Consider the following 72,089-nt stretch of genomic DNA (forward strand, 5'->3'; position numbering starts at 1 on the left):
CTGGCATCCAAATCTTTAATCGTGATTTATACAGCCAAGTAAAAAATTCAACTCATGCAACAGCTGTTTGTTTTGTTGTAAATTCCTAAGTCACAAACCCACACTCAGCAAAAGACAGAGAGGCTGTCAAGGGCAGGGTGAGAGGGAGGGACACTGAAGAGGAAGAAGGGGGGGGGAGAGAAGGGGCTCACAGAGAGTGCACTGTTAGAGGACAGAAGAGCGTTAACAGCCAGCGTAGGTAGATCACCGGACAAACACTGCAGCTACAAGTCAGAGCGGAGAGAAGCAGTGAGAAACAGATAGGTTCACACGTGCAAGGAGAGAAGCGGAGTACAGCAGGAGAGGGCTGTGGCTGTTTGGGCAACAGGAGCTTTTGAAACCAGGAAGAGGGCAGCCAAGCCTGAGGAGATGCTGTGAGGAAGAGTGCCAAGTGATGGAGCTTGAAGCAGCCAGCAGGCGGGCGCAATTAGTCAGGTACAGCAATATGGCATCTTTATTATGATTTATGTCTAATTTTATTCTCTGTAGACTTGGAATAGTTACAAACTTGCTACAGAAATATATATATGAGTACATTTTAGTGTTGCTTTATGAATTATTTGATAAATTAACAGCACAGTTTGTTACACATTTAACAAAAAGACTGTTGCTTAACAGTATTGTGAATCAGGTCCTGCTGTGTTATCTGTGGTGAAATCATTAAAGGCCCATTGGGGGACTTTATCTCAGCTTTGCTAAGCTGATATATTTCAGCTGTATTTCCCTGCCACTGTTGAGCCTCCTATAGCCCGACTGAACTGTGTAAAGTCAAATGAAATATGCTGTGTACAAAAATCCAGGATCCTCATAGGGCAATCTTCTCAGGCCGCTACATTAGTAGTTGTGACAGTGCCTTATGCCACTACTTTACTTATCAAGGTCAAACTGATAGTGATGATGTTAAAAGACATGAGGATGTAGGAGACATGCAAATGTTTGTGTTGATGGAGAGGGAGGATATTTTATTCAACATGCTCTGTGACCAACTTCACATGATGCTCCAGAGTCCTTGGGCACCACAAAGCGCACTCTGTGTGGTACACAGACCCACCATTTGTCCTCCCCTCCATCCCTCTTTAGCATTTTAAGTCTTCTCCCCCAGCAAGTGACCCCCACTGATTGAGGAGGAGATTTTCCAAATATTTCACAACACCCACGTAACCTCCAGCGGCTATGAGGTTGTTAGTCTCTGCTCTCATCTCTTACAAAGACTTGATTGTTTTCTCTCGTTTACTCCGTGTCTCGCTTGTAGAGGATCGTGGTTTACACCGACGAAGACTGCGGCAGCTAAACCATTTCAAACCTCTGGGTCACCCACGAGTGCTTGTGAGATGTTTCTCATGAATTTTTATCTTCAAGTTCATCTGTACTGCTGTCTTATGAGGGTCAACAATAACTCTACAGTTAACATAAGCTGTAAAGCTTTGTTAAGACAGCTACAGCAGGTGTAACTTACAGGAACTGGGAATCAGTTTTAATATCTAAATAAGGAAACTTTTCAGTAAAAAAAGTGACAGTAAATTAAGTGATTACGTTATTACATTATATATATATGCATACATACTTCTAACTGCAAATACAGCAAATGCATACACACAAAGTAGTTTAGCATACAAATGTGTTGGGAACACTTCTCATATACGTCTATGATAACACACAAAGAAATTAAAGAAATATCACATAAATACATGAAGCAATTATTTTTTCATGACATAGAAATGTAAGAAAAATAAAAATGTAATTGCTTGAACAACAAGTATATTTCTATTTCTATATACATTTATAAAAATATAATGAGAAAGTAGTAGAGCAATCAACTTTGTTGTAATTCGTGAAGAAAATGGTATTTTATGTAGTACTAGATTGATGACATAAAAATAAGGAATTTAAGAGCATAGACATATTGCATTATTTGGAAAGCAAAGCAATATATAATTGTATGTATATATATATTTGTCTATTACGTAAACTGAAAGTTGGAAGACATACATGTGAGTTATAATTGAGTAACAGAGCACACAAAACAAAGTTGTATAAAAAAGGAGTACTGGGTATTTTAGTGTTCAGGTGCAAGAAAACATGTTATCATGTGACCTGAGGTACATAAACAAGACGGCATGACTCTACAGAAGCACACAAACTTGTAACATAGTGAACCCCACCCAAGTCTTCAACAGGCCATTTTACTTTCCCCGCTCTACACGCTTTTATTTTGGTTTTCTTTCTTCAGCAGTCCACGCTGCAGTTCTGTAGTTCGGGACACATTCCAAATGTGCCCTCTCATACCAGGCCGTCCCTGCTGCCAGATTGGTTTTCACACAGTCCCGGGGCCCCTCCCTGCCACCACGGCGGTGCAGCTGTCACCTGTCAGTTTCGTGGTGGGGATGCGCATCGGCCTGTTTTGGCTCAGAATAGAATTGTGGGAGAGTTTTCGTTGGAAGTGGGAGAGCACAACACCAAGCCTCCGAGAGGATGAACAGTTGACTGGGGAAAAGAAATCTCAACTATATGGGAATGTGGCATTTGTGTGCTCGGAGGTTACATGGTGCCGTTCATGGAAGTGACTGACTGCTGCTACAGAGAGAGACTCTGGTTCAGATTGTATTGGTAAGGCCTAATGTCTTAGCCTCACTCAGAGCAACCAGTTCATTCATATGTGTAGAGCTTGAGGAATGAGTCTTGTTCAGTACTGGTCACATACCGTGTATGGCATTGGGGAAGCCAAGTGTTTGTTCAGAGGTTGTGGTAAATTATAACTTTACATGTGTAGATATTTGTATTATGTGTTTTATTTACTTTATTGAGCTGTAATTAAGAAATCCAGTCCAATTTAGATATTTTGTGTATTTTGCTGTGTGTGTATGTGCCATATTTGTGTGTTCCACTATGTAAATACTGTATGACCTTGAATGAAGGAATGCTTTCTTATAAACGTATGTATATATATATATATATATATATATATATATATATATACTGTATATGAAATACCCTGGTTAAAGTTCACCTTCGCCTTTAGTTTGGTGTAAACACTGACATTTCGTATGTGACATTTGCATCCAGCTCACGTCTCACAAAGGTTTATGATCCTCTTGTAATTACCTCATCCTTCTTTCTAGAGTCTATCTGGCTGTTTTCAGCTTTAATCTATATTTGAATATTTGTGTTTCCACTGCAGAATGGATGACCAGGACAGAGTAAGCCAAACATCCAGTGTGGCCACCATTTCCTACTTTCCTGTCACAAAGGTTTGTTTTAAGTTTTTTCTATCTTGCACATGTGAATGACTTACTGCGATACAGTTAATGCATACTAATGTGTTATTGCCTCTTCGGGTAACAGGAAAGTGATGGAAAGGTGCAAACATTTGGGAAAAGATGTCTGGCTGCCAAGAGAGACCCCAATTGTCCTGTAGTCATCAGAGGATGGCTCAACAAAAAAGTAATTTTTCAAACCTGGTCTGCTTAACAATTAATAACTTTTACTAACAACAACAAAAATAAATAAAAGCAAAGAGCAGCTCCTAATGGATCTCCCTTCTGCAGGACAGTTCTGGTTTGAAGCTTTGGAAGAGAAGGTGGTTTGTCCTCTCCAACTTCTGTCTGTTTTACTATAAAGGTACACAGCTTTTGTTTTTCTTGAGTGAAACCCTTTCATGTGCTCTGACTGTAGAGCGATGCATCTCTTCTTTTGTTCATTTATTTTCTGTCCCCCGCCAGACAGTAGAGAAGAATCTGTGCTGGGCAGCATCCCACTCCCGAGCTACAAAATCCTGTTCTGCACACCACGAGAATGCAAGAACAGAAAGTTCACCTTCAAGGTATCATCATTTGGTTACTCGTCCAATCCATAAATGCATTGTTAACATTGGATTTTAAGTCTTACATTTTAAACGTGTTGTTGATCACCAAAATAAACTTTTACAGGAATTGTTTTTACTCCACTGAACAAACCAAAGGGGAGACATGTACTGGTCAATTTAGAGTTTTGTGCTATTTTGCTTCTGTAACATCTTCTTTCAGACTAGCAGAAAGAAAACATACAAAATACACATTTAGGTTTTCATTTTAATACACTTTGTCTATTTGCTTCTGTAAGTTTCTCCTAAATTCAGAGATCGCTAAAGATAGCAATAGATAATGCCTCGTTTGGATTCACAAAACTTCAGAAAAATTACACAATAAGTGTCTTAATGTAAGTTATCAACTGGGAATCTATTTGTACAGACACTGACCCTATTCACCTGTGGTGACCTGCTAAAGGTATGAAATGTAACAATACATCTTTAAAGGCCAGACGCCGCCGGGTGGTTTGTTACACATTGAAAAAAGGGTCAGGCCAAAAAACATACTTGAGAGGTTGAAAGGATGAACCTTTGAGAAGTTGAGAATAAAGTTGTCATATTTTGAAGGAAAAATCTGTAATATTACGAGATTAAAGTTTGCAGTTCAACCAAGGACCATTCAAGGATGGTTAATCATAGGAATAATAGCAATGTAACATTGTGAATCATTTATGTAAAACTAGGTGGTGCACCAGGGAATGCGCTCTTATTTCTTCAGCGCTGACACTCAGGAGGACATGTTGGGTTGGGTCCGAGCCCTTAGTCAGTCTGCTGCAATGGAGCCAAACAGCTCCCTGAACAGGTACAGCACATTCACTGTGGACATGAGGTGTTATGCAGTAAATATCAAAAAATGTTCATGATTGAGCTTTCATTTTCTGCATCTCTTATAATTTCAGGCGTTGCTCGAGTTATCAGGATTTCACACAGATAGGTGGCAGCTGTGAGTCAGTGGACTTCCCTAAAACCCCCTCTGATGGAGAGGGTCCCTCCCAGAGACACAGACACGTCAGCAGGACTCTGAGCGAACCGAATCATTACACTGGCGGCAGGATGGAGGCTTCGCGCTCAGATCCGAGGGGGAGGCGGAGTGTGCGTCACAGAAACAGCAGGTTGTCAAAGCATCTCTGAGTGTGAATGGCACATATTTCAATCCCAGTGGTTTGCTTGAAGAGAAAATCATCCCCAGGAAAGTTCCAGCTTTTACATCTCTGTTCTGTTTGCTGTTTTCTCTTCAAACAGAACACCCAGCCCTCTTGATTTTAGCAGAAGAAGAGCTTTTGGTCCACACCAAGAGGAAGGCTCTCTTCCTGGCCGTAGCACACCACCCATGCAGGCAGAAATGATGGGAACAGGTTCCTTGACCTCAAGAGGTCAGCTGGGGTCACGACCTCACACACCAGTCGGAAGGGTAGACATTCGACCTCACGATGACTCGGCCGTGGCGCCACAAACCCTGTACTACGCACCTGCCTCCCCCAATCTGGAGTTCAAATCCACCCCAAATACTCCAGTCACAGAGAGGTGGCAAAACCTATGCAAGGTGTTTGGTTGATCTTGATCATAAGATATGCTCCGATAGCCCTGATATGTTATCAGGGTTTCATTTTTATTATAATGTGCCTCTTGTGGGCTCCAAAACTTTATCGAAGTGCAATACTTAATTGCCGCAGTAGCCCTTTCACAAGATGTTGTATCACCAAACATCTCATGTTACTCAAACCTAATCTTTTTGATTGTTCACAGCCTACACCTACCTATGGGTCTGTCCATCATATATCGAGTGGGAAGCGACATTTAGGAAAGGTGATTATAGTACAAACAATATATTCATGGCAAACATCCAGGCTAGTGTTCAGCAGTGTAAAGTAGCATTGTAGGTTGTGTATAACACCATGTGTTCTCTGTTCTTATCATCTACATACGGTCTTTTCCTTCAGAGCGTCTCCACAGGGGCACATGCAGACTTACTGCCCCCTTTGCCCCCCTCAGCGAGGGCTGCACATGCACCCCAACACCCACACCACCACCATCACCACCATCATCACCATCACCGTAGCAATTTAGCTGTTTGTGTGCTACCGCCAGCCATGGTACAGCCCTCGTTGCTGCGCTCTGTGTTCCTATGGTGTCCTGTGTGGTTCAACTTTAAACCTGCGATGTGTTGTTTGTATGTCTCCTCATAAATCTTGTGGTGTCATGGTGTTGTATCTAACCATGGGGACTCATTTTGTTATCAATGTGAGCAACAGTGTTTTTGTAGACCTTGTATGTGTAAAGAATGTCACTGACTTGTTTCATGTCCATGTCGCTGTGCTTTATTGTCAGTTTTTATTTGTGACTAATAAATCGTATAGTGCTCATTGTTTACCTCTAGTTATATATTTGTGTTTCGTCTAATTTTGATGAGTTCTGCCTTGATTATGCTACATGAAATGTTATATGTTGATATGAAATGGATATTTGGCAGAGGGCTGAAGCTTGTGCTGCTTATTTGAACAGCTCAGTCTAACATTGAAGCATTGCAGCATTAACCCACATTTATCAACTGTAGATTACAGAAAAAAAACAAAAATGATCTCATTAAAATTGTATTTACAATCACACTTTGATGAATGGCGAACAGGAAGAAGCAACGTCTAAAGAGGCAATATTTAACAAAATGATAACCTTGATGCATTTCAGGCACCAAAGCCTGACCCGAGGGAAGCCCCACCAATCAGGCCTCTTGAAAGCGATGCCGACGTGAGTATTTACAATGTTGCCATACGGCTCTTAACTGTCACCAGAATACGGTGCAGTTACTCATCATCTTATAAGACGTTTCTCTCTGAGTTTTTATTTTTTGTTTACCCTCGTCAGGTTGTGTTGACGAGGTTATGTGGGTGTGACAAGCTGCTCCAGACTCTTTCTGTAGAACTGGCCCAGCTACAAATAGATAAGGTGGGTATAATAATAAGACAACTAATTTAAGGCTATTTAGAATAATTAATAGCAAACAATATATTGTGACTGGTTTGAGAACAAAAATAAAAGCTTTTTTTTTCCTGTTGCAGGACAGCGTCCAGTGTGCATTAGAGGTGTCCAGACTTCAGCTGGAGGAGTGGAAGAGCCTGGGGCCCAGGGCCCAGGAAGAAGCCCTGACCCAGAAGGCTTTGCTCCAGGAAGAGCTGGTCACAATCCGGGCTAGAATGTGCGATGTATCGATGGTGTGTAATTAGCACGGGGGACATGGAACCAGAATGAAATAAATAATGGCATTGCATGAGTAGTTTACTACTATATCATTGATCATAAACTGTCAATTATACTGTTGATATACTTATTCATATTCATTTTCACTAATCTTCTGATCTTTCGATTCAGGAAATGGAGAGGGTGTGGAGTCAATATGAGAGAATGGAGAGTGAACTGTCGGTTATCCGTTCACACCTTCAGCACATCTGTAACTTTGGAGTACCACAGGTATTTGATGTGTGTGTTTTAATATATTTTTTTAGCCACTGACCTTAAAGGGACAACAATTCTACAAATCATTGAGGCTCATGCCTGAAGATACTTCATGAGTAATACCTTTGGTTTCTTTCTTTTTGTCAGGACCAGTCTCAGGCCCAGAGGGAGCTGTGGATGATGGAGGACATCCTAGCTGGACTAAAGATCAACAGGGATCACTTCCGCTTCTTGCTGGGACTACAGAGGCACCACAGTAAGCATCACCTTTCTCTCACTGCCATGCTGAACAGTTGAGACTGCATCATTATTATGTGTAATAGAAATAAGGTGGTGGGTTTGATTGTGAAGTCTTGAAAGCTTAAATAATGACTTCTTGCTTAGGCCGCCAATGAGCAAAGTAACCTGGTTCATGTTGATTATGCACAACCTGACGATTGATGAACAGTGTCAACAGCTTGACCTTTTCTGTCTCCCCCTCAGTGTTCCAGCCGGCATCTCCACATCCTGGATCCCCTGGATCTCCCACTGAGAGAATGCAGAGTGGACTCCCAATGGTACAGTACGACTCCTGTCCATTGATTCTTTGTCAGTGACGTTTGCTCTCTGCTTATGAACAAGCGTGGAATTGTTGTCCGCTCAATGCAAAGGTTAAATCCATCTGCTGGCATCTGCTGAGATCTTTCAGTCCTATGGGTGTTTTCTTAAAGTGTTGCCACAGCATTTGATTTTTCTTTCACAAAATTGCTTTAAATTCTACAACATATAGATCAAATTATTGCTAGTTTATTTGTGATGTGAGGGCTTTATGTGATCTGGTCTTCTTTTTGTAGTTTGTCATGATCGTAGCTCAGTGAATATATATCATAGTGGATCAACAGAACAGCAGGATTTGCAAGCCTAGAATTGTCTGGGCAATTTTCTCCCTTTATCCAGATATTATTAGTGACTCTTAAAATATAGTTTGACAGTTGGGATGACTAGGTTTGTTTTCTACCATGTCAAGGATTGATACAACATCTATAAATTATGTTGAGGCATGCATCAATCTTTATCAATCTGGTATGGATGCAGTGAGATCTTCTTTCATATCACTTGTGACAATGACCCCTGCAGGATGTGGAACAAGAGCCACCACTCCGCCCCCCGTTACCGCAGGAGCTACAGGAAAGCTTCCAGTGCAGGGACCAGGGCCATGGCTGGACAGAGTCATCATATGAGGTGTGAAATATTGACATTATCAATGACAAACATGATCAGGTTAGAAATATTTTACAATGTTTTCTCTTCTTATGTTTCAGGGAATCTACACTGTTGATCCTGTACAGAGAAAAGGAAACAGCCAGCCCGACCTGCTTAATGTGAAAGCACCAAAAGACACATTCGGTTGGTGCAGATATACAAATAGAGTACATGGATAGAGTATCATTAATACAATACAACACATTTTCAGACATATTTAGTTTTAAAGAGCTTTAATAGGTGTTTTATGCAAAAGGATATTTTTTTATGTTCACTCTCTCCTCCCACTTATCCTCTCTCACTCCCTCTGTCCTTCTCCTCTTTCCTCTATTTTCATTCCATCTTTAGAATCTGGTTCAAAGTGGATCCCACCAGATACAACGAATCAATCAACCAAGGTTTGATTCTTCATAGTTTCGTACTTACTGGTCAAAACTATATCTGGATGTATGCATGTGATCCAAAATGCTCCAAATATAGAAGCAGTCAAAGCAGAATTTTCCTCATTGCTATCACAGCCAAATTCCAATTCTTTGATTCTCTCATCTTCCTTGCAATTAGGGCATGTTGCAGTGCCTGTTATAGGCGAGAGGGGGAGGCAGAGTCACATGTCTCAGTGCATCAGCTCAACCTTCTCACATTTGCCACCCAACCCCCTTTCTCACATGCACACACACACACACACACACACACACACACACACACACACACACACACACACACACACACACACACACACACACACACATATATAGATACAGATGCATATGAACATACGGTATGCACACATACACCTCTGCACAAACTGCAGTAACAGTGTTTTTGATATTGAAATACATGGAATCTGGTTGATGCTTTACCTTTTCCAAATGCATATTGCTGTGGCGTGGGGTTCATAAATGACTCATTCTATGTGTTTTCTAGAAGATGAAGATGAGCGAAGAAGAGCAGATTGAGCGGATGAAGAGGAATCAGGAGAGGTTAACTAGAAAGAAACCCCCCATACCCACTCCAGGTCAAAGTTCAGAGACAAGAGAGGAGGTCTGCCAAATCATTAATCAGTATAACTGACTGAATCACTACAATATATACCAATATACATTTACTCATCTTATCTTGGTATTTCCTCAGGCCCCGTTTCCTCTAAGAGTGACACGAGTTGTTACAGCTGTACTGCCATCCTCTATTGTGGCCAGACGGGTTTCTGTTGAGGACCCCCCGCCTGAACTCGACAACCTATTGCCCGAGCAGATATCACCTGAGATGCACCAAAGATTTTCAGGGCAAAGGGTGTTGAACAAGCAACCCTGGGGTCTGTTGCTGGAAGGTCATGATCAATACCAGTCCTCAGCAGAGATGCACCAGGATGAGCCTTTTATAAGGACAAACAGGCAGCAGCATCAGGGAATATTGAGGTCTTCCAAGAAGGACAAACGTTCAGAAGCGAACAGAGCCGAGCCAACAGAGACCTCGAGGAATCAAGTACAAGACCAAGCAGGTGTAGGACATGGGAGTGAGAGCTTGGACGTCAGGGTAAGAAAGATTGAAATACATTTAAAAGCAATCAAAGATTTGTATAAGCACAGCATATTTGGAAGGATGATACCATACCATGCATTCTCTAGTCCATTACAGTTGATATCTCATTCTAACACAACCCTTGTTATGCCTTCGCGTTGGTGACAGCCGTATTCAGGTTTGTACGTCCCATCCCATTCTTGTGAATGGGATATCTTAGGGAGGCCTGGAGGAAATGTCTTAAATTCTTTTGCACAAATGTCCACTTGGACTCAAGAATGAACTGATTACATTGTGGTTGATAAAGGTCAATGTAACCTCATAAAACATCTTTTGCACATAACTCAAAAATGTATTTGCTAATTTTGACAATTTTACACAAATGTCTAATAGGGTAAAATGATAATGTGATGACATTTTAGAAAGACATGGATGTCAGCTGTAACTTGACTGGTTGGCGGAGGCATTCAACCGTGAGGCGGCAGTTCTAGTGTTTTGTTGACGTGGTAACGCTTCCCTATGTTGTTATTCACAGACAAGGACATCTACAGTATATTATCCAACTTAGTGAAGTTACTTACAGTATGTTTGCATCAATCAGAGCACAGGCAGGTTTTAACTGCTTGTACAGTCTAATGAACAAACTACAAAACTCAAAGACTTAACTCATGATTTCGTGTTTAACCATGTTTTACACCTGTGGTCTCTGACATCTGAAATCAGTCAGTTCAAAATCATGTTCATAAGTAATTCTACAATACATTTAGGAAAAGTATCAAGCTCATAGAACAATGTTAATTTAGTTTTTTTGAGGTGTTTGAAAGGGCCTCAGGTGCATTTTAACGTGACTCTGCTTGAACAGGCAGATGAACGGCAATCTGCCCTCCTGACCCCTGACATGGACCCTAACCTCTGTCTGACCCCTGAGCAGCGAGAGGCCAAACTCCGTCGTGTGGAACGAATACGGGAGAGAGTCATAAGAAGGTAAGAATTTGTTTTGTAATTGCTATATTTAAATATATGCACATGCACTTTACATATACAGTATACAAGTCTCCATAAATTGGTTCTTCTATCTATCTGTCTATCTATCAGTGCAGTCAGACAAAGAGCTACTACACTCGATCAGCTGCCAATCAGGGGGGAGGAGCCGGAAGTTCATCAGGTGCCCCCTGACACAGCCAGAAAACAAAGGATGAAATCAGGTACATATTTACCAACACAAGATCAAGAAGTAAATGATTGCAAGTACATTTTATTTGGTAAACACAACTATTACAAAGCTGCTTCATCAGTAGAAGTATCATCGAAAAGCACACTATATGCTCTAACTTACTGGCAAATTGTGGTGCGTTCCTGTTTTCAGACCATAAAGTCTATGGAAGCTGTGATCACATCAGAGGCTCTGCAGAACTTCAGCTTTGTAGTGGAACATCTCAGGATGAAGATGAAAGAGACCGCCATCTGAAAAAATCTAAAAGTCAAGTCAAATTTGTGGACAAAACACAACACAAAGATCACAGTGTAAGAACAGGGGTTGCCAAAAATAAGATCAAACGTCCAGCTTCACCCTATCACATCTCCTCTATGACAGTCTATCAGAAAGATGGAGGCAAGGGATATACAAGTCGCAAGGATGTAGGGGAGCCAAAGCTCGAAGAACCTGCCACTGATGACAATGAAAGTGATTTTACTTCCTCCGATCTGAGAGCCAAGTGGTTCCTCTCCACCGACCAGTGGCAAGGGTTCGTACCTTTGCAGATCCCTGGCATAGACTCGTGCAATGAGGAGGTATCAGACATCGAGAACCAACCAGCAGGCGCCGACGATGTGACTGATTCCAATGAAATGTCATCCGCAGTCAGTGAAAGCTTAGAGAAAATGAAAGAGAACCATTCACTCTTCTATAAGATTACATGTGACATTACTATTTCAGACACAGATATTACAACGAATGATGGAAATTCAAATGCCCAAACGTCATGCAGGCCAGATGAAGAAGACCTGCATATCACTGAATCTGTGACGGACGAAGCAACCCATAATGTTGGGAGATCTGCTAACCAAGAGAGCAAGGATTCTAGCCTGCATTTGCCATCAGACTTTAATGAAAATATTCACTCAATTAACAATGTACTCAAGGATTCAACCAAGGCCAAAGCAGTGTTAAATACCTCAGCCAGTCCAACAAAGGAGGCTTGTGTTCATAAATATGTCCCTCAAAATGAATGTGAAGACACCTCAAGGCAAGGCAGACAGTTGGAATTTGGAGAAACTGTCCATGGAGCGTCTGTTCAGGACAATGCCTCTGATCAGGCCCTGGATGATGAATATGTAAAGTCAAGAGAAGAACAAAGTTTGGGGAAGGAGTCAGAGGACGGGAAGGTGGACCAAGAGAGCGCTGAAGAGCCGAGGAAATGTCGTAGTTTCAGTGAGGGGAACAAAGAGACAGCTCAAGAAGGAGGCAACAACCACTCCATCGCTCCATCCAGCTCTCTTTATGAGGACGTAAGTGTGACTCGGAGTTCCTCTTTTGGGAAGGCACGAGTTACAGTATTGAGGACAAGTTTGTAGAGGCAAGAACAGCGAAGGCTTAACAAGCTTAAATGATTGAACTTGGGAAGGACAAGAACACAGTGAAGTGATTTTTTTGGTAACAGAAAAGGACTGAAGCAGAGGACTTTAAGTGATTGACGGAATCTGCACCTAATTTGGGATTATAAATGGTAAAATGGGAACATACAATGTCAGAAATAGTCCAATGATTTGGTAAACTTGAACATTTCCATTATTCATCATACTAGGTTTGAAACGGATGTAGTTATAATAGAAAGTCTTACAAATATTTCATGAAAACAAAAGCTATGTATTAAAATATTGGTCTTGCAGGTTGTTGTTTTTTGGTGATAAACACCAAATACCTTGTGTTTAGTTGAAAACATGCATTATTTCATTCCTCTCAAAACATACATCTAACACGACACAGAAATTATAGATGATCGCTGCTTGTGGATGGCAACGTAACCCTGTTATTGTCACTGTAACAAAATGTGTTTTGTATCTCAAATATCCTGATTAATAAACATGCAGTGTGCTACATCGAGACACCGACTCTCTTGCTTTGTCTGTGCAAGAAACTCTCATTTCATATATTCTTTTTTTTTCGGTCAATGAAAGCCCCACCACCACCACCCCATCCCTAAATGCTTAGGTGCTGCTCTCTGACGAGCCCTGATGCAGAATTAAACAGCGACAGTAAAAATGCCTTTGTCACTTTAAATCCTTGCCGTGTCTCAGTCGATGACATCATTGTCTGAGAACACATTACATCACCCCTTCCCAGGCTCTCGCTCTCTTAAAGACAGCACCACCTTATGTTTACTGGGCTACACATATGCACACATACACACACAGAGAGCGAGAGAGAGACCCGCTTATCTGTTTACAAATGCATTATCAATATCAACATGCATATTAATTGAGAACAGCATCCATAGATGTGGCCAATTCCACAAATGTATTCAAGAGCTACAAGTTGGCGTTTAGATGTAATAAAATTCCCTTTAAACATAATCCTGCTATGATTGAATACTGCTTAGACAGTGAAGGCATTCCTGATAACATTTTAAATAAGAGCTTGTGTATTTTTTTTTATATGCAGTATTCATATCTCAAGCTGCATGAAGCAGAATTGGGAAAACATGTTCCCCAAAATAGGTTATTTATGAAAACGGCTTCCATAAAATCATTGCTGATAAAGTTTAAGTGATTAATGACATGCTAATAATATGCAATGTTTGATAAGATAATGCATTTTTTTATCAAAATATTGGACATTATTACTAATACCCACATGAGGTTCTTCTCATGGACAGAAGTTGGGCCTGCAAAGCATCGCCCCACACACATGTATAGCTTTCTATTGCAGGAACACATCGCAGATTGCCTATAGCACCGCTTTATGATTTACTAAATGGTTTGAATGCATGTTGTTTATCACAAACTGTATTTATTAAATGAGTGATTTTGTGCTCAAGGTACAGATAGAAAATTGTATATTATAAAAAAAAATATTTGTGCAAGTAAAATGTCTGTCAGTTAGTTGGTCTTTGATACACATACACGCTATATAATTAATCAGGTGTTTGATTGGCCTGCAAGTGCGCGTGAGTGCGTGGCGCGCGCGTAAATCACAGAGATGCGGAGAATGCTGAGAGAATGTTTCTTTAAGACCCATTACCTTCCAATCCGACAGAGGGGGAGTCTGTGGTAAGGTGGCGTATCGTCTCTCTCCGCGTCCCCCCCCCCCCTCCTCGCCGTTTACATGTGGAAAAAGAGAGACAGAAAGAAGAAAAAAAAACATATTTTCTCCGGTTTCGGATGAGGGGCACGGACACCATCACGATCCGTGGTGATGGACCTAAGGAATATTTAACGTCAAACATGGACACTACAGGCTCCCCGCGATGACTGTGGTAAGGATGCAACTTCACACCGCCCCATCGCAACCCAGTTTCCATTGAGAGGGAAATAATAACCATCGGAGGACGCGGAAGAAATACTAATGTAATAATAAATGCAAGTGTGTGCGTGCATGTGTGTGATAACGAGAACCTGACGTTGTGTTGTGAAGGATTGAGGGTGGTGGTGGTTTATGTGTGCATGTGTGTGTGTGCGCGTGTATGTGTGTGTGTAAGGAGAGCGAGGGGGGGTGCGAATAGAGGCAAATTGGCTTATATTAGATAGACGATGCAACGCTCGGTGCCTATGGCAGTGTCAGGCATTGACAGGTGTGTTGGCAGTACACACGATTTATTTAGGGCGCGCTTGCTCACTCCCGTTTGCATACAGTTTGGTGAGGTGATAGCTGTGCAGGGAGGGAGAGACCGATGATAAGATGCCTCTGTATATTAGCCTTCTATGTGTTGCTTGTAATTAATCACGGCTGTAACTAAGCCCTTAGCCGTTAGGAGCTTTGTAGTCAAACCTCCCAGCTTGGCAATACTGTCACTGGGCCTATATGGAGTTGCTTATAATTCTATAATGTCTGGACAAGGCAGGCCCAGTAGTGAAAATGTGCGATGTGCATTTTGGGCCATCTTCCTGACGTGATGCTTTCCACAGTCACAGTCGATCTCTAAGGAAGAGATCATCTCCCTGGTGTTTGCTTCAATGCATTGTAACAGAAACCCCAATACACAACCACGAAGCTTTTTTTTTTTCTTTTACTGGAAGAATGTATATCTGCTCGTGCGCGCTCTTGCTCCTATCATCGAATGGTCTTTCCTCCATACATCCAGAAATGGAGGTAGCCACAGACCTGTCATCTGGAGGCTCATTTCCCTATTAGCCCAGTATGCCGTGTGGATGCCAGCGCAAATAAAAGCGCGTCAGTCCGGATCCTGGTGCTTCCATTCCCCTCTACCCAGCTGCCGACAATCACTTATCGATTCCAATGATGCGTTTCTTGGCCAGGGGGTACTGTTTCATGGTATTAGGAGCGAGAGAGAGAGAGAGAGAGAAAGAGAGAGAGAGAGGGGGGGGGGGGGGGGTGCGTTCATTATTATACGCTATATGCTTTGCTGTTATTGAAATGCAAAGTGCGTTATGCATCCGGCATGTGTGCATTCTTTCGCTGTAAAGGCGATTGACCATGTTGTCAAACCGGATGTAAAAACCGATCTCAGAAACCCTTTTTCTTTAGTTCCATTTGTCGGCGGTTGTGGGAGCCTGCAAACCCCTCTCCCCGCCCCAGTGTCTGGTGGAGGAGAGCGGTGTTACTGCTCTCTACACCTCTCTCTCTCTCACACACACACACACTCACACACACACAAGGCGATGGCATTTTCCATTTACTTTACTTTTTTTTAGGAGGCAAGGATTTTTTTTTACATACACAGCCTAATTGGTGTCTTGTCCTAATTGGTCATGTAGCAACCACATACTATAAAGCCAGTCTGTCCACTCCAGGTTGGCTACAAGCAGGATTCAATGTGGCTGTGTATGACGATTATGGTGATGATGATGATGATGATGATGGTGGTGATGATGATGATGATGTGGGCAATCATAATACGAAAACACCCATATGTGCACACACACAGACACTAACACACTCAATCGATTTCAGTGTGTTGACACTGTGACATGAGCTCCCCCATTACACCAATGAATCTAATGCAGCTGCTTGATAATGTAGCTGCACTGTAGCTCTACATTATAGAAACATGTTATCACTGCCTCATTGTTTTCAAGCTGCCTCTCTGCCGGTCCCCATGCTCACTCCACTGATTTCTATGGCAGCAAGAAGGGCAACCATTCCAAGAAAAGGTCTCAATAATGCTCATAGTGCTGTAATGTTATGGCATAACAAGTCTACAGTGTCATTGTGATGCACCAGACATGTTGCACGCTCTCTTGTTTTCTCTCCCCCTTCCACACACACACACACTCATAAATACACAGGTCCTGAAGCCCAGTGACCCCTCAGCTGACGCTTCAGTCAAAACTGCAGACTGCACAGTTATGTTTACTGAATCAGGACTCCAGCAATGAATGCTTTTGTTTTTTTCAGCACAGACTCGTCATGTGACACAGTAGGAACACAGTGAACTATTACTCTACAATACAGTATATACAGTAGTCTGCAGCAATCACATTACACTGTTCTCTGTTGCCCCTGCAGAGCTAATAGAGCGGCTGGTGATGACGAGTATCCCGAGATAAGTGGTTGAATGTTTTATCTCACAGGACTAAGAGTATTTCAGGTGTTTCAAGGTCTTGAAACAAATGAACTTCAGGATGATATTTGGAGTTTTTTGGATCACAATGAAGTAATCAGAAGCGGTCTTTGCTTGAAAGATTTCTTAAATCTGATCTCTTTCTGAACTCTTAAACTGTTAACAAAACACAGTCAATGCCAGTCTTGCATCAGTTATTATCCATCAGTGGAGGTGGAAAGGAAGGAAGTTGTCTTTTTTTCGTGGGACATACAGTGAGGTTGCCAAGTGCGCTAGCCAGCTCACCAGCATGAGGAGCTAATTTAGTGCTGTATCAGGCCTCCAATTACCAGCAAGCAGTCCCCATCTTTAGTTCTGGACGTCCATATAATAATAAGACAACTGGCAATACTTGTTTTCAGTGTTGTTGAGGCCTGTTTGCTAAATATGCTTTATTCACAAAATGGATGATTTTTGGTTGACAAAGAAATTCTTTATGGCTCTGCCCAGTCTCACTGATGTACAGAAGCCTGCATGGGGCACTAAATCAGTCCAAACCACTTAAAAGTATAAAGGCCAGTGCAAGCCCCTGAGTATTGTAGACTAGACAGTGAAGAATATGGTAGGAAAGGAGAGAGGGCCATGAGGCGCTATAATAATGCTGATTGCCTGAATCCATACCATTTTGGCCAGAGTTTGCAGTTTGAGACAGAGACCGTATCCAGTTAAAAAGGCAATTTAAAAAAAAGCAGACAATTTATAACAAAACTGATGAAAGGAGGATTGATGTAGTGAAATCACAACGTTGAATCTCAATGACATATTTATTTTGTAAGAAAAACTGAGAATGAGAAGAAATGTAATCATGTAATAATGTTCGCTTGCTTAAATCATTAAGATGATCTTTTTAACACCTTCAGCAGTGCGGAAGTCAACACTGATCTCACCAAGATCATAGTGACTGATACCTGAAAGCAACAGTTTGACATTTTGGGAAATACGCTTTTCCCTTTCCTGCAATGAGATAGATGGGAAGGTTGTACCACTCTCATATCCGTCTGTTGAATATACTCATGGGCTACAGCCCACAGTCGATTAGCTTAGCTTAGCTTAGCTGGAAACAGCTATCCTGGTTTTGTCCAACAGTTAAAAAAGCCACCGACCAGCACCTGTAATTATCACTAATTTACACTTTATATGCAATTTGTTTAAAGAAAACATTAACTGAGAGTAAAAGCAACAGTATTTAGTTTTCCGGGGGTACTGTGCTGAAGTCTTATTGTCACTTTGAGGTATTCATAAAGTCAATGCTCCCGGCAAAGAAATAGTCCGGCACCACAACTTGTAGTTATACACTTCACATTTAAAGATGTATGGATTAAACAAACATATACAACATTAATTAGCGAGCATTAGAGGGGATGGTAGGCACATTTCTATTGACAGAACTGGGCTAGCTGTTTCTCGTGCCTGTTTCTAGTCTTTGTGCTAAGCTAACCGGTTGCTGGCTGTAGCCTTATATTTAACAGACAGGCATGAGATGAGAGTGGTATCAACCTTCCTCTGACTGTCAACAAAAAAGAAAACACATGTATGTCCTTATAAGAAATGGTGTTTCTTTAACACAAATAATTCCATGCACATTTCTCAAACTACCAGCTCACTCTTGCATTGTCTTTTCTCATTTGTTACATGCACACTGACGTTTATTGAGGGGGATCTAATGCAATGCCTGCTCTCTTTTTCAGCTCTCACCCCCGGTGCTGTGAGGAGCTCTGCCTCGTGGACACAATTTAGGAGCATCGGCCCTCTTTTATCCCTTCCTTCTCCATATCCCCTTCCCTCCCTCACCCTTACCAATCCCAGCCACCCACAGCAGGGCTTCCCAGTAGATACTCCTTCCTCTTGCATAACACAGGAACACATAAGCATTCTGATCATATACCATACAGGTTGTGATTTTATAAAGGACGACAAGGGAGCAAAGACGTACTGGAGAAATAACATAAAGGCAATAAACTGAGGACAATATGCAAACCAAAGGAATGATATTTTTGGAAAACTGATGATGTAAAGATTTATATTTTGTACATCAAACTTTTAATACGAGCTCTTACAAACCCAAGGCACGAGGACAGACCTTTTGCACGCACAATCCAGTTTAGTTTTCTTTATTAACTCGACACACACGTCACGGTCTCATGATGATGTGCGAGGTGATGCCCACCATTTCTGAGGATGGGCGAAGTGGGACTGGTGGGGGCCCTTCCTCACCTGCCGGGACAGGAGTCGGGGGCTCCGGGGGTGCAATGGCAGGAGGAGGCGGCAGCGGGAGGGAGGCAAGAAGCGGAGGAGACGAAGGAGGCAGCACGGGGAACCTGGAGTCGCTAATGGTCAACATGCTGACCGAGAGGGAGAGGCTCCTGGAGAACCTGAGGGAGACCCAGGACTGCCTGGGCACGGCTCAGCTCCGCCTCCGCGAGCTCGGCCACGAAAAAGAGTCACTTCAGAGGCAGCTAACTATTGCTCTGCCGCAGGTACAACTGTGTGTATGTGTGTATTTACATCCCGTGCATATGTGGAATCAGCCTTGTTTGGAAGTGAAAGTATGACTTTTGGCTGATAGAAGTGTGTTAGGTTGAACACTCTTCCTTTTGAGAGAACATTGTTTATCCTCTGTGCTATCAGTGTCTGGTTATGTACGAGTGCTTTATTCTGAGTGTGTGTCATCGGGAAGCGAGCTCATGAGACAGTAAGCCTTTGCAGTGACGGTTCATGCAGAGAGATGCTAGAAAGTGGATGCTAAATACCTCCCCCACTGCATCTTCAGAGGTTCCCTCACTAATGTTGTTCCTACTAATGCAGAGGGTTTATGTTCCTATCATCTTCTGGCTGTTTAGTCTAAGTTGCATCCGCAATTTATTCTCATTGTGTGGTCAGGTTTTATTATGTTAGTCGACCATGTTGTTAGTGCTCATATGTTAATGGCTTCAGCTTAATTTAAATGAGTACTTGATTTTCTACGAATTCTCTTTAGTTTTCTGGGTACAAATTGCTTATTAATAATAACCGCAATTTGAAGATTTTATCCTACATTTTTAACACAGCTTTCTCTTTTGTTTCTATTTATGTTTTCTCCAGCTTCTAAAATCTGTCAAATTTGTGTCAAATTTATCAAATTCAGTCAGATTCCTTCTGCACATGTTGTGCTTTTTGATAAATGTTGTCTGTGACTCGACTGATCCCGTATGAATCTAATACCAGGAGATATTGCCATTGTCATTAAGTCAGAAGGGTATTTTTAGATCTAATTTTGATGTTAAAACATGAAAGGAGACAGAAAAGGGACTTGACATGTGGCACATTGAGTCACCAGAGCTACTCTCATTATCATAACACTTCCACATGTTTGCTCATTATAAGAAGTAGATTCACTGTTCACTAAGTATAATACAATTTAGTATATTGCTCTCCATTTTCTCTTAAAATATTAAGGATGACAACAAAACAAGACCCAAACTAACATTAATTATCACCTCTAGAGGTGAAACAAATGGTAATTAATCAATACAATGATTGACAGAAAAAAGGCAGCAACTACTAGCAATTTTTCACATTTGATAGACTAACTGTTAATCGTTTACTCAATTGATAATGAAAATAAACATTAGTTGCAGCCCTAAACATCTCTGTGATGCTACTTCAACAAAGAGTTAAATGTTATAAACTCCATAATGTTAGTATTTGTTAAAGGGATACATTACTTAATTGCATTTGAATGTGCAAGTGTTTATGATGATTGTGTACAAAACCTTTCAATCATTGTGCTGCTAACAGCAGTGAAACGCATTTAAAAATTGTATTTCCATGTAACTCAAGTTTCCTTGTACACCATAGAGCAGAGCTGCAAATTAATTCAAATGAATGGAGGCTAATACAGATAGAGTGAGATTAAATAAAAAAGAAACAATAATGGGGACAAGAGAAGCCTACTGAGAAGCTGACCCCTATCCAAACAAGAAACAATCCCATAAGGCTGAGAGCCAATGGACCTACTGTGTAACCATCTGTATAGATCTCTTTCTGGCTCTGTCTCTCTTCCATTCTCCATGTAAACACATTTCAATTTCATATGTCTACTTTCAGCTGTTTATGAGTCAAAAGGCAGGTAATCCTGAATGTAAACATCTGCACATCATTGTCATTCTCATAAACAGCAATTGTCTCACACTTGAGGGCTTCAAAAGTGTTTTATGGAGACATAAAGAAATCACTGACCATGGATCAGTGTTTCATCAGTCAGTGTCTACACGCTATCTTTAAAACGTTATGCAGGAGTTGCAAATGTATTCCCAGCGGTGTTGTGAATGATATATCGATGGCGTGTTTTTGGGGGTCTCTCTTGTGCACCAGTGCAGAGCCATTGTGTAACAGTGTGATGTAATCCATCCACGAATGCGAGTTCACAGAGAAATATGAGCGAGAGAGAGCGAGAGAGAGAGAGAGAGAGAGAGAGAGAGAGAGTGGTGGTGGAAACGGTGTCAGTGATTTACACGATTGTTATGTAGGTTTACATCATCTACATTTCCCTACATCCTGGTCTCAGGTGTTCAACACAGTGTGTTTCGGGAAGGCGTTGGTTACGCATATAAGTGCAGCCAACTCCATTTAATTTTCACAGTCACTAGATTTATATGGCCTGAATTATTATTTGTGCCTTTAAACTCTCATGGCTGCTCAAGCAACTGAGCAGGGACCACTTACATTTAACTATTAAAACCATATATTTAAACAGTTTGTTTTCTTTGCCCCTGAACGCAGCTTGTGTGTTCCACAGGAGTTTGCTGTGTTGACTAAAGACCTGAACGTTTGCCGGGAGCAGCTTCTGGAGAGGGAGGAGGAGATTGCTGAGCTCAAGGCGGAGAGAAACAACACACGTGTAAGATGTTTAGCGGCCATTTTGCTTATTATAGCTGAAACAGCCTCTGTGTTATCTTCCTCACCCGTTGTGGTTGTGTGGGTGTGACACTTTCATTTGCTTCTGGTCTTTTTTTTTCCTCTTTCTTTTACTCTTTCTACTCCACATTTTCTCTTTGTGACTCCTTTTTGTGTCCGTATCTGCTTTCCTTATCTCTCCCACTCACTCCTTGTCCCTTTTTGCAACCAGGTGCTCTCCTCACAATTTTATCTCATTGTCCCTCTTACAAACCCTTCACTCCTCGGCATCTTCTCTGAACCTTCCTTGTCCCTCTCGCTTCTCTTACCTTGTTCTCTGTCTCTTACTGTCTTGCTCTCCTCATCTTCAAACTCCCTTTCTCTCTTTCTGTTCACCTCTTTGCATTCTCCTGCCACCTTCCTGTCTCCTTCCCCTTCAACCCACTCACTCCTGTAGTTGTTGCTGGAACACCTTGAGTGTCTGGTATCCCGCCACGAGCGCAGTCTGAGGATGACGGTGGTGAAAAGACAAGCCCAGTCCCCGGCGGGGGTCTCCAGTGAGGTGGAAGTCCTCAAGGCCCTCAAGTCTCTGTTTGAGCACCACAAGGCTCTGGATGAGAAGGTGGGTCAAACTGGTGTCCTCTGTATTGTATATCAGGGCCTTATCAAACTGCTATGTGATATTTTGGAGAAAAAAGGTAACTTCTTTCAGTGAAGCAGCTGAAAAAAACAGACAGACCAAGTTATCAGCTAGCTGGTAAACAGAGTAAAGTATTTACAGTTTTTCTCAATTATTTATGCACTAATGCTGGTACTTAAAACCCAATGAACACACCTTGTAACTCATGTACCTAAACCAATTCTGCTAAAGTACAAGCATATTTCCGGCTTTGCTAAACCACACTTTTTTCAAAAAACTACCCACAATTCTCTTCATTGGCCCAATCTTCATGAACAATATCTCTTGTGTTCACATGGAACACCCTGCCATTCAAAATGGCAAACTTACATTTTACGACCATCGGGTCTGACTCCTCATATGTTGCACGATTGTTCAATTAGCAATCAGAGCTTTAGCAATAAAAGGGCCACAGGTGAGCTTTTCTGTTTTGGAGCAATGGATGCCAACATAGAAGAGAGGCATAGCAAGAGTGAGAGATGTGGATGGGGAGGAGGAAGACGAGCGTGGCCAAGGAAAGCCATAATATCTGTTGAGATTAGGGCCACTTTGGTTGACCAGTCTAATGATAAGGGAGGCTGGGCAGAGAGTACAACCACACTTCAGCAAGTTCACAGTAGGCCAGAAATCATTACAGTATTGTAGTATTGCATATCAATACAGCACACAATGATTACTGCAGTACAGTATTGCAAGAAATATGTATATTACATATATACGAAATATATATTACAAAAAATGTCTGTTCATATGTGTCATTTGAACACCAAATACCATTTGGAGAAGACAGCATTGTTTTGAATGCAGAGCTTCAGTCTGTGTGTTTTTGGATTTGTGTGTGGAGTGCTGAAAATATGAGTTATGCTTTCAGAAAACGTGTGTAAAACAATGGAGAAAAACTGTAATAGTTAAAGAACCAGATATTGCCTTCAGGACTCAGTAGAGACCAAAAAACAGAGCCAAAAGGAGAGAGACTGGACATTCATCGGGTGACCACAAACACAATGCAAAATTCATGCTAATGTTGCTCTGTATCTGCTGGATGTATACATATTATCGATGTATAAAGAGATCTATGTATCATACATCAATAGGCTGTTTGTTAACATGTTAGCCATATTAATTTAAAATTTGGTACAACATGTCAGTATTGTGTTGTTTCTTGTTTCTGCTGTACTCAAATGGTCAAAAAATGTGTTATTCCAGATTTAAGAATGAAAGCTATTGAAGGGAAGGGAGGCACGAGAGAACCAGAACCAGGACTGTACAGGGCAGACTGTCAGACCCTGCAGCAGTAAAATAAATAGGACTCTGGTTGCCGAAAACACTACCGCTTTTGTCCACAGTGATCACCAATACCAACACAAAATTAAAGTTCCTTGTAGTAGCTTTAAGTATAATTTTGACATACTTTACTTACTTCCTTAATGCTACTTTATACTTCTACTCGATTACATTTGAGGTAATGTTGGAAATATTGCACTTTTTACTCTTTTATTCATTTATTTGACACTTGCAGTTTATCTTTTCATAAAGAACATTACATGCTTTTATGACATAATGCCATACCATACTTATAATCTATCCAGTAGAATACAAAGTATTGACAATCAACTCCACATTCGCAAACTGCAAAATTAAAATGATCGTAAACACAAGCAGAGGTGAATACATTCTATCAGCCTCATTGACTGTCTCATCAGGATGATCACAACCAAAAGGTGGGATGAACTAAATTACAATGCAGTGCACAGAAATACCTTATGTACCTTTTGTCAAGAAATTCTGTACTGATGTGAGTGTTTTGGCCTCTTATGAACTGTTTGATGACTCCATCGCCTTGTAATGTTTTCTTGCTCTTTCTATCAGGGAAGGATGGTCAAGAAACTGTAGTTACTTTAGGGAGTTGGAGGAGATCCGTTTAGTCAACACACATGCAGCTTCAATCGTAATTTCTAAACTAAGTGATGGGCACGGTCATTGCTCTACTCCATAGGTTCGTGAGAGGCTCCGCGTGGCCCTCGAGCGGGTGTCCTTGTTAGAGGACCAACTTACGGCATCATCTCAAGAGGTAAAGTTCAATGCTAAAGATGTTCTGGGTCTCGAGGATGCTCGGTGTGAAGCAACAACACTCATTCGTATCATCTGTTTGTCCATTTCGTCTCTCCTTTTCTAGGTAATCACTTTAAGAGACCAAATTAAAAGACGTCAACAAGGGGTGGACGGCGGGAAAGATGTAAGGGAGGGTTTTTTGCATGTTGGTTCCAGTTGTTTTTGTGTATGTGTTAGCGTCCAGAATGTCAGTATAAGTAAATGTATGTTAACTTAAAGAATTACCTATTCATGTCTTTTATTTCTGCTACAACATCAACTTGTTATCTTTCTTCATCACTCTCATTTCTTTTTTTTATATTATCATCATTCCAGCGACTACCCAATGGTCCGTCCACTGGCCTGGAGGATAGCGAGTTGGAGAGACAGCGAGAAGGAGAGATTGAGAGGCAGAGAGCTGAACTCTCCCAGCTGAGGGAGAGGCTGGCACTCATGTGCCGGCAGGTGAGTGTATATTTCTGTGTATCTGTTTAGTGTTGACCAGTATGACATTTGTGCAAATTATCATTTTGGGAACCACAACCTATATTACACTTTGGCTTTTGCGCAGAACCAGCTTTGCTATTTCCCGCTGTTTCCAGTCTTAATGCTAAGCTAAGCTAAACGGCTGCTGGCTGTAGCTTTATATTTACTACAGCCAGCAGCCGTTTAGCTTAGCTTAGCATTAAGACTGGAAACAGCATGATAATAGCTAGCTAACGATAACTATTCCTGTAACAATCAGCACACTTGACCAAAGTGATATTGATTTTCTCATAAAAGTCTCAGCAAAGAAATAAATAAGCGCATTTACCAAAATGTCCAACTGTTCCTTTAAGAATAGGGTTTTGTTAGCACTGAAGACTAGATATAGTCAGTAAAGGTCTTCTCAAGCATAGAAATACAAGTCTATGTGCTGGGTTAAGAGTGCATATATTGTAACACTTGCTATTATTAAAAAAATATATTTTGTGTACTCCTTTTAGTAGAGTTACACAAGTATTTCCAACAGTATATCCCAAGAAGGAGGGGAGCTATGTACAGTTTGTCTCCTTGTCTCCTTCTTCCCTCTTGTGGCCAGTTAATCTATTGCATCTGCTTCAAATAGCCATTGTTTTACTGAATTGTTCACAATAAGACACCACTTGAATTTAGTTAATCAGTTTAATCATGTCCGACATGTGTAATGGGTCACAAGTATTTAGGTCAAGATAGCCAAACTGATAAATTGTTCGACCGTCTGGTCAGCTGATAAAAGGATTTAATAGAAAACTGAAAAGAAGCACATTCTGCCTCCAGTTTACTGAGTGCTAGACGCATCAGACTCCCAACATGTTACACTTATGTCAGTGATGCTTTTTAAGAGTCTTACATTAACCAGACAGACATTTGCAATGAATCACTTGTCGTGTCTATTTACACTTGGTGCTGTGGCAGTTAACACTGACTCATGTAGGTTCAATCTGTGTCATCTTGTGTCCCTTTGTGGTGTCACGTCAGGTTGGGGAAATAGAGGAACAGCTTGCGGCCGCCAGGAGGGAGGTGACGAAGTCAGAGGAGGCCAATCAGAAGCTCCAAAGGGAAGTGAAAGAGGTCTGTAGGGCCAATCTGTCTCTTCCTGGCCAAGACCCTTAGCTCCCTTAATTCCTTGGGCTCCAAGTATATTTGAACACAAAGGTCATGTGTTATGAGGTTGATTTATTTTGTTCATGGCGTAACTGCAGATACAGAAGTCTAAAATAAATGCAGACAACATTTTAAGTGGACCCCTACAGTATTTAAATGTTTCACCTACTGTATGCAGGCCATCGACACATTCTAATGTTCTCCTCTTTCTCTTACCTGGCCACTCATATAAATGAGTAATAAGAACTGTTATCTCGTCTATATAATGAAAGCCTAAATTGCAAATCATCTTGTTTCACGATACATTTTTGCTTCCTCCTCTAGGCCCTTTGCCAAAGGGAGGACATGGAGGAAAGGATTACAACACTCGAACGCAGGTAACATTTGCTGTGTTTAAGGAATCTATTCTTAGTTTTACTGAGGACTCACACCTTCTTTTTCATTTGGAACCAGAATTTCAGACATCAGCTGTAATAAATATAGCAAAAGGACCATATGTTTCACCTGTTGCCTGGAAATGTGTTGCAAATGTGTCCTTTATATAGTAAGGTTGTTTTACACAATACCATTTGCATTACATTCTCACTAAGACAGCAGCTGTGAGCGATAAGCAAAAAAGCTGACTTTGTGGCAGACAGTTTGTTGGAAAGCAAGGATTTGACGTCAGAAATTAGTAGTTTGAATCACATTTTTTTTTCTTCTATTAACTGCTGCAAAATATAACGATAATAAATTGTTTTCCTGGAAATGCAGAGGAGCCAGCCCTGACTAGTGTGTGCAGGCACGAACATTAGAGCTGCTTCTATGTTGCCTGAAGGACAAAAAAAAGTCGGCAATTCACATTAAGCTTAAATGCTGTGAGCGCAGTTATAATTGAAGGAAACCCAGATGAGCATTTTTACATTTTGATTAACTCAGAGCTTCTCCCATCTGGATGTTGGCGATTGGACAATAAGAAGACAGACGTTTGGTGGTATTTTAGTGAACAAATCAATTCCCGCCCTTGCGTATAATCACATATATATTTTTGTGTTGGCTAAGAACTGCAGCTCTAATAATTCAACGTTGTCTTGGTGTTGAATGCAGGTACCTCAGCGCCCAGAGGGAGGCGACTTCTCTCCATGATATCAAAGACAAGCTGGAAAATGAGCTGGCAAGCAAGGAATCACTACACAGACAGGTAAGGAGTGGCTCAAATAATACATAAATAACGTAAAATCAGCTCTTACTGATGGAGTTATATTGTAGTATTTAAAAATCCCAAAATGTATCTGGTATGCGAGTGCCATCGTCTTAAACAGTTATATTAGTTGTAAGACAAATTGTCTATTTGACCTCCAATCACACATACTGTACATTTGTGTTTTGGTATGCGTGTCCAGAGTGAAGAGAAGAACAGACAGCTACAGGAACGGCTGGATGAAGCCAAGCAGAAGCTCCAGCAGACCCTACAGAGGGCAGAGACGCTGCCTGAGATCGAGGCCCAGCTTGCCCAAAGGGTTGCTGCTCTCAACAAGGTATTTTGAGTCTGTGCACTCCCATCCTGTACCCTCCTGACCAGATAACCTGACATTATTATTCAGTGCTGATAGTAACATTTAAAGATTGGGTTCATTTTACAGTCGCCTCAACACTGCATATATGCTGTCATAGCCTTTATTGATCAAATAATCAGATCACCATGCCTTATTGAACAAAAAGTCCATTGATACATCAGAAAAAGACTTGTAGGATCATCTAGAAATTATGTTTCTTTTAATTTAGGCAGAGGAGCGCCATGGAAACTTTGAGGAGCGACTACGGCAAATGGAAGCTCAACTCGAAGAGAAGAACCAAGAGCTACAGAGGGTAACATCGTTTATTTTTCTCTACGTGGCTACATTTCCCATGTTAAGCAATATTAGAGTGTGTTGTCTGCCTTTTTCCTAACTTAAGCTCCTCTCTCATGGCTGTTTCATTTTAGGCGAGGCAGAGGGAAAAGATGAATGACGAACACAACAAACGCCTCTCAGATACAGTGGACAAGCTTCTGTCAGAGTCCAATGAGAGACTGCAGCTCCACCTCAAAGAGAGAATGGCAGCACTAGAGGAGAAGGTAACGAGGAGACTAATTAGTGCTGCAGAATATTTGTGATATAATGACAAATAAGAAAAAGTGGGTGAAAAATTGCATATTCATTCTTTTGCTCCGCTAGAATGCTCTTTCAGAGGAACTGTCCAATATGAAGAAAATCCAAGATGATCTTATAGCTAATAAGGTATGCACGTTTTCAGCTGTTATCATTTAAATCTCATGTACTGCGAGTACCTTTAATTCAGCGTCACAATTTTCCACTTATCCCTACTAACAAGAGACGTGGTGTTTTACAAATGATGTGTTCCTCGGAAAAAAAAGCAAGTTATGTCTTTTTCCCTCTGTGCTTTAGGAACAGCTCCTTGCCGAGCTGGAGCGAATCCAACTGGAGCTGGATCAGCTAAGAGGCAGGCCTGGCTCTTATTCCAGGTTAGCCACACTGAACATTTAAGGGAATTTATTTATACATTATGTCCTACATTTTGTAAATGCCCAAATGAAAACAAAGTCTCCCAAGGGATACTTTATGTACACAGCCCTTTCTGAGCACAAATATTTGTTTACCCCCCCTGTTAAGTTGTCATGTACTTTCACTAAAATCTATTTAAAAAAAAGTAATTATTTATACTATACCTAGAGGGTATTTTTCTGCAATTAACATGTATATGCTTTATTTATATTGATACAATTTCTTAACGCATTTTTTTTTATTTCCAGGAAAAACCTGTCTGTGTGATAATGTCGCGATTGTTCCCTCAGGAAATGGGGACTTTGTCATCTTCAAGTACTAACATAACAAATTCATTCTGGATCTCACCATAGGGCGGGCAGCGTGAGCTCACTTCCCTCCACCCTTTTTCGAAGATCTCTCCCAGGGAGCGCCTCGGAGCTGCGGTACCCTCAGGGTGGAGGCTCGCTCCCGTCCGGCTACAGCAACTCCTCCACCGGGGTGGTGGTCAGGCGAACACACCGAGGCCGGTGGGGGGCGTCTAGAGACGATAGTAACAAGGTGTCGATCTCACGCTGCAATAATAATGATGTTGACGATATGATTTGTTATTAGGATGATGATTTCCTACTTTTTCCCCCTCTTTCCAGTATGGAGAATGGGACAGCGGCAGTATGCTTGGTCCCGGTTTTGAGGGTGGGGATGGAGGCTGCTCTGACGATGAGGACGACAGAGAGACTATGTTCGGATCGGAGCTGCTCTCTCCCAGCGGACAGACAGATGTACAGACGTTGGCCATCATGCTACAGGAGCAACTGGAGGCCATCAACAAGGAGATTAAGTGAGTTTTAGGTCTATTACAGTTTCGATCCTAAAGCCATTTGGGCAACCAATATTTTAACCCACACTTAAAATGGTGTTGAGTGAGGCTTTCTGATAGAATAAAGATAGTAAAGCTTGATATTTAAAAAAATATTTTTTCCTTTTCTCTCAGGCTGATTCAAGAGGAAAAGGAAAGCACCGAACTGAGGGCAGAAGAGATTGAGAGCCGGGTCAGCAGCGTGGCCCTCGATGCCCCACCTCTTCCCCCCTCCTCTCTGGGAGGACGTGACAGCGTCGGCAGGGGATACATGACTCCCTCCATCACCTCCTCTACGTTGGCGTCTCCATCACCGCCCAGCTCTGGACATTCCACCCCCCGCCTGCCACATTCCCCTGCCAGGGAGACTGACAGACAGGTACTGTGTTGAAGTTGTGATACAAGCCTCATATGTGCTTCTTCAACTGAGGATCGTTTTAAGAAGACCCTGTGTGTTAATTCACACAACTCCTTCCGCCCTGCAGAATAGCAAAGATGGTGAAGAATGCAGAGCACTTGCCCTGATTGACTCCAACGCTCCTTCTGTTCCTCGAGCCCTACGATTGGATCGTATGACACACACTCACCCGGGGGCAGGACTCGATGACCTCCGTGAATTTCGCAGGTACTCTCAAGAAGGTTTACTCTATACTTTATTAACAAACTATAGCCCTCAGACACGCTTGGTGTCTGTGTTGATTTCACCTCCTGTTTTCCCTTGATCTGTTCTTTTAGTCTCTCTGCTGACGGTTCTACCACTGCTAGCCAGGATTCCCTCCACAAAGCCAGCAAAAAGAAAAGCATTAAGTCGTCTATTGGTCGTCTTTTTGGCAAAAAGGAAAAGGGGAGGATCGGTGCACATGGGCGCGAGTCTTCCTCACTGGGTTCGTGAACAGATTGAAAACTACTCATTCACAAATATATCTGTTTACAGCAAAGTAATCATCAACAGTGAGGTGGATTCATGAAATAATTATGATATTTAACCTTCGACCCTTCCAGCCTCCACACCTTCTGACGACCTCGGTTCAGCTGACCCGTTAGGCCTGGCTAAACTTGGGACTGGAACAGTGGAGAAAGACCGCCGCAGCAAAAAGAAGTGAGAACAGTCATTTTTCCACACGCCTCTCATGATATTCACAGATCTTTGAACCCCCCTGTAGTCAGGTGCCGCTTGTAGAGCACAGCACTAACCAGGCCTGGCCTGGAGCTATGATATCCCTGGTGCCAATCATTTCAAAAATATAAGCCCTTCTGGTGCTGCAAGGCACAAATATTATGGTATTTTAAATTTTAAGTACAATGTGATTTTCTATTTATAAAGGAGACAATGTTAAAGTGATATATGAAGACATTTACCTTTGCAAAACTTCTGTTTTCCACTCTCCTTGCAAGACATGACCTGTTAGAGGAAGCGTGTCGTCAGGGTCTGCCTTTCGCCTCATGGGATGGCCCGACTGTCGTCACGTGGCTTGAGGTACGTCACGGCACCCTGTCACCGTTCATTTTAGTAATGGTGTCAGGTTAGGGTTAGGGCTACATAATCTGTATGCAACAAATACAAAAGTTACTCTTAAACATTGTTTTTTGGCCTCCTGCATATTTATTTTGAGTCTTGCCGTTCACATCTTCTCTTCTGTTCATCCAGTTGTGGGTAGGGATGCCTGCATGGTATGTAGCAGCATGTCGTGCCAACGTGAAGAGCGGCGCCATCATGGCTAACCTGTCGGATACAGAGATCCAGCGGGAGATCGGCATCAGCAACCCTCTACACCGGCTCAAACTCCGTCTGGCCATCCAGGAAATGGTCTCCCTCACTAGTCCATCTGCACCTGCAAGCACTCGCTCTGTAAGACTAAATAAAAAAAAAAAAAGAAGCATGATGTGATTCTAGATCAGCTCATAAATCATGTGCTCACACAGACGAGACATTCGCAGATTCACTTACCCATTTGTTTACTATTCATTACAGTCGACCAGTAACATTTGGATGACACATGCCGAGATGGAGTCTCTCACTGCTGCCACCAAGCCAGTAAGAATATTACATTTAATATCAAAAGAGAATTCAATATTTTAGGATATTGATGTTTATCGGTGCACCTTAATAACTGTTCTGATACAAACACATTATTTTCTGTTTTTGCCATGAAAGAATATTCAGCGTTTATGTTTTGGCATAATTCTCAGCAATTTGACCAAAGGTCTCATATTGATAAGCTTTTCTTTCTTTTTCTTTGTCTCTGATTAGGCATGTTTGGCTACACCTTTCCCTTACTATTCCCTCAAAATCTGTTTTGATGTAGTGTTTTTCCAACTAATTCTCACACACTAACAAAACTTTTCTTCCCTCTGCCTTCCCCTTTTTTCTTCTCCGTTCTGTCTTGACTCTGATTCACCGTAACACACACCCACACACACACACACACACACACACACAAACAAAAACACACTACCCCTTGGTGAACTTTCCTCCCCTTTGCAACTCTCTATCCCTTTTCTCTTCCATTTCTTCTCTTCCTGAAACACAAGGAGCAGAAGGAGTTCAGCTGGGACCAGGTGAGTTTTTGGCAGTGAGTTTTTCTTTTACAAATATTGAACTAGTCTTGTATTAGGTCAAGAGGAACCTATTTCAATACTCAGGATAACACTTTGGGACCTGAATAAATATGAAAACTATCCACAAACATTAATTATTGAGTAACAAACACTATTAATGCCAAAAACAACCCCAAATGTGATCTGTCAGATAGCATGCCTAAGTAATCTATGATTCCCTTACACTGATGGAAACTGGTTTCCTGATATGAGACAGAATTTTCTAAGTGGACCCAGGCAACCAATCTGGCAAATTGCGTGAACTCCATTGTTCCTCATCCTCTCAGCCGGTTTCCAGTCGGTTGAAGGTAAATCTGTCCCTCATCAAATGTCTAAAATGAAAACCAGAAGGGTCTGGGACCAGCACAGAGAACAACCAACATTTGAATTATTAAGGCTTTTCCTCAGCAGTGACTTTGTGCCTGAATCTGAGTATTAAATTGGAAACACTCACCTAAACGTTGCTCATGCTTTATAGCAACGTTAGGGTTGTCAGTCTGTAGAAAATGTTTCCTATTTTTAGATCCTGCTTTAATGCACATGGAAGTCCCTCAAATTGACTGTACGTAAGTGGTCGATGTTACTAAGTTCTTAATGAATGTATTTCTGGTCCAGATACCCTGTAGCCCTTTTTCAGTAGGTAAGTGGTTGAAGAGTCCATTACAGGCTGGGTGTTCAAACCCTTTAAAACACTATAAACCCTTTGAAAAGAGTGCCTTGCTAGAAAGTGGTACCAATCTGTCATAACACATCCTTCCTGTCTAACTCTAACATACAGTATAGAAATTATGAATATCCCTAAAAAGGTACCAGCAGAGATCTTTATATTTGCCCTTTTAGCTTATAGTTTAATTATTGCTTTCTAGCGAGCTAGATACATTACAACTTTAATGTATCATTACAACTGTAATGTATCTAGAATGCACAGGAGAGACAGCTGAGGACAAAGGGACTTTATGTTTTATTGAATATACTCACCCACACCTCACCTCTGTCCTCCAGATCCTGGCCTATGGGGACATGAACCACGAGTGGGTGGGAAACGAATGGCTGCCCAGCCTGGGTCTGCCCCAGTACCGCTCCTACTTCATGGAGTCACTGGTGGACGCCCGTATGCTTGATCACCTCACCAAGAAAGAACTGAGGGGCCAGCTGAAGATGGTGGACAGTTTCCACAGGTCTGAAAGTCAGACGTTTACACAAATTATCTCTCTACTTCTTCTTTGTACCCTCTTCTTCGGTGTATATGTATCTACCAGCTTGGATGGAAATTAGAGCAATGTGTCCATCTCACTTACAGGGTGAGTCTTCATTATGGTATCATGTGCTTGAAGCGCTTGAACTATGACAGGAAGGAGCTGGAGAGGAGGAGGGATGAGAGTCAACACCATAACCAAGGTGAGGCCTCTCGTCTTTAATACTCAAATCTTCTCCTCATGACATGATATCAAAGCAAACACTTACTCATGCTTTTTGGTCTTTAGTGCCCTGGTGATGAGTGCATTTTGTGTCCTTCATCGCAGATGTGATGGTGTGGTCCAATGAGCGAGTGATGTGTTGGGTGCAGTCTATCGGTCTGAAAGAGTTTGCTGACAACCTATTAGAAAGCGGGGTGCATGGGGCTCTCCTGGCGCTAGATGACACCTTTGACTACACTGACTTGGCCCTCCTCCTCCAGATACCCAACCCGAACACACAGGTACTCCACCGCACACCACCATTATTCTCAACTTGTAGACACAGAGCAGTGATCCCACAACTGTTGTCAGAAATTGTCATCGCCGCACCTTCTGTTTGCCTAATGCCAAGATAATCCTAATCTTTAACGTTAATTATGATCTTAAAACTCTGTTTGTCTATCCTTTGCAGGCGAGGCAGCTCCTAGAGAAGGAGTACAATGCTCTCATCTCCATGGGAACAGATAGGAGGCCAGATGAGGTATGACAAAGCAGACTGTCAGTCGAAAATCACTCCAGATAATCACTCCTGCCAGGAGGCGGGAATGTGTGATGATTGTAACCACCGTGGCTAAAACTTTGTTACTTGACAATGGAGCCTTTGATCCAAACTTTTCTATTCTGGCCCTTTGTTAAATATGTGTCATGACAGGTTAATTTCCTTTCGATGGTAAAAAAGCAGACTTAAACATCTGTTTTTCTTATAAAGAGAGCCATGGCAACACTGCATGTACCACTGCTGTCGAATTGTTGGCATGCCAAAGTGGTTCAGCTGTGTTTACACCACGGCTAATTGCTTAGTAACAGCTTGTAGGATTAAAAACTTTTACAACTGTGGTATATTGTTACAACAACACCTGCTTTGTCAAATACTAGTTTGTGTTAACACCGCTAATGCATAATGAATATGACCATGAAATAGATATCCTCCATTGAGCATGGTGTTTTTTTTGTTTCTACAGGATGGCATGAAAACCTTTACACGGTCACCATCATGGAGGAAGATGTTCAGAGAGAAGGACCTCCGCGGCGTGACTTCTGACTCCTCAGAAACATTACCTGCCAACTTCCGTGCCTCCGCCATCTCAACCCCCTCCGTCACTCTGAGAAAAGTCCAGAGTGAAGGTGAGGAGACTCACAGCAGCTCACAGCCTCTAAATGAACAAGACAGACTCCCAGGATCAGGCATTACACAGTGGTTCCTTCCTGTTTAAAGAAAATGCATTGTAAAATGTTAAACTAGTCACACTATATACTAACAAACAAAAGTCAAAATATTTAAATGAAAAATGTATGATGCAGACACTCAGCAGAAGATGGTACTGAATGTTAAAATTTAGCATGGAGGATAAATAAGGCCAAAAGAACAAAACGCGAATTGGAAACAATTTCTGCAAACAACACAAATAACTTTGCAGTATTTATTGTCGTTGGAGTCCATTGTGCGAATCAGTGGTGATTTCATCCCAGTCCAAAGATAGAATAGTTTTTTTGTTTTCCTACAAACCTGTCATTTTACTCGTACAAAGTTATTAAAAAGAATTTCTTCAGCAAGCATACCATGAGCTTTCAGTAGCAAATCTCAACACTAGAGCTAAAGAAGCCATCTGAACTACAGGCAAGATATATGCAATCAAAACCACAGTTTTACAGTGTTTTTTGTGTGATCAAGTTTTAACTACTGCACTGATTTAGGTCTGCTTGTCTCATAGTTCCACAGTGAGTTGTATTTACTAATTACCTCTTTTCTCTGTCAGTAGGTCCGAGAGGAGAGTCGGGGTCCGTGAGAACATATTCTTGTTAAAAGATAAGCACACCAGGTGAGAAAAAACACCCTCACTGATGATTGTATCTGTAGCTAAATATAGCTCGTGTGAACACCAAATCAAACATCTCATCTCTGCAGGAGCTTTCATGGTTCTTGTGTGTTTTATTCCATTTTGTAGAGCCCCACCTCCATCCTAATCCATGGGGGAAAAAACACATTTTTGGAGAAAAAGCCCGAAGGATCAAAATAAAAAATGGACACTAGAAGATGATCAACACCATTTGAGTGAGATTTCTCAAAGAATCAAAGACACTGAGTAAATGATTTCTTAAAAAATGATACAATAATGAGTGAATGTTTGTTAATCCATATCTCTCTCTCTCTCTTTCTCTCTCTCTCTCTCGCTCTCTCTCTCACCCCATCTTGATCCATAGTTGTGGCATGATGCTGTTTGACTCTGTAGAAAGTGGCCTGTAGAAAGTGACCATCACCTATTGTGAATACATATTCTGTTTTTGAGTGTGAGATGGCAATATTGACACAATGAATTTATAGTTTTTAAAATGTAAAACTGCATTCCTGTTGAGATCGAGTGCAAGATACCCCGTCACACATCATTTCAGGTGACCTTACTATGATTTAGACTGATAATAGAACATACTCTGGCTAGTAAAAATACACAATACATTTGAGTTTGGGGAACGTGTGGTTCAAAGGGAGAATATGACTGTACACAGGGGGAAATTAAATGTATGTTCTTAAGCCATAACAGACATGAGATGCACAAATGTGAATAAGACGGACAATGAGACAATTAGCAAAGTGCTTTATGACAAAATCCTGTTTAAAGTGGGAAAAAAAAGAATTAAGCATTTGTGTTAATATGCATGCCGAAATCAACCATTTTAGAGTGAACATCATGATATCAATCATCTAATGATGTGAACGCTTGGGTCAGGACTTTGTAAAATGTGTCTATTTTATTTTTATCATTTTTTATTGATAACTGCTGGTGTATGTATGTATGTACAGTATGTATGTGTGTGTGTATTAAACTGTATGTTCATTTCATACTTAGTTTTAAGACTGACTGTAATTTCATTTTAGGTTGAAAAAGGAAATATGTTTTAAATTATGGACATTAAAGATATGCTACTTGTATGTGTACATTTTGAAAAGAGTGTTATGATTTAAATTCCTATTATTGGAGAGTAGTGATGATAATTGAATATAATATGGTAATAATGATTGTAAAAGCTGTAATTAAAAAACATACCTGTAAAACGCTAACTGAAGGAGTTATTTGCAGTTTCCCCTCACAATGACGAAGATAAGTGGCTGTAATGGGCAGGGATGGAGGTATCAGTCATCTTTCAGATGAACCATTGAAATGCTTAGAACTGTCATCTTCAGTTTGAATACGTTAGTGTTAAACTGCAGCAAGGGAGTAATTTACAGGGTTGTACTAATTAAATGGCATGTTGCTGTTTATGACAAAAGCCGCACACCATGTCAATTTCATGTAAATCTGATGATATTTGTCACATAGGCTGACTTCCTTCGGTCAATAGATGGCACTATGACCATGACGCAATATGGGCCGACTGACCGCCTTGCAATGGCAACGCTGTTGCACCAAAAAGTAAAAGCTTCGCACTGTGAAGGACTCGAGACTCTGTTGAACAAATTAGAGATGTATCTGTTGGGTGTAAAAAAGTTCCAGCCGGAAGATGACACTTTGTTCCAGAGAATTCCACATTTGGAACTACTGATAACAAGCTGCACTGGAAGCAGAGCAACTGAGGAAGACAGTAGCTGTGCAATGAGAAAATAAGATAATGGGAAAAATGTTTTTATAAATTATAATACATGTAGTGTATTTAAGAAAAATTATGAAATTATAAAATAGCTATAACTTCGTGATTGTGTTTAGGCCAGCAGAGAAGGCCTTGCAGGCCCTGACGGCCCACCACTGCTATTTACTATTCCTTAAATAGCAGTTATTATAGCAGGAAATATACTATTTCCTTACCTTGAGTTCGTGCAGAATCCTCTGCTTGTCTTAGATCTTGTCATAGAGGCAGCTGAGCTACTTCTGATGATCTCACCATGGTTCTCCAGCTGTTCCTTCAGCGTTTTCTGGAGGACGGAGACACAAATAACACATCACAGACACACAACCTTTCAAATATATCAATCATTACATTGGATCCCTTCAGTTTCCAGCTGTGTACAGACGGTGGTGTTCTCAGGTCGACCTTTCCTCTTCTTGATGTCCACGTCTCGAACCGTTCTGCTGCTGAAGATGATCTTTCGGTTGGTCTGTATAACGTCCCTCTTCTTCCCAGATGGTGACATTAAGATAGCACGTCTACGTGTGTGACAAATAAAAGCACCTGTCTTAACATGTAACATAACTGACGGTTAAAGTAAAAAAATAAAAAATACAATAATAAAGTTTTGTAGAATTTACAGTTAAATAGCCAATTTTGAGTTGCATTCATTTCAAGTTGAACCATGTTGCACACATTCAAACCAACCTTGGTGTATGAAATGGATGTGCACCAAAAGAAATTTTCATTTCATTTCCATTTATTTTGTCATTAATTCATTCATAATTTCAATACAGTTACCTAGTATGAGGATATTTTCTAGGAGTTAGTCAAACTTCGGCAAGTGAAGCCAATGCGGAAGGAGGTGACATCTCTGGTTGCAAAAAGAAGTGAGATTGTATGGAAGTCAATGAGAAAATGACTTCTTACTTGATTTATTAACTCAGTAGACATTGGGAACATGTGTTTATCGTCTCAGTTGCTAGTTTCAAGTCTTCTTCAATACAGCATCATGTCCATTTAGTAAATTATGGTCCCATTTAGAATAGAATAGATCAGAAAGCAGGATACGTTTATATATATCTATATATATATATAGATATATATATATAGTTTTACAGTGAAGGGCAAGCATGAGGCCCACATGACACTCAGTAACAAATATATAATGAGCGCAACATAAACACGAAGGGACGTTTTTCAGTGTTTATGACTTCCATTCTGTTTATATTTCATTTCAACATCCGGAGACGTGTCCGGCCAAGCTTCTTTATCTTTACACAAATAAAGTTTTTATTTTAATTATGATGTCACGGATGAGCCATTCATAATAATGGCGCCACAATACTTTCTCTGATGTGACACTGTTAACAGTTTGGAAGCTCAGTGAAGATATTGTAAATGAAAGGAGACTTTGGTGGTGTAATAAAATGTTAACGCTATCTGATGTAGCTTTCATACTCTGTTCTGGATGTAAAAACTACAACGATTTGGATGAACTGAGTAACATCACCAGTGAAATGAAACATGGTTCCTGAGTGACGCAATGGGTTTCTTAACTCGTGAGTTTACGAGCTGACGTGCGGCCTCTCTGGTGACCGCACAGCTGCAGTCACATAAACACTTGTGAATCCGTTTCACCCACCGTTTCCCCCATTCTCTCCTTCAAACACACGCACCAAAATAAGATAAACACTGCGATCCCCAGTCTCTTCTACTCTACTACTAATTTGTTTAGCAGATGACGCAGAGAGATGTGTTTGTGTTACATCTTCTTGTAGTTGTGAAATTTGTATATTTTTTAAGTGGAGGCCAGAATGGAAAAGCACCCTGAGTAACTTTCACGTTTTTTTTGTCCACACATGACAAAGCATAATTTGTGAACAAATCCCGAGTCAAAACGAGGTGTCTGTACTAAAAGTTTTGAAATAAAAATAAAAAGCAATTGAGGTATGGAGAGGTATCTTATTTTTTCTTTACAAAAATCTCAGTAATACATACCTTGATTACTTAAATCAAATTAAAAAAAATTAAAAAAATGGAAACATTAGGAAACATAAAATGAATTCATACTTGTTTTATGTGTTAGTTGGCCTGGAGGAATTTTATCCCATCTGATTCCCAAACGCCCAACTTTACGGCCAACTCTTACTGTAAGCGACAGGAAGAAGCCCATACATAGTGTTTAAACACAGGTCATCCTCTCTGCATTAAATCACAGATTCATTATGCAGAAACATCTGACTCATACGCTCAGGAAGTTGGACCTCCTTCTACAAACTCCTTTATAAAGGGCACAAAACTTGCTCCTGATAGAAAAGACCTCACTCCTACAGAGCAATATATTTCCTATTTATTTGATAAGCTATTGCTACTTTTTTTTTAATTCCTTTTTTATGTTCCTGAATCTTTTTTTCCAAATGTTTTTGTTTCCATGCAGCTCTTTCTCTTACCTGTCTTCTTTTCTCTTCATCATCCCAATTCCTTTCTCTCTATCATTTTATCTCACTGACTCCAACCCACTTTTATCCTTCGATACTCAAGTCAGAGAGGTTCACCTCTACACAGGTATTTTTAAAAGCCTACTTGTCATTTTAATCATTTAATAATATAATGAATGCAAATATGTAGATAATAATCAGATAGTGCTGCTCTTTAAAGACCTTACATTCTTAATAACGCAGATTTCTGTCTTTCTTCTCGTTGCAGATAATCACAGAAGGGGGATGTATCTACAGATGACTCCGGATGGGAGCGTGTCGGGCAGCGATGCTCAGACCACTGACAGTGAGTATTTGTGAGATAAATCAGGAACAGAAAGCATATGTGTGGGCTCAGTTTAGGATATGTTCCTTTCAAAAACATTCACACAACACACTGGATAATTTGAGGTCTATTTATGTTTCTGTGCTTTCAGGTGTGCTGGAGCTGAAATCAGTTAAATCAGGCCATGTAGTCATCAAGGGACTGTCATCATCTCTGTTTCTCTGCATGGACAGTGGGGGTCGTTTGAGTGGGCAGGTACAGTAAGCAAAGAGAACTTTATTTTCCTAAAGTCTCCATCCTTCCTGACGTCACTGACGGGTTTACTATCTGTTCATCCTTTTAGGGGCAGTACTCAGAGGCCGACTGCACCTTCAAAGAACTGCTGCTGGCAGATGGATACACCCGTTTCCTTTCCTCGCACAACGGATTTCCTCTGTCTCTGGCATCAAGACATTCCCCAGATCGACACACAGTCCCCTTCACTCGGTTCCTACCACTTAGGATTACTTTGGCGGCGGAGAGTGTGTCTGAACAGCCACCAAACAACCAGAGACATTTCAACGTGGACTCTGATGATGTCCTTGGAATGGGTCTGAATACTGTGGTCAGTCCTCAGTTCTCAGTGGACAAGTAAAGAAAATGAAAATTGTAGCGATCTGTAACTTAATATGTGAAGTATTTTTTTTTATTGATCAGGGACCTGATTTTGTTGTGAAATTAGCAGCTTTTAGTTCTCAACTTGTTTCTCATGAACATACAGTATTATTGTAACTTATTTATTTATTGTGTTTGTGGTGTATTTCTAATGGCTATTTAAAAACGAACTCATGAATTCTGGGATTTCACAGTCAGTGCTTTGAGAGCATGTTTGTGTCTGCGTGAGAAACGGACAGTGTTTGTACTACTTATGTTTATCAGACTAGAGAGAAGTTCTGAATGAAAATAAACATGGTATAAATTTCACTTTTGTTTGTCTGAATCTGTCATGCAATGATACAGACAGTCAGTGAAACAATTAAACAAACCAAGAAGGATCCATTAATGAGGAAGGCCAATGATCAGAGCTCTCATGGTGGAGGAGTGAGCAAGCGGGATGAATATTGTGACAGCGGGAGCGCTCTCTGGTGGACAAATAAGTAATGATGGAAAATAGTCCAGCTTCTCTGAACCGCTCGTCTTGGTGTATGGTCATTAGAGTCGTATGTTTGAGCAGTGCGTCTAATATACAAAATCTGTATTTTCTGTAAAGGTGATATTGAAACAACAGAGCATGTCTTTGTTTCATGATGTCATACATAGTTGGGTTGGGTTCTGTAAACAACTCCTGGAATGGTTAAACAACAATGTTTATTATTGATCCTAATCGTAATATTTCGGTCTCTTATTAGAAGATAAAAAATGTACCGAATGGTCAAAGTTTTACGAATGTTAGCTCAAAGTGGGTGGCTCCGGCCGTCGCCATCTTGGCAGTGACAACACAGACTAACTCCCTGTTGATCCAAAACTGGGCCTAGAGGTGGACCAGGTGACGCAGCAGAGCAGACAGCTAAGCCTTAATATCATTTAAAGAGTGAGTTGTATCAAAATGTATCTGTGTACCGTACTGTTATTTGTACCAGGCTGTAAACATGTGCCGTATATAGTTGGGCATTTTAAACATGTAGGTCTAGATGATTGACTCACTTTTAGAGCCACCCTCAATTGGCCATTTGATGAACTTGCCTGGATTCCCTGGAAAAAAAAGTTTTCCTCAAAAATTCAAAATAACACACGGTGAGTTTTTGATATACAAATTGTTATTTTAAGGTTGAAAAATTCCTTTTTTTAAATCCTATTTATTTTATTTGATCTTAAGATATACATTCTCAGTGCTGCTTGATTGGTAATCTGCACAGGTGGTACGTTTATAGGTTTGTTATTCTGCAAATAGTTTATCTTAATTCATTTACCCTTCACGGAGAGTTCAATTAACACAAACTAAAACAACATAAAAAAACACATAATTGAATCCATTTACACAAGCAATGTTACTTTAGTACACATACTTTCCATGGGTCATCACTGTGATGTTGTGGAAAGTCTAATGTGTTCCAGTGAAACTGAGGACAACATTATTGGAAGCTACTTATAACAGCTTAGGAGCTGTGGAAAAGGTCGGCCGTAAAAGTCAAACACAGATTGGATCCGGCAGACCTCTGTGTCTAAATGTTGTGATTAGAGACGCAGTCGGCTAAGCAGTGAAGGATTAGTTGTTGCATTTCTAAAATAACACTGCTATAACTAATAGGCAAATATGATTTTTTTTTCAGCACTTTTTAACAACTAAATACCACAGGCAACCATGAATGGCACTGCTATTTTAAAGAAAATTATTAAAATATAATCTTTATTAAAAACACAGAGTCCATAATTAAGCAGGTAAATGCAGAAGGTTTGTTATCGCAATCAATACATTCCTCTTTAACACAAACGAGTAGCGCCGTGTCATTAAGTAATGCAGCAGTGTTGTATTACAGCATGATAAATGATGTCAGTCACTTCAGGTCACTTGAGCCAAAACTACACAAATATGAACTTTGTACATTACTTACAGAAGAATGATGAGAATGTGGATTCGGTTTATGAGAATCTCAATCTGTCTGCAGCGACAGCTCTGCTGGTGTTTGGTTAAGTTTTGGGGAAACTTGACATCTGTGTTGCCAATAATCTATCTGCTTCCACTTCAAACATGAAGCCCAAAAGTGACAGTACTAAGACATTATAGTTTCAACGCACAGAGCGGACATTCAGAAAGTCATTTTTTTCAACACACAAGCTCTTATCGCATTAATAAATAACAATTCATATTATATTTATATCAAGACCCTGAGAATGTAAAACTGAATGTCTTTTTCTTGCCTTTCTTTAAAACTATATTATACAAAAAGTTGTCTTTCAGCGACATTTGGCTGACTAGTGCTGTAATAAACACCTATAAATGAACAAGGACAGGCAATAAAAAGTACTGAGTAGGCATATTAGCGTTATATTTATGGTTTTACTTTCCAATATCTTTTTTTCTAATTTCATTCATTGTGTTTCATTCTGCTTTTTCATTCACCTCGTCATTTTTTTTTAATGTCTTTGTCAAATGGTAACAATGCTTACCCACCCTACACTTGAGTAACCAGTGATCTGCTCAGATAGACGTCACCTTCTCTAAACTCTGTGCTCTGCCCTGTACACACTCCATCCAACAGAGTCCCATTCAAAGGGTTGCAGCTGCCTTCAATGGCATAATAATCTGCCTCTGCACCTCCATCCCCTTCCTCTATTTCCTGCCCTTCTGGCCCCTCGTCCTCCAACGGACCCGTCTGGATGTGAGTGTACTCGGTATGATCCACACATTCAGTCTCTCGATGGTAGAAGTAGCTAAAGTTGGACACTATGACGGGCACCGGCAGCGAGATGGTGAGCACACCGGCAATGGCGCACATTGAGCCCACCAACTTACCCCACACTGTCTCAGGGTACATGTCACCATAGCCCACTGTGGTCATGGTGACAACTGCCCACCAGAAGGCATGTGGTATACTGATAAAGTCTGTGTTGGTGTGGTCAGCCTCAGCAAAGTAGATGGCGCTGGAGAAGAGGATGACGCCAATAAACAGGAAGAAGATAAGCAGGCCCAGCTCGCGCAGGCTGGCCTTCAGTGTTTGACCAAGGATCTGGAGGCCCTTAGAGTGACGAGACAGCTTGAAGATCCTGAACACCCTCACTAACCTGATGACTCTGATGATGGCCAAAGACGTGGCTGGAGAGGCGTCATTGTCCTTGGCCATCTCTGTTCCCAGAGTGACGAAATAGGGCAGGATGGCACTGAAATCGATGATGTTCATGACATCCTTGAAGAATTGCATCTTGCTGGGAGAGCAAGTGAAGCGCATGAAGAGCTCGAAGGAGAACCAGCATATACAGATGGTCTCCACCAGGAAGAAGGGGTCGTGGAAAACAGTTTGTGGAAGAGGCATGTTCTCAGATACGTTCTTTGGTTGGGAGTGGTACTTGTAAAAGTATTCCTGAAGTAAAGGAGACAGGAGAGACAGGAAAGATATAAAACATCGTTGTAAAAGTATCACTATGACAAGAACGAAAATACACAATTATAACATAATGTTATTTCAATAATTGTTCTTCAAACTATAAATAATTCAACCCCTTTTAAGGGGTACAATAAATATGAAGATAAAACCAGCAGCAGGTTACCTTAGCTTAGCACATAGAGTGGAAGAAGGGGGAAACAGCCAGCCTGGCTCTGTCTAAAGAAACAAAATCCACCTACCAGTATGTCTTAAGGTCACCAAATAACACATTATATTTATTGTTTAATCTGTGTAAAAACCATAAACTGAGTAACTTTTCTTGACTAGAGTAGTTTAGCACATAACCCTCCAAAAAAACAGCGAATTGGCGTTTTTACACTTTAGTTTTCGTACGGATTAAAAAAACAGTCTTTATGCTTAACTAAGCCAACCAACTAGCTACATATTTACCGCAGAGATATGAGAGTAGTATATATTATCAAATCTACGCCTACACGCCAGTCAAATCCTTTAACTGTATATCATGTTATGCTGAAATACTGTTTTTATGGTATTCTCATGAACTGCATATAACTTCAGTATGTTGTCCACCATCTTCTGACACCATCATAAAAAAGCACTTGACATCTGCGGCTTTAAATTTCAATCGTATAGCTTCGCCTATCTCTCTTTCAGTCCACCTGTCTTTCCGTCCTCCGTGTCTGTTACCAGCATTACGTTCAAGCACCGGATAGTTCAAAACATCTTACGCTTAACCTCAAGTTAAAAGTGTGAAAGCGGATGATGCAGATATAAAGGGATCGGTTTAGTATGCTGTAATTTGCTGTGTGTAATATATAAAGTTTCAGGGTAGTTTAAATACACCAGGAGTATTCTGAATGACTTTCAGTAGCAGGTCAGTGACAGTGTTTATTACTAAAGGTGCATGTCTATGTGTTGATGTGCTCCAAGGGCTCTCCTAAGACTAAATATAACCCTGTGAGATCTCCGAAGAGAAACATGAGATCGTCTCCTCGTCCATCTCAACCTTGGCTGCTATCCCGTCTCACTGGCCTCTGCAAACATGTAACATTACAAGTGCAGTTCAGTGGGTCTGGAGTAAGTTACAGTAGGTTGCTGGCAGCTCCCTGGTGCAAAGGCAGCCTGGCCTCGCACAGCCGCCCTGGAGGAATGTGTTAACATGACCCAACATACGCTTATCATTCTGTGAGATCTTTTAGTCTCAGGTTCTAAGCCGCCGGAAGGTTTTGACTCACCTTCTATCTATGTGTTAGGTCACTTGTGTGACCTTTTATCCTTTTTTTCAAGACAACTAACCATCTCCTCAACCTGTCTTTCCCTTATCTCCTTTCTCTCTCTCCACACACACACACACACACACGTTTCCCCCTCTACCCTTTAGCGCTTCCTGAATACGAGTGTATCAAATTTAACAGCCGACTAAAATAATCACACCATGAGTCACAGTCTCTCTCTCTCTCTCTCTCTCTCTCTCTCTGGTCTGCTCCCAGACATATTGGCAAATAGTTGTCCCCATGTCAGTATTTTTCTTCTTACCACATGTAGTACTCACCCAGTGTGTGTTTACCTAAACACCTGCTTCCCGTGATGTCATGTTTCAGTTTGAGCCAGGCTGTCACAGACTTCCCATTCAAGACATAATGCCTAGGTGGTTTGATTTAGGCTGTTGGTATCTCTGTTTTAGCAAGTGGCCTTGAATTATTTGAAGGACATCCATCAATGAATCGTCATGTCCAAACCTTTACCTACCTACACGCCAAATGTGACATTTGATTTAATTCCCAGTTTCTTCTGTCAATGCGCATTCCCAGTTCTTTTTATACTCCCGATCACCAAATAATAAAAGGCGGATACTCACCACCTTTCATATTGCCATCCACTTAATCTTCAGGAAATTTGGAAACTCAAAAAACTTCTCAACGCTGTTCCGCCTCTCAAACATGCACTTTAATCACATTACCTACCTCCCGTGCCTCCTTGTCATTCCTGAAGTCGGGCAGTGTCTCCAGGCAGAAGATGAGGATGGACACCACAATGACCATGACGCTGATGATGGCTATGATACGTGCGCTCGATGAGGACTCGGGGTGCTCAAACAGCATCCACAGTCTTTTCTGGATCTCGTTCGACGGAAGCGGCCTCTCCTCCTCTTTTGGAAAACCTTCGTCCTCCTTAAAGCGGTTCACAATGTCCTCTCCCAGCTCGTAGAACATCAGCTCATCCATGAAGATGTCCAGGGGTATGTTTGTGGGCCTCCGAAGCCTCCCGCCTGATTGGTAAAAATACAGAATGGCATCAAAGCAGCCACGGTTTCGGTCCAGGAAGAGCTCGTTTCGAAGTGGGTCGAAGTAGCGTAGCCTGCGCCGGGGGTCACCAAGCAACGAGTCAGGGAATTGGGCTAAGGTGCGAAGCTGAGTTTCATATCGCATCCCTGAGACATTGATGGCCAGTCTCTCACTCAGCGCCGATCCACTCCTCCATAGAGACCCAGAACGCCGGCCGTCCTTCTTCTTCTCCGTCTCGTTCCCTTTGGTCTCCTTCTCTCCTTTTTCCTCACAGTTGAGATGGTTACCGCTCTCTCCATCGCTCTCTTTCCCTCTGCCTCCTCTTTCGTCTTCCTGTGGGTCAATGCTGTCCATTCCTGTGTGTATCGCAGGCCAGGGAGCGCTGCAAACCACTCTCCTGAGAATTCGTAGGACAACTGGACTTAAAAGCAAATCCTGTCTGAAACCAGAGTGATAGTTCCATCAGTGGATTTCAATTTCAATTGATTGGCTTTAATATATGGTATTAGAACCATACGGCTATAAGGTAGATACTGTAGCAGTGTCTGTTTGTACAAACATTCTCCATGACATATTTAATCACAGTTAAACATACACATGCACCCAAAAAGTTGCACAACTTTCCTTTAAATGTTAATAATTAAATTGAAATCAAAAGGTGAACTGTGGATAAAAAAAAAATGGCAAAGAACAAGCAATGTTAGTTTCCAGTTAGCGAGATGAAAGCATTTACTCACTAAGTGTAAAACAGCTGCTGACAGAGATTACAGGCAGGATGAAAAATCACATTGTTCGTCTCCTGTGGCTCATCAGGTTGTCTGTGTTTCTCTCTGTCATCGCGCTCGTCTGTCATGCAAGCATAGTCCTTGTTTGGCTGTGACTTTCGGTCCACTGGCAGCTAAACTCTCTGACCAGGTTGTACGCCAAATACGCTTCCAGTTGTGAGCTCAGGGATCATCCACGATCTTATCCCGTCCCTTGCTGCCATACGTTGTCTGTCTTGAAATTTTTTGGGAATGCTGTCCTGTTGAAATTCAATCTCTGCCAGATCCCTCTTACCCCTCCCGGTCCTTTCCCTCCATTTTAGCTATGAGGCAAGACAACCTTCAACCTTACTATCAAATGTCACCTCTGCCTGGCACTGCATGGTGTTACTCTCTCTAACAAGCATGGTACTCTGACTGACAGAGGTCCCTCGCTCTTCCTCATTAACTTAAATGTAGTTTGACTTGAACGTGTATCGCAAAATAAAAACACTTGAAGACAAAATAAAAACGGTGGAACTGACAGCTGTAGAAAAAAAAACATTTAATGTCTGATTAATACGTTTAATCACTAAAGTGCTTAAATTACTTATATATGGATCAGTTGAAATTGTTTTTCATTATTTACACTGGCATGGTTTGGGGTATGTTAGTTGTTAGTATGTTAATTTTGCAAAAGCTTGCACTTTTTAGATTAATCAAAGTGTTGAAGACAATTTAAGAATGTGCTTATAGAACAAGATATAAAAATCTTGGAAATCAAGTTGATAATAAAATTAAAGCTGCAAACTTATGATCACCTCATAAACCGCAAACATGCAAAATGGGCATTAGATCCTTTTGCTGTTTTGCAATTAATTTACCATTCACGTATCAAACATCCAGCCTTTCCTCATTTTCTTTTACCACAAACATGTCTTTACTATAGAAGAAAGAAGATACATAACACATCAACAAGAACATAATATGCAACATTTAAAAGCCAGGTAGTTGTGAAGAAGATACTGATTCATTGATCATTTTTATCTACATGTTTTGTTGTATCCGCATGTTTCATCTGAAACAAGTCAAATGTACCAATCAGAATGAAGAGGTTATTTACTGACGCCCACTGTGACTTGATTGACAACCTTTTCACCCAATTACTAAAGCACTGACACTAACCTGCTGTATTTACACGTGAAGGATAACCCAACTTGCTTGTTTGTTTTTTTTACCAGAAAGCATTACAAGCTAGCTGTTAGAAGTTTGTAAAGTAAATTATAAAATAGTAAATTGTAAGTCTAGGCCAATGGGGAGCAACAAGCTGAGGTAAGAAACAGAAACCAAACTGAGGTTTTTTTGGCCTCATTATTACATGAATGTAGTATCATTGTATTATTTGGTAAAAGGGCTCACGTTTTGTCTTTGACACTACAAGTTTAAATCAAACTGGACAATTGTCAGCCACCTCTATAGCATCACCTCCAAGTCATGATCAGCCACTGCCAGTCTCCCAATCTGTTGCCCATCCCCACAGGACTGCTGTGGGTCACACAACATGCTTCAGCAGGAAAAACAGCCACCAGCTGAACCACGGAGGACTGAATTTCAGGTGCTTTGGATCATGTAGATAGATAGATAGATAGATAGATATCATGTAAGCTAAGCTTGTGTTACCATGGACAGGGACAAAGTGATATGGACAATGTAAAACGAATATCCTTCATTTTGTGGTTTTAAGTTCTGACAAACAGGTTTAATACAGCCTAGAGAGATGATCCAATGGAAATATTCTACTAAAATGCTGTGAATATAATGTGATTCAAGCTATTCCGTTTAAAAGATAAACCTATTGACCAGGACTTTGTGATTTACGGGGAGAAAAAACAACAAAATTGGCCCCTTGAAAAAATATTCGATGGAATCACAGGGTTGTGTCACATTGCATAGCACTTTCTTAATGCTAGTAATACTTATCATTTATTTCAGTTCATTTTAACTTTGTGTTTAAAACAAAAACAGCCAAATAAATAAAGACTAGATCAACCAATCAAGCATCCTCATCCATCTGAATCTACCAAAGCAGACACTACTGTGTATTACCACCAGAGGGAGATGAAGTTTTGGCACAAAGGAGAAAAGGCTGAAGGAGGCCTCTGCCGACATTTCCTCAAAGCTGCCTTCAGTCACAGAATAAATACACTTCTCACTGGGCTGCTACATTACATCCCTATTTGATGGCACATCATGTCATCAAATGATGTAACTCGGAGTGCATACTATGAATCTGACAACACTTTGTGTAAATGTGCTTAAAAAGCAATGAGCTCGAAGATATCTACAGAGTGGGAATAAAAGCAAAATGAATATCAAGTATTGATTGACTGCAGTAAGGGATTCTTCTTGTTTTAGAGGTGTTAATGATGTGTATATCAACCACAAAATGACACCCCATAGACATGCACTGTTTATTTTAGGATTATGCATCTAAATCCTGGATAAATCAATACTGTGACAGAGAAATATGTGGCTTCTGGTTCTGTGAAATGGCTTTAAAGTCTTTAGCTCACGCAGCTATGCAGAGCAAACTTGAGGCCTTGTGACTCCTATGAGATGGCTGCACATACCACCACAGATTCATCACCACCTAGAACATTTTAGAAAATAGATGACTCATCAAGCCACATTGCTATTCCTTACACCAGCCTATGGCACATACGCATTCTCCAAACAGCAGGGCTAAGATTATTTAGCAATCCTGCTCCCCTATGCAGGTGTTCCATTGAGATCTCCTAATTGTCCTCTTTTATACTTTGATTAACCTAAATTGATGATTTCAAACCCCTCGCTATGATTTACAATGTGTCTGTGATGTATGTCATACAAGGTTGTCAGACAACACTAACCTAACACTGCTAACTGGCATTCTTGTTGATAACTCCCCTATAAAACTGGTTCTTTTCAGTTATTTCAAGATTTTCTGAAAAATGTTCTAATCTCAGTTTTATTCCGTATCAGTTTAGAAATATTGCAGATCCTAACAGATCCGCTTTCACAGATATTAGAGGATAAAGTTACAGTTATTGGATATTGATTATTCTCAAATATCATGCCACAGTTACAATTGACCTCATAATTATAGATTACAATTATATGACGTGTTTTGACTTTAGATGGTAAGGATGGCTCGATGCAACAGAAACGTATTGGAAAGGCTGGCATCAAATTACACCACATCCTTAAACTTCCGGTTGCAAATGTGATGTGTCATCCTTCGGTTTCTTGGAAGACTTCGTATTTTCATTGTGTCCACACTTCAAGCCGGATTACATCAATCACTGTTTTGTGGTATCCCGTTTCTGACAGGCCGATATAGCGTTAACTGTGACAGTCAGTACAGAAGTCAGTGTGCACAGGAGCACAACATCTCATCAGCTGGAAATCTCAAACAAACTGACACGACATGAATGTCACTTTTTCATTTATTTTAAGTTCATTTCAATGATATTAAGCAATTTTAATGTCTCTGAAAAAGCATCTCACGACTGTTAATCAGTTATTCGTCCAAGCTGCTATGGAGATTGGTTCACATTAGATCGCAATGACATTCATACATTTTAAGTCTCAATAGTAGAAATACGTATGTTCAATTATGACACTTTATTGATATGTTTCTATTTTTTCTTCAAAATATAAAAAGATAGATCATGAACATTCCATTGAAATATACTTTATACAGTTCTTGATGAGTTGTTCTTTGTGTCCCAACATTTCAAAAATAAAATCCGGCATAAGTCACAACCAGATACTCCAGTGACCACCTCTTCTCCCCATTCACTCTCCTACTAAGACCGAAGTACAATGGACTGGTACCGAAGTCTGTTTTATACAATTTGATGGCATGTAAAATGAACATACATCTTTTTTTCTTTGGAATGCTTACGTAAATGCATGATGTTAGCCTGTAATATTAGATGCATGTGTATCGTTATGACTTTTGTGGTGTTTGTCACATCATTTCTAATTAAAATAAGACGCTAAATATACTAGAAAAATCTTTTCAGTATGATAACATTTCCTCTAAAACAACTCTGGTCTTATCACTTTGTAAAATAAAACACTTTTAGATTAGCGTGATTGCTGAGTCACTTTATGGAAAGCCATAAAGCCACTACACACGTGGTTGCAATCATCTGAACTGATGACAGAACATCTGTGTCTCAGGGAGCATACAGTAAGTGTCGATCAGTGGCATTCGTGGTGCAGATTGCATACAGTGTCCTCAATTTACAAAAACAAAAAACATACTCAACAGAAACAGGCACATAAAGAAAATCAAGAGGATATCGTAGAGGATGTGTCAACCGAGGACCACATAAGACCTTCCAAACACCTGGAGAGGACATGTCATAATATTGTCACGATATATGATATATAACACAAAGTAGCCATTAGGTTAACAGTGGCAACTACTTACCACGTAAAGCATTTGTGTTCTTTTGGTTATGTGAGTAACATAAAGGAAAAAGGAAACCTTTAACGTGACAAAATAAAACAGACTTGGCACTCTCAACATTGTAACTCATTCTGATCAATATGACTAAATCAAATGGCAGTATTATGCAATAGAAAAGGAAAGACATCTTTTTCAGCCTGGCATTGGCAGAGCAGTCACAATGTAGAGAATGACGACATGGCAAACGTGACAGTGAGAAATAAGGGAAGAAAAAGACAGCACTCGGCCATGAAAACACAAACAGCTGGGTGAAGTTTTTACAAGTGTGCACGCCATTAATAGGAGTTTACCTCTGAAATATTCATGAACATCTTCGTGACCATCGAAGCCATACTGTAGTTTCTTAATGCCTTCCAAAATGGGAACTCAAATCGGGAGCTTTAAAAAGATACGGGACCAAAACAAAAAACCCAAGGACCATTTTTGCAAATAGACAGAAGCTCTATAACCTGTATAACCTTGAATAGTCTACGTAGTCTACGTCACACAATATTCTGGTGAGCCTCCAACCGTAATGTACTGGGAATGGACAGAGGACCATTCAGCTGCCTGAGCTGAGCCCTGGACCAGCAGGGCCTGAAACTCACTTGGAATACCAGACGAAGGATAAGGTGCTTGGAGAGCACTCCACAATGACATGCCTTTTTTTTGTAGCTTTTTTTTTTTTAACATCGTTCTCCCCTTGGTGGACACTGGTATCTCTCATCCTCTCTTTCTCGCAACACTTAACTTAAAAGTACTTCACTGACATCATTTTGGAAGCTCTGGGTCTCTTTGATTGGTGCTCACATGACTGTGTTTGTGTTCTGTAATGAGCTGCCAACAAGCCAGCTGGATGACGGTAACTCTGTGGGTATTGACGAATATGCAAAGACCTGACCATCTAGAAAAAACAAAGACGAGCTACCTCTACACACTCATGCTGACACTGTGAGTGCGAGTAGTTTTCAGTTGCCTCTCGAAGGAAGACGTTTCTGCTCTACGACACGGCACAGTGTTCATAGTTATCGGGACTGGACTCATGACGAACAATGACAGGAGGCTAAGGGGATATGTTACGACTCTGTTCCCCCATCGAGAGATTATCAAGTCATAATGCATGCGTTTTTTACACATCACGGTGAGGTGTTCACATTATCGTTTATCTATATACTAGAATTTATTATGTTAGAAAGAAAACACCTACATCCACACACACCATCAACACACCTGAGTCCTTTACACCACACACAGACTTTAGAATGGCAGTTGGTTCCATGCAAACCTGAAATCTCTCTTGATTGTTCGCCAGTATCGTATCTTTCATAGTCTGTCGTTGGTCTTTATTGGATAACCTGCACTTTCACTCCCATTTCTCTACTTAGGACGAGTGGAACATAACTGACAGAATCCTGCCATGGGATATCCAAGGCCTTTACAAATCTCTTTATCACTGAGGCGTTGAAGATACTCGAGGTTCTCCATTTGCCCTGCTACAATCATGTGACAACTCTTGTATTATTGCCAAAGAAAAAAAAGCAAACTATGAGTACTATTTAAGCAGTCAAAGTTGTGGTATGGAGAGCTGTTGTTTTAGAACTGCTGCTGCTGCGGCTGTCGCTGCTACGATAGTTGTGCAAATGATTCAAGGAGGAAAACATGGACTTTGTGGTTAACAACAAACGTCCTTTGCGCAAATGCTATAGTTTGGCAAATGATCGCTGTTGATTGAATGGTTAGAAAATATACTGCTCGATGCATAACAAAGTAAAACTATGGCAGCGGTCGAAAAACACTGGAATGGGGAATGTAGGGCAGTAGTAGCAGAGAGATTTCATCAAACAAAACATAGTTCAGGGTGTACTTTGCAAACATACATGTTTCAATATTCACATTTTTTTTTTACTTTTCAAAACAAAATATAGCTCTTCTCTTTCATTATAATCTTTTTTAAAACATTAATTGCATATAACATTTTTTAATTCATTTTATATATACTTTTTTTTTGTATCTCTAGCACCCTTGTCTTCAACTAAGGGCTTGCAGAAAAGACAGTCATGCAAACTAGTCATGCTGGTAAACAAAGTTACAAAAATGCATTATCTTTTTTTTTCATTTGTTTATCTCAGCGTCCATCCCTTGTCATCCCTGTGTCTTTATCGGCAAGAGTCGGTCATTGCTCGTTGTCTTTCAAGAAACATTTTCCCCAGTGCTTGTGGTGAAAATGAATTCACCCACACCCCATACACCCCCAAAATACTCACTTCCCATCTTTTTCCAGGACTTTGACTCCATTTCATGATGCCACATTTTCTATTAACATTTGCATCTCTTTTTTTTTTTCTGGTTTCGTCCGCTCTGGACCTATTCTGCTCAGAAACTTCCTCCGCAGCCATGGATAGTTGATTTGTTTATCAAAATATAGATTTGTTCTCTTTGTACACTTCCACTCTTGGTCCATTTCTTCTCGCTTTCCCTTTGCCTCAGGGCTCCCCTGATGGGCCATCCTTATCTTGACATCGACTTGCCTCAGAAGCAGTTGTTGGCAGCAAGAAGGACAAGAGAGAGATGGGGCAGTATTCAACTTGAGATTCTTGTGCCTAATTGGCAGTGTCGGCCTTATGTTAGGAGGATTATTTATCTGATTGGTCCCTTTCTAAATGATAAAACACAATTTCCAGCTAATGGACAGTTTTATGTGATGTAAAAAGTGTCCTTGTGGCAAGGATGTCCTTTTTGTTGTACTTTCGGCGGGCCAATATCCTTTGATATTAAAGACTAAACAATTGTCTCTAAGACTTTTGTTTTGTCTCCTTGAGTCTTTTTGCTCCTCGTGGGAAAAATACTTGTAATATTTAAATGTGCATATGAGATGATAGTGGCAGTTAAAGTACTTTTAGAGGAATGTGTTTGTACCAGACAGAGGCATTGGGCAGTGTGAGGGTGAGTACAAGACTCATCCTCAATGGAATATTCCTCTTAATCGATACTATACATTACAGAAGGTCATTCAGCAAGTGCTTGCTACAGGACCTTTGGTATTCCACATAGACTTTCGGCCAAGCCCATGTCAGTACATGAGAGATAAAGAGAAGTCTTTTCCCACCATTTTCTTTTGGTGAATGTTTCAGGTGAGTCTAAATGGACAGTAAATGCCATACACCACCTGTTTGAGCTGATGCTACATGTGCTTCATTTGATCAACTTCATAGTTAGTGCTGTTTTTGATTATCTCGGTACTCGTGAAGAGGGCAGTGATTCAGTCTGATAGAAGAGAATGGAAGACATAGGTTCAGTGGCAAACATGCTATACAAGTGCTAAACTTGAACTAGGGACTATAGTATGGGTGTTGGTAAATACTGTGCATTTGTGATTGATTTCATATGCACCGAAAGACCAATCCTTTGTCTCTCATGTACTCTATTTCTTTTTTTCTTCACTGGAAAGGAACCTAAGAGGAAAATGACATCTAAAAGATCCCTTGAATGCATAAATTCCTCTCTCTTCCAACTGTTGATGGATAAAGTCAAGTTATTTCCCAGCCAACAAATGCTACAATATGTTAGCAGAGATGCTACATTGTTCATTCAGTCCTTTGTGAAGAAGAGTGTCTTTTTTTCGGAAACGTGTGAAGTTGCTCAGTTGTTCAGCACTGTAGATGGTACCGAGTTGTTCATCCTACAAGATGGCGAGTATAATGTTGTCAGAGAGATGTCATCTGGAATGTGTAATCAGGAGTCCTTTTCTCTCCCAAAAGTGTGTCAGTGCAATGCTCAGTCAGTTTTCGGAAAAAAAGGGAAAAAAAGGTCAGTCAGACAGTTGACAAAAATGTGGTCGGAGTTCCAAGAGGCTGCTTTGGTAACAACGTGAGGAGCAGACCATGTGATTATTTAATTCATGATTAACCTCTGGTCTCTCTCTTGTCACCCCAAAGATCTCCTTTAAACTGTCCATCCGTGTCACACTTGACGCTTACGTGGCTCCCGCCGCAAATTTGTGTTTACCGGTTACTGACTCCTCATTAGAGAGAAGGCGAATGCTAGAAACTTAACACTGTGAAGACAAGAACAGAAAGCCATTAATTTTGAGTTCACAGAGAATTATCAGAATTTGTAAGAAATCATGTTCAAGTCAAATTGAAACTTAACTAAAACGTGTAACATTACAAGCACTAGATTGGTTTATAATAGAGATCCACTAATACAAACCAATCTCATAGTTTGGAATTTGCCAATTACATTGTTTTTAATAACACAGTTTTATGGTGTAACTAAAATGATGTACAATAGGGAAAGTAATCAGGGATTACCATTACCTGTAAACTGCTGGTTAACTGTGCATGTCAGAATGAAGTGCACACATTTAAACTGTAATGACAACTCTAACACAGCTAAAGAAAACAGTCTATCTCCAACATACAGGACACAAAGTTGGCACAGAAGTTATTCTTGAAAATCAAAATCAAGAAATGGTGACAATAAAACCGGTGGCAGACGACATTAGAAAAAACAAGCGGTAGACTGAATGAAACAAGCTGCCAGCCAACTGACCCGCACCACGCTCCCACCTCTGCCAAACCTCCGCAAATAATCATATTTACAGTCGTGAATTATGTACAGACCATTTCGAACAAGATCGGGTGATGACCAGTTATTCACTAATGTGTGTGTGTGTGTGTGTGTGTGCGCGCGTGCAATCTTTTTAATTTAAATGATATGTACAAAAAAAACACTTTTGACAGATGGACACATACAGACATACTGTACTCAATGCTGTTCATGGAAGTCTTCAAATTTAAAAGAAGTAAAAGAATTACACACCATTTCAGGAGGCTTAACCCCCAACCGCAGCTACGCGTCATGCAAACACAGGTGCAAATTCAAGAACATGTTTGTCACCAAGAGTAGGTTGAGCATTGTCAAATCTTTGCCTGCACTTATGGCAAACAATTCTTGTATCACATGTGCTGGCATCAGGCATTATTCACTGGGAGATTAAACACTTCTGTTGTGGTCTCATCAGCAAACATCAACCCGATACAAACATCGTCCTTTATTGCAGCCGCATTAGCTCTTCGTCTGCTCTTCGTTTCACCCTCTTCCTCTGACAACTTCCACTGTATAGTTGCAGTTTTCTCCAGAGCTGTGAGCGAGACAGTTGTGTGGTAATTGTTAAGGATTTAGTCAACCGAGAAAAAAAAGGCCTTCATCTACAGTATCTGCCTGTCCTCATCGAACCCACCATGCTCACCCATTTAAGCACAGACGTTGTAATTGTATAAAAATAGTGTTTGGATGTAAATTGAAATGCAGAGGCAATGCCATGCCTCGTCATACAAATCGTTTTAAGAGTAACAGGACATTCTCCTTTTGTCAAATGCATGAATCTTTGTCATTTCTCAAATATGTCCATTAATAGAATCTAAGTGCCAGATTTATAAGTACCTGTACAATAAATGCCTTCTTCTGTGTTGCACTTTTCACAAAAACCGTGCACATTTATTTACACAAGTCTAAAGACACACCACTGTCTGTTTGGGCACAACCAGACTTTTCTGTCTCCTGGCACCAACAACATCCTGAAACAGTGCCAAAGCCGCCTTTGTGTTGTTACACACTGCCATTAAGCACTGGTGCTGTGAATCATAACAGCTTATTGATTGATGATACTAGTCGGTCAAAGTCAAAGGAATAGTCCAGCTTCTTTGATTAATGTATTTAATATATATGTATATATATATATTGATAGCTTGCTTTACCTCACGTGTGTCCCACATTACATTAGTTTGTCTAGTTCTATATCATTATATGGCACTCATTTAGTGGATATTACATGCCATATTATGCAAGATAGGAACACACAGAAGTTTAATTGGTGTCAATCTCACTGAGAACTCAAAGTTGATCAAACAGCATTTTCTCCACTTCTTATCACAAATTAAAGGACTGTACTTACAGTACAGCAGCTTTTAGTATTCCTTTGCTTGCTAAATCCAAATACAATAGTGAAACAGTAACACCATACCAACCATTTAAATATTTACATGTGCTGTACATTCATATTCAACATAACACAGTGCACTTAGTTCATGGAGAACCAGCTCTTATCAAAGCAAACAACAACGAGCCAAGAACGCACTCAAAGTGTTCCTCTGTCATTACAGCTGAATTAATAATGGTATGCTGTGTAGAAATAGTACTGTAAAAACAATAAACAAACATGCTTTTTTTGTTTTTGAAACACATACTCCTATATGAGCAGAAAGAAGCCAGGTTAAGTGGTGTAGTTGGGCTAGTTTGGCACTTCATTGAGCATTACAAGACAAAAACCTTTCTGATGATAGATTCAATCATTTGTCCAGCGCCCCGCACTCACAAAGTATGCATCGATACATTCATTCTGTATGACTTTAATGTATTCACATGTGTAGATACAGATATGTACACATTCAATAATAACTACTGACCTATTAAGCATTGCTTGGAAGGTTTAGCTAGTTAAATCTAGCTAGTTTGCATGAACTCATAAATTGACATCAGAGCCTACGAGGGCCTCATAGAGGCACTTACAACATCTGCCTGTTTCATTTACTTCAACAATGTGTACGTCAGAGTGTCCTACAGCGAGTGATGTGCATTGGCCACAATGTGAGAGGACTCTTTAAGATCAACGGAACCACAATTATGACATTCTTCAGATTCAGTGTTGATACAATACAAAGCAAATATAAACACATACAGTACTTCCTTCGTCATAAATGTTCAAATGAAAGCAGTGGTGTGCGAGATTGAACAATTCACTGCAGATATATAAGATGGACATTTCCCTTGACTGTAACAGAAAATGTACATTCCAAATAAAGTGGCATACCAGTATCATGTAAAGTATCGCAAATTGTTACATCCACATTGTGGAGCCGTTTTAAGATTATACAGTGTGCATGTGCGCTTAGAAAGGTTTCGTGAGGTTTGTGCGCTGAAGGAAGTGATGCTAACACAAATACAGACTAACACTCAAGTGTGCTGATGTGGACTAAGATTACCTTTGAGGACTGAACCCAGGTCAATCAATGTGTGTAACTGTACTCATTACAGTATCACAAAAACATTTCCTGCTCGTCAAATCAACTTGAAAGCATACTATCCCAGAGTTTCCCTACCTTCCCTTAGTTTAGGTTGACATTATACATTAAGGAGCTGCTGTCAAAGAATGCTTGGATTCACTGGAGAGACAAAGCTCTGCATGCTGTTTCAGATATTTTCAGACGACACAAAATCATTGTCATTTTCTGACATCATAATGGTGAAATGTAACAATGCTGAGTATAAGCACGACTATTAGCAACTTCGGTCTGAAGATATGTGCGATGGCCTTCGAAAACCCGTATCGAACAAAGCCAGCCGACCGTTACTTCTTGCAGTGACTGTGGTGGGATCTATTATGAATGAGACACTGCAACGTTTACACACCTCTCAAAGCCCAGTCGACAACAGAATCAACCAAACAGTCAAGTGATGTCATAGTTTTCATCCTGAATCACGATACTGCATATCTAATTTCTCAAAGGTGAAGAGTCTGGAAGCACATCGATTTTTAGACATGATGGTAATCGGGACCATAGATTATGACAGTAAGAATTTCAGGACCTGACTCTCTAAACAAGTAAATACTCTAAATACTCTCTCTTTACACCTGCGACAAAATGTTGTCTCGAAAGAACTTACAGCTTTTCCTCATGATTTTAGTCTCGCTAAATGTTTCTTTTTTAAAGAACCTAAGCACAGTTAAATACAACATTGGATCTTCTTTTTTTTCGAGAAATGTTATTTTAGACAATCAGTAGTACAGAAAAGGCATTCCTTACAATGAAATACACATTACCAGTACAAGTGAAAAAAATATAAAACTATTACAAAACTAAAACAATTAAAAGTGGCAGCCACAACATCAAAAAGGTTCAGAGGACCAGTAACACTGACTTGAAATAAAACAGGACAAATGGCTCATGGTGTCATTGTAATACTCCTTGAACAGCTGAATCAAAGATTACAAGTAGACCGCCTACAAAGTCTGTGCATTTTTATGATTAAAAATAGATCTGCATATTTATATATGTATGTGCACAGCATGTTTTCCAGCATTAAAATAATATTGCATGTTTATTGCATACGTGAATGTGTTACTATTCTTTTTTTAATCTTTTTAGCTCAACTTTTACATAAGATCTATTTCCATGGAGGATGGCAGTCTGAGGAAAAACCTCCGTTACAAAAATAAAAGCTATAAAACAGATTGTTCATTTTAAATGATTCAAGGGAATGGTATATTATAAACACTGTCATCTTTTTTTCATAATTAATATAATTAATAGATTGCATTTTGTATTTTTCAAAACTGTTTTAGACAAACATTTAAATAAAAATAATGGAAAAAGTATTAGTAAAAAAACATAAAAATGAAGCAGAACAGATATTTTGTTTGATCAGGTAGTCTCAAATGTTCAACCTAATAATTTATTGTATTATGGTCTGTGTCTTATCCCAACATGCAAGCTTTAAAGGTTAGTAATAACATTGACTGTTAGTAAAGTGCTTGTATTTGTTTTACGTATGTTATTAATCATGTATTCATCCATATCTGACTTTATAATTAGCTATATTTGAGAGTTTATGTATTATTTAAGTAGCTTTCTGAATACATTGCAATTAGATTTATTTGAAAGATTGTGGGTCTACATAGAAGTATATATTTCATTTACATTACTTTTCTGATTAACATTTTTATAATGTCCACTCAGTCATTAACCATCATCAAAAATAAATGTATCGCTAAGGATGGGATAGCTTGATTGTGCTATTTTACCAAAGACTGTCTGGGAGACAAAACACAGTTAGCATGTAGCTACCCAGGCAGCTATTCGTGAGGTCCTCAGCTGCCCTGACAATGTTTACAACAAAAGGATGTAATTTCCCCCCGTTTCAAATGCTAAAAACTAAAGCCTGATACATTACTCTCCACCTGCCGTCATCAGTATAGAATCAACCAATTGGGTTTATAAGGTAGTGTGAAGCTCAAACATTAAATGACATTAAGTCATTAGGTTTTGCTTAACAACCAGCATTGTATATTAACAAGCCGACTTGTCAGAAAACTATTGCACGTAAAAATAAAAAGAGCAAACATTGATTTAAAAAAATGTTCTGCTTACTGTTCATCTGTCGACTGCAAAGACCTTTGAATGCTTAATTCCCTCCGTATAAAATCATATTTCATTAGCTCGTCTTACACATGTAAGACATGTAATGGCCCCTCCATTACACGTTAAACTAAACCTGTGCCCCAACAAATAAACTTGTGGTACATTGCTTGCAAATTTGTATAAATTATTTTATATATATATATTTTTCGGGCATATAATGAAATTCATATTTTTGTTTGGGAATATGATTGTTTTAATTGCATATGATGCATAAGATGTTGATAAATATGTAGAAATGTAAGAAACAACATGCTTGCAACTGCTTTAACTGTACACCGGAAGGTAGCAATTGCATACATGGGATCCTGACAGCAATGTAATAAAACAAACTACATGGTACAATATTTGTACTCTTTTCATTTCAGCTAAGTTTTTTGTTTTACATTTTTTGACACCTCTGCGTAAACTATCAGCATAAAGTGTCCAATGATGTCACAATGATGAAGTTAAGTGTTGTTACCAGGTCTTATAGAAGCTGTCTCGGCTGTCTTTTGAAAACAATACCAAAACGATGTCTACGCTGTAGGCTACATACATCAATATTTACAAAAGACAGAAAGTACAAACCTTTTCAACATCAATCTTATCTATAAATGTATTCATGTCTTTGGCTAAATGACCTGAAGTATCTCATTTCATGGTCATTTATCTGGACAGTGTTGAGAGCTTTTCGTTTGGTCCAGAACATTAAAAAAAATGTCCACCTACACACTTAATCCTACATTGTATAATGTAACTGTGCATATGTTTTAATAATGTTGTTTTAATCTCTGCTACTATTTTATTCACTAACCCATCCAAATCCTATTTATTTTTTACATTTCCTATGATCTAAAATAACAGTGTACACTTTGTATTCGACCCCATCAGCTAACCTGATTCATGCATCATAAACCATTAGATTCACAAGACAAGGGGTCATTCTCTCTACATTCAAGTTCATTTTACGTTATTGCTATTGTTTTTGCACGGTGCACAATCCAAATGGAGGCTTTAATGCGATCAGTCCACAGCTAATCCAAGGCATCTTTTAACATCCAATCAGGAACATCCTTTTTTTTTTTGTTGCTACAAAATGGAGGGGATGGGGGAGCGACAGCGGCGCAGTGGTCCTGGGGCCTCATAGGTTTCAAAGGGGGGGCTAGTGATAGGAGCAAGCCGCAGTGATGACCCAGCCATTCCCGATATGTTATTGAGACTGTGAGATTTCTCGTAGCCTGTTGCTAAACAAATTGTAATCATCGAACCATTCGTTAGATTAGATTATTTGTGATTTTATATCGAATGCCAGTGAAATAAAAGGAAATCACGGTTGAGATATTTTGGCATGTTATTGGTTTGTTATGAAGATTACACAGCATTGAAACATGAGGTTTAAGATGTTATAAGAAGAAATCAAAATCCAAAAAAAGAATCACATAAGTGGAGAGAAAAAAATTAAGGGTAAGAAATTGTAAATGTTATGAAATCATAAAGATATATAAAGGACAGACGGGGACAGACACACACAAGACAGACAAGACAAGACAAGAAAATGCCAGTTATGATATGTCTTTTTTTTTCAAAACAGAAAAGCAAAAGTTTCTTTGATATTAAGAGTTTTAACACCTATAATAGACCCATTGAATAAAGCACCCGACATTGTATCATGTAAAGCGTAATGTGCAATGTTCAGGTGTTTTAGACAACTATTTGGCCACCACTATACAGTTTAACACAAAAACAAGTAGTAAATGCATAGATACCACTGGTACAGTGTAGGAGTTGACCACATGAAGTTCTCGGAGAAAAAGTTTAGACCACCAATGAAGTTATGTCGAACAATAAATTGCCTTGCATTGCACTTTATAAACAGTTTATAATTTGCTTTGGGTTCCTGTAAACTTCAGATGGCCAACACAAAAAGGTTCTCCCTGCAACATTTAAAAACACTTCCTATCCCCCAGTAATAGCATCCTGTAATGGAGATCAGTTTGCATTTTGTTACAGTGGGAAATGACACGGCCCACTTGTCCACTTGTGCAAGTGACTTTGGAGTATAATACATGTACTTTTACGCAGGTATACAAAACCAATTCATCTAAGAAATAACACATTGGCTTTTGTGTCCTTTCCCGCTGTATTTATGTGTAACAGAGCATGCAGATGTTGAATTTCTCCTGTAGGAAGGAGTCACAGAGATGATAGTGCTGTGCTGGCGGAGTGCTGTTGCGTCAGGTGAAGTGGAAAACAACATTGTTAGGTAGCAGTTAATCTGCCCTATCAATGGCTAACTGACCCATAATGGATGGAGTTTTACAGTTTTATTAGGAATGTGATACATTAGCTGAAATGTAACTTGGATGTAAGGCAATGAAACTGCAACGCTAACAGAGGTGGTGACTAAATTAACAAGTAAGTGTATATTTTTGTCAAACTCCAACCATTGCAAGGCCACAGTCAGACAACAAAGAACACCCATTGCTACAGTATGCCGCCCTGTGTCCTTCCTGCTGAAATGAAAATAATATTGTGGTGCACAGTGGCCACCACTCTAGATTACGCATCATTTGAGCCAACTGTAAAAAAAAAAAGTCCTTTTTTTATTCTGACTAGCTCAGGCGCATTAGTCGGATGGCAACACAGTAAAATATTAATGATGCATTTTTCGGTGGGTTTCTTAAGCTGCGTGTCCCACAAATATGTCTGAGAAGCTGTCTGGTCAATCTGTGGTTCTGCTTGAATCTCCAGTTTCGTTCTACGACCCAAATGTATTGAGACACATTGTCAGGTTGCATCAAATGGCAGCCATGTTTGTGATGCAGAATCGCAGGAGAGAGAGAAAAACAAGCAAACCTGTTTTTAATAGCAGAACTACAATAAGTGCTCGCTAGTAAACGCAGACAAAAAAACATGGAGGTGGACATTGTGAATCTTAAATTAACATTATCTGATAAACCCTTCACCTGGCCCAAATGAACGGTCAAAGACAATCCTTAAGATTTTGGTGAAATTAGTTTTTGATACAAATTTTTGGTCTGCCTTTTTTCATTAATGTCGATTGAATACATTGAACGCATCCAGTAGTTACCGCTCTATAGTAGTTTTAATTGTTGGTGGTGTACTCCACTATTCCTGTGCTGTTTTCACATTGCCGTCACACACACAAGAGTTTCACAGGAAACAATGTATGTATGTAATCCATCTTCATTCTGTCTAATTTATACCAGCCTTGTGCTCTCTGACACCGTGTCAGAGCCACATTCAATTTCTGCAATGCAACCAACTGTTGCTGTTTCACATTAAAAGTTAGAAACGTCTTATTTCTTTCTTTTTTTATAAAGAAATATGCATATATAGGGCATAAAAATATAGACAACACATTTACTATGTAGAGGGAAACTAGTAGTATTTATTTTAACTGTCATAGCAAAGTCCCAACAGCTCAAATGTGCAAATATTATGCTTTATTTGCATGATTAACGACGACGAGTTTTCACTATGGGAGTTTTGATTCGACTGTGAAATTCCTTTGGATCTATTCTTGGAGTAAAAAAATCTGCACGCAGAGTGAAGAGAGAAAAATGAAGGGAAGAGTACACACTGCTCACGAGATAAAAAGACTAAGAATACTATGCTTAATATACATTGTGATCTTCAAACATAGTAAGACTCAACTGCTAAACCTATTGGTGGTCATGTTTGCCGGTTTTAAACTCTATATTTGATATTGTCTCTGTTGCTTTAAACAAATGTCCTTTCATTTTCTCGTTTTCGTCTGAAACCAAAGGATTTAAAACACACAAGTGTGGTATGAGTAAAATATGTAAAAAAGAAAAAAAAGAGTTCCTATCTGATGACAGGATGAAGGTGAAACTGATGAAGAATAATGTAGATGCGTCAGTAACGTGGTTCTGATGATTTTCCGATATATGTCAGTGACCGGTTAGGTTGGCTGACTGGTACATGATTGGTCTGCTTCTGCCGATGTATAAAAGTATTGCTTGGTCGAATTCAAGATAATGATATAGTTCTCAGAAATGACAATAAAAATGCTGATAAAGTTAATCATGTCTCAGCCACTGCAGTCTGTCACGGTCTGCTAGCTTCCTCCTCACTGTGCTAAGTACTGTATTTACAACATCAACAGGGGTTCTGTGCTCTGGGGTCATCTATCAGGGGAATTAGTGAGTCTGGCTGTCACTGCAGGCAGTGATGACATAAATCCTCCCCAAAGTCAAACTCAATTTACACTACGAAGGGAGTACGTACCTACCTACAGTCAGACTTTAGTTACACTTGCACTGCAGTGGCGGCCTGGGAATGGGATGGAGAATGAGTGTTAATCACAGAAGGAGGAGGTAATGGAGAGGGAAAACACAGAGGAACAGACAGAGGAATAACTGCAAATATTCTCACCAGACTGTTTACCAAGGAAATGATCATGTTAAATGAAAAAGATTGGGCCGCAAAAACAGGCTAAATCATTCTTGTGTGTATGTATTTAAAAAGGCAGAGAGCTATTTGACTGTCGCTATTACGTAAGCTCACATATGTCCTATAATTGTATGAGCGTGTGGAGGACACAGGACTTGCTGACTGTTCAGATGCTATTCTCGGAACGACCCCATGCTGTATCAGTCTTACATGGGATCCATTGCCTGTTAAAGACGGCGTGATCTCCTGTTACCCATTATTAGATGTATCGGTGTCCTCGTGACCAGTATAGAAGCCACAATGTGTCCATACAGTAAACTAGATGACACGCAACTGTAACCTGCCTCCTCTTGTTAGCGGTATGTCTTACAGACCCATATTGCGTCAGCTGTGGTCATTAAAGCTCAAATCCATTTCAAATGTGATACTTTTCATTCATAGACATACATATTTCTCGATACCTTTACTTTTTCTTTTGTAAGAAGTAAGTAAAAATCAGGCAAAAAAAATATTTGCGGGTTTGTTGTGATGAGGCAACATTGAAAGAAACACAGTAGTATTGTTACGCACATTAGGACATGCAAGACAATGTAGGACAAGTTTTACATACCGAGTGCACGGACACGTTTTCACACAAAAGGAGCTAGGGAGTTGAATTTAAAGGTATTATATTTAAATTAGTTGTAGCCTGTTGCACTGAGCCACTTAACATAATAACTGTCTACAACAGAACTTGTCTACGATGAATAATTCTGCGTGAGCACAAGCGAAAAAACAACAGATGTGTTGCGGTGGCCAGTAAGTGAATATTATAAAACCTTTGGTCTTGAAACATAATTCCACCACCAATCTCTCCTAATTAATGTCCTAATTATGAATATTATAAAACTGCGGAAATAAGGAGTGGGATGAGATGTGGATGGAGAGCGAATGCGCCCGTCTTACTGTAAGTTTTTTACTTAAAACTATTTTTCATATTATGGCTTTAGTTGAATTGAGTAATGAATAATTAGGTTTTTTGGTCAAATAAGTTCTTGGAAATGTCCTGATCCAGTGAGATTTGTGCCGTTTTTTTGTTAATTCATTTCACTGTTGTGTTGGCAATTTCCTTTTATCATTCCAATCCATAGAAGACAGATAATAGGTGATAGTAAAACTCAAAGGAGAACACAGGAAGAACATAGGGGAAATCGAAACATCAAACAACAAAACACAATTGTACAAAACTCAAAGACTTAAAAAAAAAGAAAAAAGACCGTAACCACAGAACCAAATTTATAAATGTAAAATAAATCTAACGTAATCTTAGGCACATCAAAAAGATAAAGTGTTCACACTACAACACAAAACTCAACACAATCACAACATAATACTCCACACAAAATACGTAATGAAAGATTTACACACCAAGTTAGAAACACAGGACAATAAATAAAGCACAAAAAAAAAAAAAACCCAATAAATGAAATAAATAAAAGAACTCGTAAACATATAGCGGGGAACTGAAAGGAGAGAATGTGGAGAGGGAGAGAGACGGAGAAAGAGACAAAAACAAACGAGACCCTTGAAGAAGGTCTCGAGGAGTGATTGGGAGAGGGCAATCAAAGGGGTGATTGACCGTTTGACCTTAGCGAGACATGCATATTGCATTGGGTGCGTAGGAAGTCAAATGGCCAACAATCAAAGAGAAGAAACTGAAGAGGTAATAAAAAATAAGTTTGCAAAGACATCTTATGCGAGTATCTACGAAATAAATCACAACTGAAGCACACAAGAATAACTTTTAGACAGCGTGAGAATCCCTCTTTAAAAACAAGAAGGAGAATGTTTTTTCATCAGAGGAGAACAGGGACGTAACATAAACCCAGTGGGTTGTGTTTTACTAATGTTGGTCTTCCCCTTAATCCCAAGATTTCTTTTAATTGATTGTTAATTATGTCAGTTTGAACAGCCACATACACAACTTTCTATATGTAGCCAAAGACTTATGCACACATGCACTGGGCGTCAGGAAGGTTATATGTGTATCACAGGGCTGTGTACATGAGCTGGTTATCAAATGTTAGAGAATCAGGTTGCAGAGATGGCAAACAGATCAAATGTCCCTGGTATTTACTGTAAGCACCAAGTAAAATCTCTTTCTCCAGTGCACAAGGCTCAACATCTTAAATATTATAGATTACAGATCCATTATAGATCCCCAATCGAAATGTATGAATCACAGTGCAGCCCAAACCCTGAAGCTTCATCATAATGACACTTATTTTCTTCAACGGACTCCTGATTTGCTTTAAAGAGGGATTTTTTATAGGACTTAAATTGCAGTTCATACATAAGAACCATTAAAACTGAAGCACTGTCAGGGACCTGTATAAGTGAAGGACTTGGAAAGCTCGAGGCTTGCTTACCTTTAGACAACATGTAGCCACTTTTCAATCAAATCTGTCATAGCGCTTGTCTGGTAAATAAGTGTTTCGGTCACCGAGTGCAGCTCGTAATCCTTTTGATTTCTATCCAGGCCTCCACAGCACCAATACAAAAGGTCCTGAACTTTGGACTACACTAGGCACTGAAAGCACAGATACATGGTCTAGGGAGTAGTATTTCAGATCCATTACACGCTCACAACACAGTATTTTTTGTAAAGAAATACAGTGATAACTGGCCTTGTTTACAAATCTGAATTAAGAAACTACATTAACAGTTTAAAATATTTGCTTGTTTTCAGCGTGGCATGTTTCAAGAGGTACTATCCCTTGACCTGGATGGCTCTGCTGACCCCAGTGACCTTAGGCCTTGGAAAGACGATTGTCATACAACACCTCACTCAGTGTCACAACAGTGTGAAACTATCAAGGCTGGCCAATTGATTTGACATAAAATACTGCATATGTACATGCAATTGTGCCCATCTTTGAGCCTGGAATGTATTCTAGAATAGAAGGATTAAGTGCCATTGAGCGTGTTTGACCTGTGCATGAGTACATGTACGTATATAGATAAAGAAAAAAACTGTAGAAAGAGTTTGTTGTTACGGCAAAGCCTCTCTAAATTGCAGTGAGTGCTTTTGTTTGCCAAGGTGGAGGTCCGTGGGGTAAGGAGTAACACGAATAAACACAGTAGAAGGGAAAAACAAAATTAAGCCACACACGACAACACAAACACAACACTCGGCATTGAGAGGACAGAGACACAGTGTATAACACGGAAGAATGAAAAAGCCCACATACACACGCGTGATATGACACAACCTGAAGGGAGAGACAACAACAACAACACAGAGGCACATCAGACAACAACGTGACCCGCTGTCTCTGTTCAGCCTTCCTCAGTGTTACGTTTTATTAGTTATTGACACAGGACACGACAACCGGGTTATTTTCATTTGAGCTGCTGGATGTATTTGCACATGTACACTTCCCACGTGGATGCGCTCTTGCACTCTATGACTATACAAGTTGTAAGCTCCTCACACAAGTGTACACTTCTTTGTGCACACTTCTTATTGCGGGTGTCACGATATCACAGACCAATCCCATTTTCTTTTCAAATTTTTTTTTGTACATCGTTTATAGAGATTGTCGCTGAATTCACACTTTTTTTTAAGCAGTTAGGGTATTCGGCTGAGGTTAGGTTTCATCGGATAAGATACCTCACAGATCAGACGCACCCTAAAATGCCACCCAAATCTTGATATTCAGACTCAAGCGCTCTTAGCTCTTAGCTCTTAGCTCAACCGTTGGCATTATTCGCTTAATGTAAAACTGACAGCACACTTTCATGAGTGACACTTCAAACACTATTGAAAATGTAGACACAACATTGTGGATGTGGTGGTGTATCTGTGATCTGAAGTCATGCATAGTGTGAGCAGCTACGTCTGTGTTTACATGCGTGTTGGGAGTGTACTGTAGCTTGTGCAACTGCAAAACATGCTACGTGATGGAGAGCCAGATCAAAATTTCTGTGTGTTTTCAGTCAAAAGCTGACTATAGGCTAAGGGCTCCACTACTTTTTAACTTTATGTCAGTGTTACCTCTGGTCTATGGATTGATCCAGGAGGAGGTGGAGTTTGCATTGAGGTCCTGCTGTAACAGAGACCCTTCCATCTTATACCAATCCTCAGTCAGAGGGGAGTCTGGGCTGGGTGCCAGGGCTGCTGCCTCTAGTTTGTTGTCAACAAGGGGGTTTGAAAGTTTGGAGGGAGTGTTTTGGTGCAGGTTGGGCGGCAGTGGTGGTGGTGGAATTGCAGTAGTAAATGAATAAAAGTGTCAGGTTTTTATGAGCACGAAGGTAATGCACATGGGGTAAAAAAAAAGGGGGGGGGAGGGGGATAGTTACGGTGTAGCACAAAGGAGAAGAAGAGGGGAAATGAGGGCGTGGGTTCAAAGATGGGGCAGAGGAGAGGGAAAATGTGCAGCAGGTTAGGGAGGGAAAGTCATCACATAAGGGAAGGGAGGAGGAAGGGAGGGGGAAGGGAGGAGGAAGGGAGGGGGAGGGAGGGGAGGGAGGGGCGCAGGAAAAAAATAAAAAGGCAGGATGCAAGGTAGGAGAGAGAGAGAGAAACAGAGAGGGAGAAACAGAAGTGACGAGAAGAAAATTAATGCATGGTCAACTGTTTGAGTCCAGAAGACAGAGAAAGACTGTTGAAAGATTGTTAATGAGCATGAATGAATGTGACATCATGGGACACGGAACAAAATTCAGACACCATGGTAAGAAAGAGAATGGAGAGAAGTAGAGGGACAGAAAACAGTCGTCTGACAGAATAAATAAGATATGATACCAAGCGGAGATGGAAACACAGACAATATGAATGTGAAGAGTTGGAAACAGTAGAAGCAGAGCAGAAGTGGATATGCATGTGTTTTAACTGCATGACTGTGTGTGTGTTTTGCTGCTATAGCTGTGATTGGAGCTGTAGTTCATGTGTGCTCTTCCATCCAAACCGTCTTTCCTAAATGTTTTGAATCTGCTGTTATATTCACACAGTAACCTCTGTGTACTTATCTGCATCGGCTGCACAGACGTATATAATCTGTAGCTTTGCAGCATGCTGTGCCTGGCATCTTGCTGTGTGGATCTGTTTACGTAAGATGTGCATGTTTTTGTATCCGTCTCCTTGTGTGAAACGTACCTTTCCGCACATTCCCATCTGTGGCACGGAATTCCCTGGTGTTGAGCAGGAAGCAGGCGCGGTCCTGTTGGTAGCGTTCCCGGGTAGGCCCTCGCCCAATAGGGCTCCTCTCGTCTGGGCTCAGCACCTGGTCGATGGTGGGACAGTCCTCGTTAGCCAGGGCGGCCGAAGCTGCATCGCCGTTCTGCTTGGAATCTAGAGGAATAGGTGGAGGAACCACACACAGGAGAATTATGAGAAAACATATAGAAAAGTGTATCCTGTGTGTCTTATTCATCAAAAATGCTAATATATGTTTGTATTGTTGATCAAGTGCGAGAAAATACATGTCATGAATAACAATATTTCTAGGCAATTGATAGGAAGATTATCACATTTTTAAATCCTAAATATACACATTGCTTGCTTGTTTCTTTTTTACATACCAGTAAATTAAATGTTGGACTAAGTTAGGCTTTGGTAACTTGCCAATATTTTGAAAATCTTAGAGACAAAAACATCATGTCTATATATATATATATAATGTACATACAAACCGTCAATGTCGAGTGATAAATAATGTTTGGGAATGATGTTCACTGAGGCAAAATGATGAAATATGTTACACCATGTAGTGATGATATTGGAGAGCAGTCTTGGAGCCAGTTGTCAAAATGTTGACTAATACAACTTCCTGCTAAAAAATTCCACTGACACAACCTACAGGAAACCTTTTTAGTCTGGAGGGAAGCCAAGCAGACAAGATGTAGTAGAAGCACTGATGAAACCAATATTTTCTGTCTCACTGATGACTAAGGCAGTAAAGTAATGCATTAAAGGTGCATTATTGTTGCATGCGACTGACGCCTGATGCTGCAGCATGTAAAGAGCAAACAAAGAGCCAAATTACCTCTCCTCCTGATATTACTGCTAATGCCAGAGAGAAAATGTGTACAGTCAGCCCAAACTGAGACGCATTAAGCCGTTTTAATAGATAATTGAGTTCATTTTCCTTCCATACTGTTTGCTCTTCACAGACAGATGGGTGCCTTAAGGCAACTGTGGACCAACCAGTTGATCATTAATTACACATAAGTTCTGATGGGCCAGTGATTTCTCAGGGGTGAATCCAGAATTAACTATGCATCACTTCTTGATAGGGCTTCCACTTCTTTCTTTGTCTCTCTAATTCTCCACTGGACCCCTGAAATCATCCCCGTGTCTGCCTAAGTCATATTCCCCCTGAAGCATGACAGTCAGTTTTGATATTAAAGGACAATATTTGTTGACAAAATAAAGAAACTTAACATGGAAAAAACAAATCTCTCACCTCTGTTCATCTCTATAATTTCTTCTTGGGCTAGAGGACAGTCTCCCCCAAGGCCTCCAGGCCCCATCACTCCACCTAGGACATTTCCCAAGAGCCTTTGCGGTGATGCAGTAGCCATAGCCAGGGCGTCTGGCTTGCAGTAGTTGGGGGACCCTGGTTGGGGTGCTCGGGGAATGTGTTTGTTTTTCTTTTTGGGCAGCTTTTGTTTGGCCATGGCCAGAGAGTAGTACATGCCGAAGTTGTTGACAATTACAGGTACAGGCATGGCGATGGTCAGCACACCAGCCAAGGCACACAGGGCACCCACCAGCATCCCTGACCACGTCTCCGGGTACATGTCTCCATAGCCCAGTGTGGTCATGGTCACAACGGCCCACCAAAATCCAATGGGAA

General features: G+C 40.3%; 5 protein-coding genes across 5 annotated transcripts in view; 3 read left to right on the top strand and 2 right to left on the bottom strand.

Moving 5' to 3' along the window:
• Positions 1–393: 393 nt before the first annotated feature.
• plekha4 (pleckstrin homology domain containing A4) lies at positions 394–13,198 on the top strand. Its single transcript, XM_079182893.1, has 24 exons — positions 394–474; positions 3,218–3,287; positions 3,382–3,480; positions 3,585–3,657; positions 3,759–3,859; positions 4,567–4,685; positions 4,783–4,995; positions 5,126–5,426; positions 5,630–5,689; positions 5,824–5,976; positions 6,569–6,628; positions 6,746–6,826; positions 6,940–7,092; positions 7,250–7,348; positions 7,481–7,589; positions 7,817–7,890; positions 8,450–8,554; positions 8,635–8,719; positions 8,924–8,973; positions 9,500–9,616; positions 9,707–10,108; positions 10,956–11,077; positions 11,189–11,298; positions 11,460–13,198. The coding sequence occupies exons 1-24, from the start codon at positions 434–436 to the stop codon at positions 12,665–12,667; spliced, it is 4,005 nt and encodes a 1,334-aa protein (XP_079039019.1). The 5' UTR covers positions 394–433; the 3' UTR covers positions 12,668–13,198.
• Positions 13,199–19,016: 5,818 nt separating this feature from the next.
• LOC306713084 (liprin-alpha-3-like) lies at positions 19,017–35,383 on the top strand (the record flags this gene model as incomplete). Its single annotated transcript, XM_079182657.1, has 30 exons — positions 19,017–19,349; positions 21,650–21,751; positions 22,205–22,369; positions 24,423–24,497; positions 24,603–24,662; positions 24,854–24,982; positions 26,018–26,110; positions 26,468–26,520; positions 27,230–27,323; positions 27,526–27,660; positions 27,908–27,991; positions 28,107–28,238; positions 28,339–28,401; positions 28,570–28,646; positions 29,082–29,226; positions 29,316–29,506; positions 29,660–29,903; positions 30,010–30,149; positions 30,260–30,408; positions 30,527–30,623; positions 30,920–31,001; positions 31,173–31,373; positions 31,497–31,559; positions 32,057–32,083; positions 33,125–33,300; positions 33,423–33,520; positions 33,646–33,821; positions 33,992–34,060; positions 34,542–34,704; positions 35,337–35,383. 30 exons carry the CDS (start codon positions 19,017–19,019, stop codon positions 35,381–35,383), a joined length of 3,663 nt encoding a protein of 1,220 aa, XP_079038783.1.
• A 4,216-nt stretch (positions 35,384–39,599) lies between these two features.
• fgf21 (fibroblast growth factor 21) lies at positions 39,600–40,579 on the top strand (the record flags this gene model as incomplete). Its single annotated transcript, XM_079182674.1, has 4 exons — positions 39,600–39,747; positions 39,889–39,966; positions 40,097–40,200; positions 40,289–40,579. The coding sequence occupies 4 exons, from the start codon at positions 39,600–39,602 to the stop codon at positions 40,577–40,579; spliced, it is 621 nt and encodes a 206-aa protein (XP_079038800.1).
• Positions 40,580–42,528: 1,949 nt separating this feature from the next.
• Positions 42,529–47,147, bottom strand: LOC306713103 (potassium voltage-gated channel subfamily A member 1-like). Its single transcript, XM_079182684.1, has 3 exons — positions 47,121–47,147; positions 46,013–46,772; positions 42,529–44,003 (listed from the first exon to the last, which is right to left on the bottom strand). Exons 1-3 carry the CDS (start codon positions 47,141–47,143, stop codon positions 43,098–43,100), a joined length of 1,689 nt encoding a protein of 562 aa, XP_079038810.1. The 5' UTR covers positions 47,144–47,147; the 3' UTR covers positions 42,529–43,097.
• Positions 47,148–50,553: 3,406 nt separating this feature from the next.
• The window catches only part of LOC306713087 (voltage-gated potassium channel KCNC1-like), a 49,228-nt gene continuing 27,692 nt past the window's right edge, over positions 50,554–72,089 (bottom strand). Inside the window, 3 exon segments of the mRNA XM_079182661.1 lie at positions 50,554–55,628; positions 70,388–70,582; positions 71,697–72,089. The exon segment at positions 71,697–72,089 is cut by the window's right edge and continues 589 nt beyond it. Coding sequence (XP_079038787.1) covers positions 55,615–55,628; positions 70,388–70,582; positions 71,697–72,089 — 602 coding nt within the window. The 3' untranslated portion in view covers positions 50,554–55,614.

The sequence above is a fragment of the Pholis gunnellus genome (genome assembly GCF_910591455.1).
Source record: "Pholis gunnellus genome assembly, chromosome: 21".
NCBI lineage: Eukaryota > Metazoa > Chordata > Actinopteri > Perciformes > Pholidae > Pholis > Pholis gunnellus.

Coding starts and splice junctions, on each gene's coding strand:
- plekha4 (XM_079182893.1), top strand. CDS start 434: ATGGAGCTTGAAGCAGCCAGCAGGCGGGCGCAATTAGTCAG. Junction 4,996..5,125: donor GTGCGTCACAGAAACAGCAG/GTTGTCAAAGCA, acceptor CTCTTCAAACAG/AACACCCAGCCCTCTTGATT. Junction 5,977..6,568: donor GTGTGCTACCGCCAGCCATG/GTACAGCCCTCG, acceptor GATGCATTTCAG/GCACCAAAGCCTGACCCGAG.
- LOC306713103 (XM_079182684.1), bottom strand. CDS start 47,143: ATGAGCCACAGGAGACGAACAAT. Junction 46,773..47,120: donor AGCCACAGGAGACGAACAAT/GTGATTTTTCAT, acceptor CTCTGGTTTCAG/ACAGGATTTGCTTTTAAGTC. Junction 44,004..46,012: donor ATGACAAGGAGGCACGGGAG/GTAGGTAATGTG, acceptor CCTTTACTTCAG/GAATACTTTTACAAGTACCA.